Consider the following 72,089-nt stretch of genomic DNA (forward strand, 5'->3'; position numbering starts at 1 on the left):
GACTTCTTGGGTGGGAAGAATGAATGATAGACCCACTCCTGATGTACCAGAGGCAAGGGAAGAAAAGCACCAACTTCAGGATGTGAGGGGAAGCATTGGCCCTACGGGTCCTTAGACTAACTGGGGCGCCTTGGATATAGGAACCATAGATGTGGGGATCCCACAAACTTGGTACCCTATTGGAAACTTGGGAACTGTGAACTGATTGCCTTCCCACCAGACCCAAGAAAAGACTTACTGGATTGTCTCAGCTTGGGTTTGACATTGAGGACTGTGTAGGTCACACATAAGTTTGTGAAGACTTATATTTGAAAAGAGCATTGTACACATAGGGAATCCATAAATAATCCATACATAATATTGCTCATTAGTGCTGGTATCCCTATCTATATGATAAAAATATGGAGCACATCAAGGATATCATTAACACCTATAGATTCCATCCCTGCTTGTGGCAAAGAAAGTCTAAAGACTACTCTAATAGACAAAAGAGGATCAAGACATGGTTAGGGTGAGCCTGCCAAATTATTATGAGGCAACACCTAATTGGGTAACAGATAATATCCATAATATATGCACAGTCTTCCGGAAAAAATTAAACAAAATGGAGGCATCTAAACTATTTGGGGCAGTAGCGGATGAGGTTTATGTGTCCAAGTTATGTTAGTTTGATCTACTTAGCTTCACAGTGTATCAGGAGATTGGCAGACCCTCTACAGGAAATTTGCCCCAGGGGGAGTCCGCACCTTTGTCTATACCGAAGTAGAAGACATACCCTCAAGTGGCATAGTAAGTAAACACGCAGTAATGAATGTTTAAATTATTTATTAACATATTATTCAAAATGAGTACTTCAATATAAAACATAATGTAAATGTACATACATTATAACATGGCATCCTGCCAATACACTTTGGTCTTTTCACTGACATTTCTCATTTGAGTAGGCTCCAGTGGTGTCAACTCTACCACTTCCTTAACATAATCAGCACTATGCTCCAAAGTAGAAGCTAGAGAACTTGAATGATGGCATCACAGGTCTCGGGTATGATCAGACCCAGAGCTTGAGGTGAAATACCTGTTCTTTACTTGAAATCCAGCCAGTGTCCTTTCAGTAACCAAAAATCTCAAGGTAGTAAGCAGTCTGCTTTGCAGATATGGGTCTCCTGAAATATGTGTTTGGGGGTTCCTACATTCAGTGGATTTCTCTCACAAAGTGTTTGGAAATGCACAAACAACACAACTGCTAATGTTTCATATAGAGTCGGACGCAATGTCCGTTTTAGGCGCATCCAACAATAAAAACACTCGCGCATGTGCAAAGAGCACCATATCCGCCTGCATCTTGGACGCAATTAACATTTGCGACAGCGGCTCACTATGAGAGAATGGGCGGAACTCAGAATTGTGAAGGCGTGACCATGTAAATAAATCCTAGTCGCAGTGAGGCGTAGACGCAACACACGTCAAAAAAGGGCTAAAGCTGTGCGGCAGGGATTAGGTGGCGCAAGCGGTTAGCTAGCTGCACAAACTGCTCGCAGCTCAGTAGGGTATTATGAGTGGGACCCGACTGGGGTTGCTTGCCATTTGTAATAACCTACCAAGCTGCGGCACACTCTCACTCCTACACTTCTTAAACGGACTTTGCGTCCGACTCTAAATGAGGTCCTCCATGTCTATCCTGAAACCATCATTTCATCTCATCTCATTCATTTGTGCTTTTCTTTTCTGCAACTGTTCATCAAGTAATACTCCTCGTCTTTTGCTAATCTGAACCTCATTAACTGTGTGTTTAAAGTATGTAACAGGAATTTGTTATCTATTGTTTTAACCTAGGTTGGCCAGAGTGTTTTATTGATGCCTAATTTATGATAGGTATCTGGCCTCCTCTAGCCTAATAGTACAAATAGGTTTGTTTTTTTCTCTTTCCTTTGATTATTTGACCAATTAGCACAGATGTAGTGTATTCTGAAATCAGCCTCACTATATCAGCATTTAGTCAAGGGGGAAATGTATTTGGGGTGTGACGTATTTGGGGTTTCCTATACTATGTGGGTTACTCTCACAATGGGCCTGATTTAGAGTCGACCGCAAGTCCTTCTGTTCAGTGCAAAAAGCACATTTTGCCAAAGATTCATCTCCGTTTGCACAATGACTGACACCTATTGCCCTGTTGCACTTAAAGAGGTGAGAGGTAGTGGGCGAGCCTAGCAATGGAAAGGCGTGTTCACGCACTTTACAAGCTACTTTGAGTTAAGAGCAACCACAGATAGGTCTCTAGGAGGCATATCTTTTGCGGGTGCTTTCAGCTGGTGCAAGAGACCTTGATGTATTAAAAAACAAAGTAAAAAATAATTAAATTTAAAAAAAGAAGTGTGCACTCCCTCCCAAACAGCATATCCAACCCTTGTGCTATTTGGGGTTGGGGGGAGGGGGGAAGAACAATTGTTTTTTTTTCCATTATTATTATTAAATTATCTGCTTTACAGGGAGCCGTGCATGATACACTTGCACGCCAGCCCACAAGGCAGATAAAGAGGCATGTTTGTGCAATTTGCACAGTATTCTAAGTCCCACGGATCTAAAGATCTGTGCCACTCTAAATACTGTGTAAATTACAGGATGCAATTTACATTTACGATTTCAGTGTAAATTGCGTCTGACTCTCATTGAGGTCCAAAGTATTTGGAAATGCAGTTAAACAACACAGTTGGACAAACATTGGACAACATCTGAATACTTCCAAGAATAAGCTACATCTTTTGCAGCCTATCTCTGTACTACTTCTCTATCTACACGGAACACTGCAAATAGGTATATCTTTTAACTCTGTTAACTTTGTGGCTTTTACTCTTAAATCACAATGTTTAACAAATTTCTTTTACTACTCTACTTTCATGGTATTATCTTTAGGACTGTATCATCCTTCCCCCTTCCTGTGACACAAACATTTGTCCACATTGCCCCTTCATTACTCAACTCACCTCAAGTAAACACTCATGAACGTTTGTCCTATTTTTTTGCCTCTAACTGGAACAGCCTCCTCCTCTCACCAGAAAATGAAACGTCATACACTTTCCAATCATTTTATCTATCTTTCTCTCTCTTCTTCTATTAGCTGGTGATATATCTACAAATACAGGTCCCCCACACTCCTTCACTGTACATATAGCAGAACACTACCAAAATCCAGCAAGTTTCAAGAGCATCACCTATCCACCCTCTTTTCCCAAAGTCCTTTAAATGTGCCCTTTGTAATGCACACTCTGTTTGTAACAAACTTAACTCCATACATGACTTCTTCCTCCCAAACAACCTCAACCTTTTGGCAATAACTGAAACATGGCTTATACAATCAGATACTGCCTCACCTGAAGCCCTTTCACATGGTGGCTTCCATTTCACCCAAATCTCCAGACCTGGAGGCAGACAAAGGTGGGTTTGGACTACTTCTGTCCCCACGGTGCACATTCACAGTTCTACCAAATGTCCCATCACGTACATTCACATATTTTGAAGTACATGCTCTTCTGATTTTTAATCCATTCTCTATCCGTGTTGCTGTGATCTATCACCCCCCTGGTGCACACCAACAATTTCTTAAGGATTTCTCTGCATGTCCTTGGCTTCCTATGCCAAGGACAAGATGATAAGGTCCGACTAGAAATGGTATCATCTTCCTTGACAAGCAATTAGCTCAATTCATTCCCAGAACCCCCTGTATTCTACCTCCTGTCCTTTTTATTATATGCCCTCACAAATCTGTTCTCCCTCCCTCTCTCCTTCCCCTCTCTCCCTCCCTCTCTCTCTCCCTCTCTCTCTCCCCCCGTCATTATACTAGCATGCAGTGACAAAAAAATTCTGAGCCAAACTCTTTCAAATTACCGTCCCAACTCCCATGTCCCTTCAAGCTTCTAGAGAGACTGGCATACACTCGCCTCACACGCTTCCTTTCCGCAAACAAACTATTGGATCCTTTTCAGTCACGTTTTCGCTCTCAACACTCCATGGAGACTGTGTTAACTAAGGTTGTCCGTGATTTGGTCACTGCTAAAAACAAAGGCCATTGCTCTTTTCTAATTCTCCTGAATCTCTCTTCTGCATTCAACACTGTTGACCACTCTCTTCTTATATAAACACTACAATCCCTAGGTCTTCAAGGCACTGTGCTATCCTGGTTCTCATTCTACCTTTCTAATCGCTCTTTCAGTGTAATTTCTCTGGATCCACCTCTGCTCTGCTTTCTTTCCTTTGTCAGTTGAGTACCACAAGTATCAGTCCTTGGTCCTCTGCTATTCTCTATCTATACCACTTCTCTTAGAAAACTAATAAGCTCCGTTAGATTTCAGTATCATCTCTATATCTCTATATAGATAAATTTATCTATCCTCCCCTAATTTCTCGCGATCTGTGTTGTCACGCGTTACTGTCTTTCTGCCATTTCACCTTTGATGTCTCTCACCAACTCAAACTCAATCTTTCAAAAACAGAGTTAATAATATCCCCAATCACCTGCAGAAGTTGCCTGCCTGACATTTCTATTTCTGTTGACAACATAAATCCCACCATGCAAGCTTGCTGCCTAGGTGTGATTCTTGACACACTACTATCCTTTGTTCCGCACATCGACTCTATATCTAAATCTTCTTACATGCATCTAAAAAACATTTCCAGGCAACGCACATATCTTACCCAAGACACGCAAAAATGTAATCAACATCTCCTACATTGATTATTGCAATTCCCTCATTACTGGTCTTCCCTTAAACAGACTCAAGTCCTTACGATCTATTGAACCGAACATTAACCACACAAAGCACTACTGTAAATGAATGATGACAAAGTGATTTCCTCTTTCTGCATGTCTGTGTGCGACACGGTTCAGCCCATTATTTAAATTATGTTTACATATTGCAGCAGCATAGGCAGATATCTATAGAGTTTGTACAGACTCCCAATCGATTCAGCAGGTAGTTATGAAAAGTGCAGATCACAGATCTGTAAGTAAATTGTGTAGGTGTGTACACAAGAATCAGCAAGATTGACGATTTCAACAACGTCTGAAAGTCTTGAGAGAGACAATGCATCTGAAGTACGATTGCATCGGTGTGTACCCAGCTTTAATCTTGGTTTTTAACAAAATCCAGTAAGAGAAGGAAAAACTTTAACACACTTTGGATGTCGCCAGGATGGAGTTCTGTCATCTTCATTAAATATTATAGATGTATAGTCTACATTTTAAGCTTTTGAGCAGGCCAATGTTGAATAATTTTGAATTAAAGAATAACAATTAAATTTAAATAAAGCATTTGTCTCCCCTTGTCGTATTGAGTTGGTAGTGGATCCCTAGTGTGCCTACTATATTGTAAGATGCTAGAAAATGAATGCATTCCTTACCATAATTTGCTTTTTCTCTACACCATCCATTTAAAACGGCGCCACTATTGCAATCACAGAGAGCCAGATTTATAATTTTTGGTCCTTCCCACAGCAGGTGCTGAACCCCTTGTGTTCACTGCCAGTGCAGGGGGTAAATTTATCAAGCTACGGGTTTGTAAGAGTGGAGATGTTGCCTATAGCAACCAATCAGATTCTAGCTATTATTTTGTAGACTGTACTAAAATAATGATAACTAGAATCTGATTGATTGCTATAGGTAACATTTCCACTTTTTCAAACTCACAGCTTGATACATTTACCACCAGGAAAATAAAAATTATGGCGTGGAAGAAATACTTTGTTTTTTAGACTAATTAAACAAGCTGTTTACAACTTTATTTAAAATGATGATACAGTGCTCCATAGCAAAATGCAGCACTATTTCAGCTTGTAGCTTCCACCTGTAATGCAGATCTGGGTGCCAGAGAAGAGTGATGTTACTTTTATGCATCTCAAGAGGGCTGGACCTTAGTTACCACCTTATATTTGGCATAGCAGCACTGCTGCCTCCTTCCTTGCCTATTGTCTGCTTTCTACTTTTAAGGTGTGTATTGCTTTTTATATAACAACTATGGGACTCTCTCAGTTTTTAAGATACTAAATAAGATGGCATGTTGTGATATATAGTACTGAACAATTGTTCTATACTAGAAGTTTCTTTAACACAAAATCTGGCAAACACATTTAGTTTTGTAAGTAGTTGAAAAATCATTATTGAAGTGAGAATCAAGTAAAATATTTATTGATTTCAAATACAATAATAATTACTACAAATCTGGTAGTGGAAAGCTTCAAGGGCTTTTCAAGGCTTTTTTTTGGTTGGTTGGTTGGTTGTTTTGTTCCCCTTCTACTTCTGACTTCTGTGAGTACTACCTATGTTTGAAGACCTGGAACTGCGAGCTGATGATGCACTTGATGGAGGAGACACCATAGGTAGCCCCAGCTCAACAACCTTTACTCTTGAGGGAGGACCTGAATGTGTTGAAGTTTTAGAAGAGCTTGATCTACAAAGGAAAATATCATATATGAATGCAAACTTTTTTTTTTTAAAGAATAAGAAATGCTTGTACAGCTCTGATAAGCAATATGACAGATTACAATGCGTCCAAGAAATGTAAACACTAAAAAAAAAAAAAAAAAAAGAAACCCATACACAAGGCTATACACAATGACCCAAAAATTTGTTTACTCTCAATATTGATATTTAAAGAGAAAAAAATAATAAATTATATGAGTTAAAATGAGCCTTTGTGACACACACACACACACACACTATTTTCTCCCTAAAGAAATCCAATTTTATATTAAACCTTAATATATATTAAAAAGTAGAAATTACAGAACCACAGAGCACAATAATCAAGTGTTGCCATTATAATACATTTTTATGCAATAGTTACCCAAAATATTGTCTTCTGATCTGAGACCATAAAAACATTTAAAAACAACATCTTAGTGTTGTTACTTGAAAGCTTTCTTACCGGACAGAGGAGATGGAGCTTCGTGAAGAACCTGATCTTGAGCTTCCTGGAGTTGAAGTGCTTTGTGGTATTTCTAAACCAAACTAAAATAAAAGATTGCCATTTTATAGCTGATTAATAGGATGCTGAACCGCTACTCATTGTAACAAGCTGTATGTATGATCTTTGTTCACAGCCTTCCTGTACCTATATGACAGAAGCCTCGCACTACTACCTTGTGCTGCTAATGCTTAGATACTCTAGTTAGATATGTGTAGGCCCAACTCCTCCCACTTTAAACTTGCATACAGACCTCTGGCACATGGACAATTAAAGGCTGGGCTTCACTGGTATAGTGTAGGAATGGAGAGTTTACAGTAGCTGGGTTATGGCAAACAAACAGGCACCTATGACCGCTTTTAGAGGATTGAAGAGAAGCAGTTATCACAACAGACCAATACCAGTTCTAGAAGTACTGTCCATATCAGTCAGTGCACTTTAATTTAGAACCTGGATGAGGAAGTACCAGATATGTATAGGGCGTGTACGCAGTGGGTGAGACTAGGCAGCCAGATACACTCCTCTTCTCAAAAACAGTATTTATACTGCCTTAGCAAATGTGCTACATCAAGATCCAAAGTGTGTTCCCAGCATACTGTCAGTTCTTTATACTTAATTACATTACCCTCTCCACATGATACTGTACCTGTACCATGCAGTCCTATCCTCAACACAATCGGACAAGGTCACTACCTCCCACAAGATTTGGGATGAGCGCACATGTCTCCTGAAATAATCTGTGCTGATAACATTTTAATGCTATGATTGGCTACAGGTTTTGTTAGCCATGCACACTTCAAACGCAGTAGACTGAATACAAAAGCGGATCTGATCCTAATGAATCACACATAAAAAATGCTGTAACAGGCCTCTTGCTGTGGAACACAAGGGGTGGCAGGAATAAAATGCTATTGCTTGTTAAAACCAAGCATCATTTTAGACCAGGGTTGTCCAACCCGTGGGCCGCATGCGGCCCAGCACACCTGTAAATGTGGCCCAGAAGGAGTTTTGGTTGTGGCAAGGGGGCAGCACTGTTAATGGGGAAAAAAAATTCTGCTAAAAAAAAAGAAGAGAAAATACTTACCTTGCATGTCGGGCGTGATGTCATCTGGTCCTGGAGCATCATGGACCTTATCTCCCTGCTACATACTTCTACTTGTAATACTAATGGGACATTATATATTATTCTCTTTGGCCCATTATAAGTTGTTATCCCTTAACTAACATAGTGGTGTAATTAGCAAAACAGGTCACAATTTGGGGTCACAGTGATGTATATGTCAGGTACCGCAGGCCTGGTCAGGGCACCCTGATATACAATGCCTGGCTTAAATGCACTTTATTGATATTGCAACAAAACAATACAAAAAGTGATTATAGTATAATAACTAGAGAGGATTTTTTGAACAGGGCGATTGAAAGGTAAGTATAGGGGGATTTGAAAAAAAAGTGATATAAATATATATATATATCACTTTTTTTCTCATATATATATATATATATATATATATATATATATATATATATATATATATATATATATATATATGTTAACTATGTTTTCTATGTTTTTTTGGATGATCAGCTATCGTTATTGTTAGTGTATCTTATGTGCGGCCCAAACCAACTCGCCGTCTTCCAATGTGGCCCAGGGAAGCTAAAAGGTTGAACACCCCTGTTTTAGACAATAATGTGGCCACTGCAATTTTACACTCGCTGATGTAAACAAACCAAGCAAATGTCAACCTCCACTCAAATCAATGCACGTCAGCAGGATTTTTGTGTGAAATGACTTCTGTTTATATATTTTCCTATAAATCTACCGCAGTTTCTATTTTTAAACCCATAAATAAGAAAAATATACCCCATTTATAAACCATAAAGGACTTGGATATTTGCGGCTGATCTTGATTAAGGCAAAATGTTTTCATAATGATGTATGTAACAGAAAATGTACATACCTGCTGAAAGTACATCTGTAAGGGAACAGCCAGCTCCGGGGTTTCTTCCATTGATTGTGCCAGTATCTTATTAATGGATCTGTTAAAGTCTCGCAGATCACGAACATTAACATCCTTTTCGTCTTGAGTCTCTCCGCTGTTTTTCTTAGCAGAACGAATTTCTTTTACCAATTTGGAACACTGGTACAAGTAAACAAAATTATATATAAACTGTTACTTAAACTGACCTGTAGATTCTATATATTTTAACACTTTAAAGTTTGGGCATATGATAACACTTCTCTGTGAAATATTTATTTTAAATAAAGGCACATTTTCAGACCGGTGGTACTCACTTTCCCTCTCTCACTTTTACAATATTGTTTGACAAACGGTAGTACATTGTACAGCCGCCGCCTGCTTCCATTACCCCTTTAACAACAGCAATAAGAGAGTTGCGTTGCAGAGTGACGTCAGTTTTACAAACAGTAGGCGTTATAAGTGAGCTGGGAATGGCAGCGTCGCCGTCAAGTAGCCGGGGTAATGGTTGTTAGTGTTTCAGCCATCGGTAAAGGGTACCCAACCCTTTCAGACACCTTCCTCATCTAGCGGATGGCTTTTACACTTCCAAGTTCATATGGAACATAGTCGGAACTATGCTCAAGGCTAGAAAGCTGGAATTATCATAGAGTGCAGAAGATTTCTATCTCTTGTGCGAAAAGAAGGGGTATTCAGTTTGCGTATTTACTGCTGTTTTTGCAAGAGAGTCTGGATAATGGTTTGAGACTTTGTTCCCTTAAGGTTTCATTCTCTGTTCTCTCTTATTTCAAAAGAAGCTGACACTTTTACCAGAAGTGCAGACTTATTTTCAGGTGCATCCTCCATACAGTCCTACAATAGCCCTCTCTGTCCTAGTCTTAATAGCTTTAAAAATTCCTCCGTTCAATTCGGTGGAGTTGAAATTTCTCACTTTGAAGATACCGTATGTTTTGGGTATGTCTACATTGAGGAGAGTACCAGAGCTGGAGGTTGTGTCTTGCAGATCTCCTTATCTCATTTTTCATGACAAAAGATCTGTTCTTTGGCCAAAACCCTACTTTGAGCCTAAAGTGGTCTCCAAGTTTCCCTTTAAATCAGGATATTGTTGTTCAGACTTTAGACAATGGTTGGTCTTCAGAAGAGGAAGGATCTCTTCACTTATTGGATGTTGTCAGGCCTCTGAAGACATATGTTAATAGGACTCTTGAGAAAAGGATGATCTTGTCACAAATGACCCTACTAGTAAAGATATTGTAGACAATATCTTCACCTTTAGCAACCCATATTCCCATAACACCAAATATGTTTGCTGCTACTTGATTATCCCAGGAAATAATCTGAAGTAGTGATAACATAACTCAGGTAGGTGGACACCAGAGGACTTGGGAGTGGGACGCAGAGCAGAGATCTCTAGGGTTACAGGGATGCAGGATGGTCAGTCCAGGCAGTAATATACGTAGTCGTGGTCACAGCAATAAAGTGCCTCCTTTATCAGTACATAATTATAAAGTGCCCCATTTGTTAATACATAACCAAAGAATGTCCCCTTTAATAAAAAATAATTAGAGTGCCCCCTATAGAACAAAATAATTATAGAGTGTCCTCTTTATTAATAAATAATTATAAAGTGCCCGTAAAGAAATAAATATTGGCCTCTTTTTTTTATTTAAATAATTAATATTGCTCCTTATTTTCTGTTGTGTATAGTAAGAAATACGTACAATCTTTTCTTGGTAGGATGTAATCCACAAGGATAAAAACAAAAAAACCCCATTGAAATTAAATGGACTATTCCATGGAAGCTTCCTGATGCAAATGAGTTAATGTCCACTAAACCTGCCTACTAAATAGAAGGGGAGTTAATCAGAAATGGTCTTTCGTTCTGACATTTGTTTGCTCCCCCAGAGTAACAGCACTGATGTGAAGTAGCCCAGTCCATTAATGGAGGGGAGGAAAAGGGATTTTTATGCTAATGGTATTTTCCCCAAACCAACATGTGGTTTAGGGGTTTTGAAACCACCACACATAATTTGACTATACACCCTCCAAACCGCTACATAGGTAATCCAGTAGCTTGGAAAAACTGCTGGTGATGAGCAGCAGTTATAAAACAGACAAAAAACACAGCTTGTTACATTTTCCCTCTTTGTGTTTTTCTCTTTCCCCTGGTATATCCCTGCCGCTCAGTACAGAAGAAAATCATTATTCCCAACTCCAATTTAAAACAGTACCTTCCACATCTTTAGAACAATGTCTTAATGGAATCAGGTCATAAAGTTGAAGCTACATTCATCTGAGCAGCTGTGATATAAGTGGTCATGTATATAAATCCACCCATCCATTCAGTGCATTTGTACAGAATAAGTCTCCAAGTGTGTCAATCCCCTTCTGCCTATTTAATTAGAAAAGATGTCCCAATATGGGATTACATCCCAAATAACCCAGTCAGAAGATGGAACTGTTACACCTGGATGTTGACTATCTATATCCTGTCTGCCACCTTCAATGATGAGGGAGATATAATTTGGAGATACTAATGTAACCCTTCACTGCATGCACTTATAGCCCCATTTTCACCCAGGCTTGGTTTATTATAATAGTGCTTTTGACAGACCGATATTCAGGTGGTGGCTTCAACTAAGTCTATCTCCAAGGTACTTAACCAGATCTAGGAAGATCATATTTACATAAGTGGCACTGTCCTATAGTGCAAACATTGCCTGTAACCAGCAATGAGTTCTCTTATTAACTATCTTTCAATATATTGAATAGGCAGGTAGCACTACTCATTACACACACAAAATTTGGAGATGGGATTGACTGCATATTTAGGGATTATACAGGTAATCATTTGTCCTAGATACCATCTTTATTAGGATGAAAAACTACAACCTAAGGTGGAAAAATATTATATATATATATATATATATATATTAGGGATATGCACCGGCCACTTTTGGTGTCTCGTGTTTTGTGTTTTGGATTTGGATTTGCTTGAGGTTTTGGGTTCATATTTGTTTTGCAAAACACCTGACGAAATGTTTTGGTTCGGATTTAAGGTTTTGGATTCGGATTTATTTTGAAAAAAACATAAAAAGTGTTAAAATCAAGTTTTTGGGTTTATTTTCACTCCTACGCTATTATTAACCTCAATAACATTCAATAACAATCATTTCCACTAATTCCCAGTCTATTCTGAACACCTCACACCTCACAATATTGTTTTTAGTCCAAAACGTTTCACCGAGGTAGCTTTCTGGACTGCATAGTGCAGTGGTCCCGGTACACAATTTGGTACCGGGGCCACAATACCTCCGCCTTCAAATGGTCTGAATTCCACTGCACAGCTGCCTGCTCCTACATCCTCTGCAGCATATACAGGGTGTAGTTCGAGCGTGTCAATACGTCTTGTTTTTGACGATGACAGGTCATTTTCATTAATTTATGATTTGGCAGCAACAGTCAACGTTGTTTAATATCTGATGCGCCTCTATCTGGACTGCATAGTGGAGTGGCCCCGGTACCCAATTTGGTACCGGGGCCACAATACCTTCTCCAACTTTCAAGTGTAGTGTTTATAATTTATAAAAACTACAGTAGTTCAAGCACGTCAATACCTCTTGTTTTAGACGACCATGGTACAGAGCATTCATCATTGAGATCCCTCTCAAATTTTTTGTAGGGGGGGGAGGAGGAGGGCTTAGATCCTTGGGTGAAGCTGGACCACTAGTCATGAACACGGGCCAGGGCCTAAGCCGTTCCTTGCCACTACGTGTCATAAATGGCATGTTGCCAACTTTACGTTTCTCCTCAGATGATTTTAAGTTTCTCTTTTTGCTACTTTTTGAGAACTTGGGCTTTTTGGATTTTACATGCGCTCTACTAGGAGATTGGGCATCGGGCTTGCCAGACGACGTTGATGGCATTTCATCGTCTATGTCATGACTATTGGCAGCAGCTTCAGCATTAGGAGGAAGTGGGTCTTGATCTTTCCCTACTTTATCCTCCAAATTTTTGTTTTCCATTATATGTAGCACAAGAGAGCGTACCCCTAAGTCACACACACTCGGCAAAGCCTTTAAAAATTATATGCAGCACATGAGAGTACCACTGGACTTATACTGCTGAATCAGTGAACTTTGTAATATAGCAGTACCACTGGACTTATACTGCTGAATCAGTGAACTTTGTAATATAGCAGTACCACTGGACTTATACTGCTGAATCAGTGAACTTTGTAATATAGCAGTACCACTGGACTTATACTGCTGAATCAGTGAACTTTGTAATATTGCAGTACCACTGGAATTATACTGCTGAATCAGTTAACTTTGTAATATAGCAGTACCAATGGACTTATACTGCAGAATCAGTGAAATTTTTAATATTGCAGTACCAATGGACTTATACTGCAGGATTGTTTTTGGATATTTTTTTTTAATTTCTTTTTTTTATAATTATTTTTTTTTTCTTTTTTTTTATAACTTTTTTTTAAATTTTTTATAACTTGGGAATAATGGGGAAATAACAATGCCCTTAGAAGGACAGAGCACAGGACACAGCACCACTGGACTGAACAGGACACAGCACAGGACCCAGCAGCACCACTGAACTCAGAAGGACAGAGCACAGGACACAGCACCACTGGACTGAGCAGAACACAGCACAGCACAGCACGAGATATAGCAGGACAGAGGACCACCTAACACAACCTCCCTCTACCCTGATCAATGCCCGAGTGAAGATGGCGGCGGTTAGCGGGGAATTTATAGAATACGAGTATCGCGAGATCCGACAGCGGGATTATGACTCAGAGCCTCGGTTTCAGTTTTGCAATTGGCGGGAATACCCGGATCTGTCTCGGATCCGGCTCGGATCGGCAACGTTCGGGTGGGCTCGGATTTCAGATATCCGAGCCCGCTCATCTCTAATATATATGCGGAATTAGTGGCGCTATATAAATACATGATGATATATTGTTTTATTAATGTTTGTTCCCAATTGTAAAGCGCTATGGAGTTTGCTGGCGCTATATAAATAAATGTTGGTGATGATGATGATGATGCTAAACACTTTGATTCTCAAGCAGCTATAAGATAAAATATAATAAACTGTAAAGCAACAAAAATATTATTTGGCCATCCCACTTCAGAGCAGCTAGTGTTAGATATGAAAACATTACTGCAAACTTAGCACATTGACACTATCAACCTGAGAATTTGAATACCTACAATTAATAATTTGGTGCAATTATAAACTTTATGCTGAGTTTTTGATGTTAAATTTACTCCACTTTCTATTTTGTAACTCATACAATAAAGATGATTTTGTACATTACGCTTAGAAAGATGATGCTATTAAACACATGTTCTTATGATGCAAAGTTACCAAGTGACATTTTTTAGCTTTCTGCTTTTGTGAACATAAAATCACTTGAAACAATAAAGGTCCTTATAAGAAACCACATTTCTAGTTTGTATAGAGTATAAAACATGTTTCTCTTGCACAATTGTAGATATTAACCTGTTTCATCACTCTTTCCAACTTGTGCTTTTGATCATCTGTCTCTTTTTTAAGCTGTGTGATGCAGGGACGCATTCCATTCACCTTCTCTTGGTACGACGATTCTTCTTTCATCATACTATCAAAAGTGTTTTTCATAATCTAGAATAAAGTAACAGTTTCTTTAAAGATCACATAAGCCCTGTTTTCATGGTTTTCAAAGACTGGTTTGTCTTTCAACATTAATAAGACATTTTACCAGTAAGGGTGTCTGTGCAGCTGGATACAACTCTAATAGATAATGCTCAAAGATCTTAATATTGAAGTTTGTTCAATTAGATTTTCAGTAGCTTCTAAACTAGCATCTACTTGACAAACAGGATTGCCCTAAATTAGCTGAAAAGTTTAAGAGGCAATAAAAATCATTCATAAATGTTTAAAAGTACATTTGTAGTGGATCTGTGGATAATAAACTTAAGCACCATCTACTAAATTGAGCTTTTGGTCAATCTATGAATTGCATGACTCAAAAAACAAATATTCTCCTGTATTGTACTGAGATCTGGGCAGCATTTGGTGATGGCTGCACGACAGAGCACCTCTGTGCCCTATTTCAAAAAATGGTAATTTTCTCACAGATGTGGGACATTTAAAAAAACATGGAAACAATAGGAAACTACAGGGTGTCATTGCACCAAAAATGTGGATGTTTAGTGGTACTGCTGGACTACAGTGTCTGTTCAGCTACTGGGCCCACTGAGTTCACCCCTTCTCTGGTCACTCTGATGACCTAGTTACTGATGGAAAGCAGGGCTCCTCCTTTGGAGGATTCAGAGGACTGCTTGATAGTAGTGGCTACCACCACAACTTTCAATTGCATATGTCCACCTTCCACTATCCTTCCTCATTCCATGTGTACCTCAAAGCAGAAACTGCACAACTATACAAGTCGACAATGGCTTCTTTAATATTGATAGCTGATAAAGCTTTTGTCTTGTAGTTGCCAAAAACTCTCCTCGCCATCACCTAGTTATTCTGCTACTTTATGTCAAGTGTTGCCCACACCTGTTAGGTTTTAAACTCATGTGAGCAGGACCATCTCTACCTTCTGTCTCATGTTATTGCATGTCATTTGTTTGTTTCATGATCCCCTTAATGTGGAGTACTGCATATTATGTGAGTGCTTAATAAATAAAAACAACAACAATGATTAGTACAGCTGCATTGTCATTCATGACCAATAGAAGCAGAGTCCATCTACAGTGTCACTTTTATTATGCACTCCAGCGTCCTTTATATGTGCTATATTATGTTCTATATATGTGCCTTTCTGACCCAGTTTTCTATTCCCTAGCAAAAGAAAAACCTCAGCTTACAGGCCTTCGAAATATAGTGACTTTTATGACTTAACATAACATTCTTATGTACAATGTAAATCTACACAATATACTAAACATGGTATCATAGTAAAAATAAACTCAACATAAATAATTATGTTTTTTTTTAACAACATAACAAAATAACCATATTACTGGGCAGACCAGGATTTAGAATCTAGTGGAGAATCATACTTGTAAAGTACGTATTATGGGGTCCAGCACAAAAGGATGATTGCCATTCCTCATGCACTGTATTTATCTTTATTATATATTACCATGTACCATTCTGCACCAGACAAAGAGATTTACATTTATCTTCTTGTCATTCTGAAACCTGATTAGACTGGGACAGTTGAGCACTAATTTTAGCTTACTAATATAACTAATTTACAAAAACAAGACATAATAAGCAACATCGATGGTCACAACTTTACTTGTTATTTGTATGTGTAATGCAATTATCATTTTTTTATATTCCATAAGCTATCTCTTTGAGTGCTCTTAGAGATTGTTTTTGTAATTTATATGAGTTTCTGAGCACTACCCAGCATCTCCCTTATTTACACAGCTAGTACTATATTTTCAGGTAGTAAGGAAAGATTGTGGATTATAATACTACTACTGTTTTGAGCCACGCAACAAAGTCTTGTTTGTTTTTCATACCACTAACTTACCTGCATGTCTTCCTGCAGCTCCCTGATCTGTCTCCGCTTGTACCTGCACTTTTCCTCTGCTGCTTTCTTTTGCTCTTCAAGTTTAATTTTTTCTTCATACTCTTCACCTGAGGTTAAGAACATTTTAGTTGTGTTTACTTATTTGTGTCAATGACTTAATACTTAATATACATTTGTCAGGAACAGTTTCACTCCCTGATTTGCCAGCATAAGTGCACTGGGAACAAGTGTTTCACCGGCGCAGTCTTCTGGCAGACTTACTTGTTTCAGTGACTTTGTTAAATGATTTTCTGTAGGAGCTGTTACAGCTGTTGATGACCTTAAGGGTGTTCTCTAAAGCTTTGATCTCCTTTTCAGCCTTGCGAATTTTGGCATCCATCTCATCACCAACACGTTGCAGTTCTTCCTTTTCTTGTGCAGCCTTCAAGAGACATTATAGTAAACAATTACTGATTTTAACTACTGTTTTGGAAAGCTCTTCTCGGTAAAGAGCAGCAAGTATTTCACAATTTTACATCTAGTATAAATGTAAATATGTCAATTTTTTTGTGTGTATTTTTTTATACACACTATGGACTATTATACGTAGAGTCCCTCTGCGCTATTCTTGAACTAACTCCATCCCCACTCCTTCTCCAGGCACACTCCCAGGTGGACGGCCAATCAGTGCGACTGAAAGGAGGCACATATTGAGAAAGGAGTGGAAACATTCATACATGTGTATTGTTTTATACTTGCAGATATACATATATGTTTTTTTTTACATATATAACACTGTGCTTTCAGTCCCATTGTTACCCTTTTTCTCCCCATGAATGGTAAATGTAAATTGTAACTATGGCGCCTCATTCGGTATGCAGCCTAGTAGGTATCAGCAAAGTTCCACTAGCACTTCAAATTAGATACAAAGGATAAAATTGATACATACATATGGCGCTGCCTTCACGCACACTAATGGGTAGATGTAGATGGACACCTACGGTCAGTTTCTTAGACAGAATCTCTACAAAGCAAAATTATGCATACAAAGAGTATCATGGTATAGTATGTCAATGCAACACTGTCGGGTATATGCTTACTAGAACGAAGTTGTAATCACGCCCATAAGGAAAATGTAAACTGTTCCCACACGACACAAACTCCTCACAACTGATGTTCCGTGCTCAGAATAAAAGGAAAAAGACTTTTATACGAGTCGAAACGCGTTGGTTCGGATTCTTGATCGCAACAGGACTGTTCAGAGCGGCTACGACTGTACGAGACAAGCTGAGGTGAGCGGTCATGTAGGGGTTCTACTTACCTTGCTGTTACACGAGCGTGTCATCTGCTACTTGATACGAGTCCCATCTCATGATTTTACCTACATTTGTTATTAAAAGGATAATGAGCTAGAATTGTCTTTTTCTCTTTTATTCTGAGCACGGAACATCAGTTGTGAGGAATTTGTGTCGTGTGGGAACAGTTTACATTTTCCTTATGGGCGTGATTACAACTTCATTCTAGTAAGCATATACCCGACAGGGGTCACATATGAGTGAAGACAGGGGTGCTGTTTAAAGTTATTCATGCACGGATTCCCTTGGAAGATTTTCTATTTTGTTATATCTCTGTGTTGCATTGACATACTATACCATGATACTCTCTCTGTATGCATAATTTTGCTTTGTAGAGATTCTGTCTAAGAAACTAACCGTAGGTGTCCATCTACATCTACCCATTAGTGTGCGTGAAGGCAGCGCCATATGTATGTATCAATTTTATCCTCTTTCTCCCCATGTTTAGCTCTCTATAGTGACAGGGAGGCGTGAATATATAAAAAAAAATCATCTTCAGTTCTATTTTAATATAACTTTAACATGGATATGTATTATAGTGTGATTCAGGCACCATGCAGTAAAGACCCTGCTTCCAGGTGGTTGAATACCTTAGTATACACATAATATAGTTCTGGTTCTGTATAATTTAAACATTCATTGTATTACATTACAAAAGATAATGAATATTTTGTAATTTTAATGACTAATTATATTATGTTTATATTGGTGTATATATGCTCTATTAAAGAAAGTCTTCAGAATCATTCATTGTAATTATTTTACCCAACTCTAGATCTGTAACTTTTTGCCTTTTTCCAAGTCCATTGAATAGTTCAAAAAATATACAACTTATGAGTCAACACAAATAACCCCATATTCATAATGTTAAAGCAAAGTAGAGGCAGCCAAAAATGCTCCTCAACCTCTTGGCCTATCTCAGCCACCAAACAGGGCTTTGAACATCGGATCTGGAATATCCAGTAGACAGTTCCTAGCACTAGACATTCATTGTTGAGATTGTTGGGAGATCCCCACATGCTGACGGCTACATTTCTGGAACTAACTACCTATCATAGTTGTTGGAGCCGCCTACAGATGATGACTTCCTAATACAGCCAAACTTCATCTCCAGCGTCCACAGAGACAATGTGGGACTAGCGTTGGGGTAAGTAATCCATTTGGTTCTTATATTGTGCTACTACCAGAGATCCAATGTCTGCATTTTGTCACCAGCAGGTATTAGGGGTGTTCTATGTAATATAGAACCACCAGAGATCTGGGATGGTCTACATTACAATGTCACAATAAGTTTTGCTTTGTTTAGGGGAGGGGGTTAAATTATAAAGTCTCTCTGCAACACTAGAGATTTAGGGGGCCTACATTGTAAAATCTCCTGAGGTTTGGGGATCTGTATATTATAGTGGTCTCCAGAACAGAGTTTCCATTGCATACTAGTCACTAGTATGTACTGTTTTATACATATTATGCAGAGCAGTTTACACAACCCAAGCTGGTGACCTGTACAATATGTATATCGGATTTCATTTCCCTACAAGCCCTTCATGACCAGACCAAAGTTTCACATTTTGTAATGATTTGTCACTTTCACTATAACTAACCTTTTATTTTAGGCAACACAACACAAGTTACTCTTTTTTCAGCATATGGAATTTATATATTTGTTTTATTTTGATGGCCATTGATTAAAAAAATCATCAATACCTTTTAGTTTTAGTTTTAAATGCTGTAAATATGCAATAATGCAACAGTTTTGAATATTGGTCATTAGTATGGTCTATGTAGTGTTAATCTGTCACTAGTTAGCTCTCTGAGTTCTACATTGGTCACTAGATTGCTCTTTGTATTTTAAACTAGTCATTAAAGTTATCTTAGTATTTTTTCACTAGAATACTACCTATATTAAATGTAGGTTCCTAGAATGCATCTGTATTGTAGACTGGTCACTAGAATAGGTTCTGCATTGCATACTGGTCTGGCGCTGTATAGTATTTGACCATGCCTCTTTAATGTAGCAATTTTATATATATTTTAATAGTTTAGTAAACCACAACCACACTACAGAAACCAAACCCATATAATACAGGCACACACATTTTCCAATGTGGTATGCTGCTACAAAGGGTGGGGTACGATAAAGCTATGCTGGTAATTCCGACACCTGTCATGCCTCCAAAAAAACCCGAAAGAATAGAAAATCGACTTGAAATGAATTAGACTTACCTTGAAGACGATGCTGGAGATCCCCGAAGACAGCAGCATAATGACAGGAAGGCTTTCCGATTGGACAACTGACCGCCTCTGCTGCCTGACATCATCGCAATGTCTGTCAAGCTAAATTTAAAGCGGCAATGTTCGATTAAGTGTTTAACCACTTAACCTTAGGGGACCCCACATTAAATTTTGCTTGACCTACGTCGCAATGATGTCAGGCAGCAGAGGCGGTCAGTTCTCCAATCAGAAAGCCTTCCTGTCATTATGCTGCTGTCTTCGGGGATCTCCAGCGTCGTCTTCAAGGTAAGTCTAATTATTTTCAAGTCGATTTTCTATTCTTTTGGTTTTTTTTTGGAGGCATGACAGGTGTTGGAATGGTGGTAATCGTAAACACGATTACCACCGACTAGAAGACCCAATGTCACTTACTTGTGTTTGCCCCCTAGGCCAAAAGTTGCCAGCTCTCCCCTGATAATGCACAATGTTATGTATTACTGAAAGCATTGAAATTTCCATGACAATGGAAAAGCGTATTACTGCAGAGCAGTTTACACAGCCGAAGCTGATGACCTCCACAATATGTATTTTCAGATTTAACTTCACTTCACACCCTTCATGACTAGACTTGTCACATTCACTATGACTAACCTCTTTATTTCTGACATCTATATGGGGGAAACGGGAAACACTGGAGCTTGGGTACTTTAAATTTGGCTTCAAAAGTTCAAGCTCCTTCCACTCTATAACCCCGTAGACTGCCAGGTCCTTCAGTTATTTTAAAGTGCCCGCAGGACTGAGCGCTCTTTTTCATGGCTGCCATTGGTACCTTGCTTTTTAAAAACTTATTTAATTATTTTTATCACTACACAGTCATGGCAGGTAGTGGCCAGGATGTCTGTGCCTCCAGCACCATCGGGCACCAGGAACGGAGACAACTACATTGGCACCCCTCCACTACATTGGTACATCCTGGAGAGGGGAGTCAATTTTATTTTCGGTCAGCACATGGCGCCAGGGCCTGCATGGGGGGAGTGGGTGCAGGGTCCCCAGTGCCAGGGGGTTCAGGTGGGGGTCTGCTTGTCATGTCATGTTGAAGTCAACATGCATATCAAAAGCATAGAACAGGATGATTTGATTGTCCATGGACATCAAGGACATGTACTTGCATGTTTCAGTCTCGGAGGAACAGTAATGCCTTCTTAGATTTGCCATTTAGTCCAATTTCGGGCTCTACCTTTCGGGATGTCGACAGTACAGAGTGGTTCATGAAGGTCATGACGATGTTGGCTACCCTTCTGAGATCTCTGGGAGCATATTTTCTTATTTCTTACTTGGGCAATCTGCTGATCGAGGTGGGCTCTCCAGCCTTTTTTCTGGTTTATGTTATAGTGATGGCTCAGACCTCAAACCTGGTCTTTGGCACACATGTTCACAGTTTTTACAGATTCAACCTATTTGCATCCAAAGATGCCAGTTTTGGACTAAGATGCCTTTGACTCAATGAAAGGATGTAATCTAAGTATAAAAATCACTGCTTTTCAGTCTACCCAAGTTAATGGCCAGTGCTTAACAAAATCATGAAGACCTTTTAGCTGTAAGTGTTTTCCCCCATCATTGTTTGTAAAGATTGTTATAGAGAACCTGTGTGCAAAAGCCATTAGTGGGCTTTTGATGGAATTAAGTATTGCTGGTGGGCAAAATAAGCTAGAGGACAGCGTACATTGTGGGTTTAGAGACACGTTAACTCTTTAGACATGTAGACATGAGCAACACAGTTTCCCCTGTGTTAGGGTGGAGGCTAGAGTAGTACAGGAACCAATTTACTATACACTTTTTTTTACCCATTTACATTTGTGCAGATTCATTTTGATAGAATTATGTCTCATTTTCAGCAATTTTTGTTCAGGAATAGGTGGGTAGTGCAGATTTAAATCATACTGTATGACAAATCCTTACACCTTCTAAAATAAGCATACTACACATTTTTACATTAACAATTAATATACTGGTTCTTTATTACCTTAATTATGTAATAAGCCTGTGATTTTTCCTCTTCTCCCTCTGGCGGCATCATTGCAATAGTAATGATTTCAAACCGTTTTCTCATTTTATCAACTTTTGCAAGTCTTTCATGAAGCTCCGAACTGGAGAGAAAGGTTTATGTTATCCATTAGAACGCTCTGTTTGAAATACTTGTCATATTTATGAATAATGATAAGTAGCTTTCTTGTGAAATGTAATAACCAAGTGAAAACAAAAACAAAATCCACTGTATAAACTTTTCATTTTAAACATCAACTTTTTAAGATTAGTCTCAAATTCCACTCTTTATTCTGCCTAATTTTGCTAATATCATATTTTTTACATGTTGTACCAAGACTATAGTTTGACACATCTGTCTGTAAATATACATCTGAACCATTGCTGCATGACTGCACTTTGTACAACTGCTTCTGAGATTTTCTTTTATGAACAGAATGTATAAATACCTTATGCTCTGTCTCTCTTGGTCTACAAGTCTAATTTGAGACTTCAGCATCTCTTTGTGTATAGCAATCTCTTGTGTCCTCTCTTTCATGGCTGTCTGTAATTGTAACCTGCGCTTTTCTAATGAAAACACATCATCTGCTTTACTGTACAGCATGTCTCTCAACCGCTTGATTTCCAGTTTCAGGATATTATCCTCCACCATTAAATCCTAAAAAAAAATCATAAAACACATTCATGGTATAAAGGTAAGCACTTAACAGCAAAACAGTACAAATAAGCTCACACTGGCTTCTGCATAACCATCTTGGGCCTGAGTCATTAACGTGAGCAAAGCAAAAAAAAAGTAGTATCTTTGCACCTGGGCAAAACCATGTTGCATTGGAGGGGGAGGGGTAAATTTAAAATATGGGGACAGATTTATACTTGGGATAGGGCATGTCTTAGATCAACTTTAAATTTAAGTGTAAAAATAAAGCTATCAAGTATGTGTGTGGTAGATGAAAAAACAGCCAGTATTTAACTTATGAGCAAAATAATAAACTAATTTGCACCCCTTGCATTGTAACATGGTTTGTCCCGGAGAACATTTTCTTTTTTTGTTTGCCTTACTTTCCTTAGTGACTCAGAGCTCTTGAATTTAAATTCAGTAAAAGAAAAAATCAACCCCATATTGACCTGAATGTAAGTTACCTGTTTTGATACTCTGAGCTTTTTCACTGCTTTATCAGACATGGTATTGAACAGTTTAAGTTCTTCCATTTTGCTGATCAGATCCCCCTTCTCCTGACCATTTTTTTCAAGATCCCTTTTGGTGTTACGCACATCTGCCTGTTCAGAAGTGAATAGAATCTTGTTAGCCAAAGTTAAAAAATATTTGTGTAAGGCAGAAGTATTAGTTAATGTCTGGTTTCTATTTCTTTAGGCAGACTCTTACCTGGAGTTTCTTGTGCTGTGTATTTAAGATATTAAGAGCAGCCTTGCGCTCATCGAACGTTTTGATTAGTTCAGAAACTTTGATTTCCAGAGCTTGTTTTTCATTGGTGTTAACTTCACCTTTCAACCGTGATAACCTGCGCTCTAACTGTTGGATCTGGAAATCCTGTACAGAATAAACAATCACACTCACACAAAGCCAACCAGAAACATTTGCCTATTTATGTTTGTCGAGAACAGAACATTAATATTTAGCCCAAAACCCTTTACAATAACTGTACAATAAGTAAGTATTCCATACCAAACGGTTTATCACACATCACTAAGAATGTGCAGAATCAAACCATCTATTTGAATCAGGTACATATTGAACTGACTATCATTAAAAAATTATACAGGTGTCAACTCCAATTAGAGGTTTATATTTTCAGAGACTTTGCAAGTTCTGTAATTGTGGATTCTATGAATTCTCAATGCATTGTTATGTATTCCCAAATATCTTTTTTAAAATCACAAGTAAAGATTGTCTATGTCCTAATGCAATCAAACTTACCCTAATTTTGTTAAAACAATAAATTTAATGGTGAATTATTCATACCAGTTATATCATTAACATGCTTGGCTATAACTAAGCTTTTTTCTAGAAGCATTTTTGTTTTTGAAAATATGTCAATTTTGAAAAATGTCCTACATGTGGTTAGCTTTCCTTAATCGTAGCAATGCTATTTAAGGGATTTAATGGTTGAAAACAAGCATGGAATTGTACCTGATTGTAAATGATCCCCTGTTGCTTTAAAGTATGCAGGTCAAGTTTTTGCAGTTGACTATTGAGGTTTCTCAGCGAGCTTTGGCTTCCATTAATTTCTGATAGCAACTGTTTTTCTTTTGTCTGGTTCTCATGCAGTTCCTGTGATGTCTTGAAATGTTGCTCCCTTACCTGTTTTAGCTGAGTTTCTAGATCCTAGGATATATATATAAGTATAACGATATTATGATGGTAGTTATGTACATTATCTGAAAAAAAGGTATTTTCATTCCAAGCAGTCATATTTCGGCTTCTAGTACATAGTGTAGGATTGGATTTTATATTTATGTTTTTAAGTGGAAATGCCTAACACACATGTATCATATGAATTAATTCAAAGGAAAGTCATCTTTACACTGAATTCTTGCCAGCAAACCAATGTCTATGACTCAATGTCAATCACAGTAAATATTGCACTTTTCAAGCCATATATAAATTTTGACCTAACATTCAATAACATTTTGCTATGTGGTAGTCTGCCATATCTTCTGTTTAACTAGTTAGCCATCTAGCTATACATCTGAAGCAGTGGAATGAAATTGAATTCATACTGGTATCCGTACTTGTTAACTATCCATGTATGTGTAATTATGCGCAATTGTATTCATTTATGTTATTATGTTTATTATATTCATGTATGTCATTTTTGTAAGATGATTATACAGCACTAGGGAATCTGTGTCAACCTATACATAAATGATGATGATAATGATAATTTAGATGGGTTGTAATCGGGTAGACAAGCTTAGGGAGGTTATGAGTGGTTCATGAATTTGATGAGGTTGACTGAAAAGGTGAGTGTTACAATACCAGTGGTGAACCCTATATATTACCCAGGTTCACCATTGGATAGTGTCCATGGTGACTATCAGAACGACTGAACACCAATAACGCACCACAGGGCTGAGCTGCAGCCTTATTCCCTTGCCTGTTACATGGGTAAGTATTTCACACCTATGCAAATATTTCAATAAAGAATAATACTTATATGTACTACAAAATCACCCCAAGAAGCTATAACGTTAATAACACAATCTGGTTAATCACACTATGCAATGTTCTGCATAAAGGTGAAGAAGACACAACACATACTACTCTAGGACAGTCAGCCCTGTAAGACTTTGGGTTTATAGATTGGAGTTCCCCTTCAATCCCCTTCCATTTTACTGCCAGCTAGGCAGTGGTCCAGCCCAGGCGTCAATCTGCTTTATGGCAGGCACACACTGGTGTAAAGACCAACTAGTCTTTCCTTCGGTTTCAGGGTGTGGAAATGCCCTATATCTCATTCAGTGACAATCCAGCTGGAACCATAATCCCCTTTCTTGCCTTATGACTAACCTCAGCAGGCTTCATATATCTTCTCCATTTCGCATGCTGGAGTATTTTAGGTAAAGTGGATAGCTAGACTTTAGGATTGATGACCCATATCTCGAAGAGTCAGTATGAGACCAAGTCTCTGCCATCTTCTTCCCCAGACCTCCTACTGATATTAGCACCACTGAATCAGGAGATAATGGGCTCACACAAAGGGGTAGGATCAAGGGGCAACAAAAACTATTAAAAAGTTCAAGGTAGGTTTGCTTCCCTCCCAAGATTTATCTCTCACTGTATTTTATCTGAGACAAGGTTCCAAACTGACCAGTGGCTTCTGGTTAGCTGGCTGCTCACCATGGCTGACAGCTCTAGGACTTAGGATGATGGCATTAGCACTCCCGGGACAGCAAGGTAGAGGTTATAGACAGGAGGCAATTCTGAGTGATTTTAGCTCCTTTGGGCATATTTCACATCAACTTTGACAATAAAATAACATATACTAGCATGGAACAGTTTAGAACCTGGGCAAATGCCACATTCATTTTCCCAACAAAAGGGTATCCCAGAGGAGTTAAAACTTTATAATAATAGTACCTCACTCACATCCCAGTATGTTATCAGGAAATGCTGGAGGGTTTTGAGGCTAGGCACAAGTCTTGTATGAGGGAGGGAATTCCACAAAGTGTGCAGGAGAGCTGCAGTTCTTGGATAGAGCAAAAGGGTAGAGGTGGAAGATATTTTGAGACAAGTGAAGAAATGTATATTGGTGCAGTTTTGATAATGAATCTTTATGCTAGTAGCAGTAATTTATTTTGGATTCAGTAAATCACAAGCAACCAACTGAGAAAAATCAAGCTTGGGTGCTGCATTCAAAACTAATTTATAGGTGTAAAATCTGGTTAGCGAAAGACAAGTAAGAAGTGAATTGCAATAATTCATGTGGGGAATTATGAGTACATGATCTAAGGTTTTTGCAGTGTCATCTGTGAAATATGTGCACATTCTGGAGAGGTTGATTAGATGTATTTAACAGAATTTGGAGACCATTGGGATATGGTGAACAAAGGACAGTACTGAGACAAGGATGACACATAGGCAGCTAGCCTGAGGGGTAGTGTTTATTGTCCTGTTGTAAGGGAAACATTTGTCTGGTTTGGCATTCACCACTTTTTGGTTAAAAAAACCTGAACTCAATAAATGTACTGATTATATATAAATAGCTGCTGCTGATGATGATTGTACAGTACAACAAGCCTTTACGTCAATTCATGAACTACAGTGGGAAGTGCAGCATCAGACAAATATTTCCCAGATGAAATTGATCAAGGTGTCACATGCATGATATTTATGTCAGATTTAAGTGAGGTACATTGTTTAGTGTAGTAGTCTACTATTAATAGTGTAATTTATATTAAACGCCATATACCTGTTATTTATGGCAAGCTTTAATAATGATTGGACAATAAGCTTTTAAATCAGTTATAAATGAATTATTATCTGTGTTTAACCTAAAAACCTTTCTTTCGCAGTCACAGGAACTGTGTATGATAAGCTCATTAAAATCTTCATCCATACAAGATATTCAGATTTTTTGGTAGATCTGTTGGCAACATGACACCTACAAAATACAAACCTACCTTGACTGTCTTTTCCTGTTCCTTCAGCATCTCCTCCATACGTAGGGCCCTTTCTTCCAAGCTCAGTGCTGAGTCAGTCACAAGCTTCAGTTTTTCATCCAGACCTTCATTATATTCTTTTGCTTCACTCAGCCTGAAAAGAGTTTATAAGCACAATGCAAGGATGTACTAAAAAACAATATTGCAACAATATTAGGGCGGTTAGTAAATGAGTAAAGATCTAAAACGAGTAGTATAATGTAGGAACAAATTAAGTAAATACTGCAATTAGGCTTTTTTAATTGGTCTTATTATCATCATCTGACTTGCGAGTTTTGCTCTAGTCTTCCCATTCATTTCCTAAACACTGACCTGTTACAACAATAACATTCACCTTACTAATATTATTCAGTCTTCATTAAGTATGTCTAAGAAATACTTTTGGAATAATTGAATAAATTATCATTTGCACAAAATGGTTCTGTTTTTATAAAAATGGGATTTTTGCACTTAACCCTGTCTTTCAAATGAATCCTCAACCAAATATGACACTTCCTCTATATCACAGTCGTCTGCTAACTGACATTAGCAGAGGAGAACTGCTTGCCCAGTCTAGCAGAAGAGGAGGACTCTATAATTTTCTACAAAGATGAGGAGACTTTTGCAAAACTCTGAACCAACTTGGCCAGATTCTGGACCTGAGGTAATTCTTCTGTGGGGATAGGGTGAGACGCCTGAATAAGGGTTTCCAGTGATCTGGGATTCTCCTCACTCAGCACCTAAAGGTGATGTACAGGCTGAGTGTGTTCAGCAATATTGTTGGCAAATGCCTTAGCCCAGGCAGGCTCAACCAGGTAGGCGCTACCAACTGCTATCAACTTACCTGTGAGAGGAAACCCCACCAAAGAGGACATTGGAAACTGACGAGTTTAATCTCCACCCCTTCATCGGGCGCAGCACGGAGTCAGCTAAAACCATTCAATGAACAACTCCCTGTCCCTAGCTACCAGTGCCTTGCGATGGGCCTATTAAACAGTAGCCGCTCACCAGACCCCTTGCCAAGCTGTGTAGCGGTGATCATAATATCATAGTTTCCCAGTTACCGGCAGGAGACCACAACATAAATCTGCTAACTACCTCCAGTGTGTGAAGAGAAGAGTATAAAGATTGCGGCACATCCAGAGAGCAGTCTGTTGACCGGGTCCACCCTTCGATGGTCTAAGATTAGTGAGAATGAAGTGCGGCAGTAAGAGATGCTCTCCAGCAATTCTTTCCCGTTCTTAGCACACTAAGAACGGGAAAGAATTACCAGTCCGGCAGCAATCAGTAAAACAAAGAACAATAAATTGAATAAATTAACTTAATGTTGCTACAGGCAGCATCATATAAAAATCACCCTGCTCCTGTAATACAATAACAGTCTTACTCCCAGATAGGGCATATAGAAGGGGGGAAGCTCAGGCTTTAGTAAACATTTTTTTAAAGTGCCCATACTGCTGCACACACCTCTATACCCCATGAGTCCAATGTCTCCTAATGGATGCATGAGAAATATGGAATACATATTCCAGAAAAATACATCACTATACACCGTGCATCTTCACAAATTAATTAAAGCATACACTACCTTTCTTGTTTCTTCCGAACTTCTTTCTTAAGATTGTTAACTTCAATCCTCATAACTTCTAATTCAGTAGCTGTCCTATCAACAGTCCCTTTGAGTGTATCCAACTGTAAATAAAGAATAAATGAATGCCCCCAACTCGGTTTCTGTACTACAGCAGTAGAGCACCTGGACAATTACCCTTGTATCTATGTCTATGTGTTTGTGTGGAAATAACATGGACATTTTAATATGTAAAAAAGCAAAGAGTGCATTTAATACATTTTACAGACTTTATAGAGAACAATATCTCTTCTATAATTGAATTGCTGTGTTAAGGCAGTCTGCTATGTTAAGCTAATATGCAGGGGTTTTACTTACCCAGGGTATTCCTGAATCAGTAGTACTACTTCAATAAATCTTCATTCATATGTAACCCATCAAGATAGAAATTCTCAAGAAAACTATATTTGTCAGCAACAGTACCTGAGAATAACAAACACCTAGCCCCGACTAGTGAAACTATCGATCACCTTTAGCATACTGGGTTCACTGTCAGACAATAACTTACGTAGATTTAAGGCCAAAGTGCTCTTTAAGGTACAGCTAACATTTGGGGTCCTTTATAAAAATAAGAGTGCACAGGAAAACTATGGTGTTGTTGATAAGATAAAAAGAATCATAAGCTAATTGTCATTTTTTGTAGTGCAGCTTGTAGAATGAATACAAACAATAAATTTGTTGTTATAGGTAACACCTTGGTTTTCCTGGACACTAGGTTTCATAAATGATCCAAAACATGTTATTATATTACTGCTGCCAGAGGTATTCAATAAATATAAGTACAATACTAGACTCTTTAGTACTTCATCTTATACCTAATGAATTATAGTTGTTTTCATGGTCTGGAATCGATAGCACATGGTTTGCTTAACAACAAAATAGCTGAACACATAATGTTGTAGACGGTTGTATTTGAGAGCACTCGGTCTGGTTATAAAACAACAGTAATGAGAAGCGTCTCTTTTATTGGGCATTCTCAATGTTACCTCATCTTGTAGTTGACCTCGAACAGTCTCTTGCTCTTGATAGTCCAGTCTCAGTTTGGCGGTTCGCCTTTCTATCACGGAAATCTTCTTTTCATATTCCTTGTTATTTTCACTTTCACTGTTCAAAAACTGGACTTTTTCTTTGATTATACTTTCTCTGTTTCGTAGCTCTTGTTTGACCTGAGCTAATTGCTGAGATAAAGATCAATGTTATACACATGCATTTATTCACACTCATCTTTGTAAGTATGTTCAATATGTATTTTGTATAATTAGGTTGTTTGATAATAAAGATTTAACTTTTTTTAATATGACCATATCCCCTCTTTCTAATAATTTTCCATAAAAAATTTTTTTTCATTTCCATCCTTTATTCCTTTGAGTGCCCCTATTGCACATACTCTTTTTCCTTCTCCCCTTTTTTGATGTTCAATATCAAATGTTCTTGTTCCTAAAATTGGAGAAAGAAACCATTGTCTAGGCTGATCTATAGGTAAACTCAGTGATGACACTGATTGCTACGGAATAGATGGGCTACAGTCTCATAAATATTGGTTCAGCTCATAAAATGACTGCTTCCATTGTGTGCAGGCCACATGTGTACATTACTCTTACCCTATGGGTGTTACGAGCCGCGGCGGTACGCCGCATCCTGGCGTGAGGTAGCAGCCGAGCACGTTCATTAGTGTCAATGCACTGTTATATTTGTAGAGGTTGTAGGGACATCCTCGAACTCCAGGGGGAGCTCTCTCATGATTCTATTTGTCATTCATACATATTCCTGATTGTGATATGACCTATGCTAGTTCCCAGCTAGTAATTAATCAGCAGCCTCCTGAGGCTGATTGTCAGGCCTGTCCTCCTTTCTGATTTGCCCATCATAGTATTTAAGGCAGTGAGGACTGGGCCTCACTGCCGGTTATAGTTCCTGCTCTGTGCATGCTTACCTGCTCCCTCCTCTGTTCCCCTTCTCTGGCTTTGGATTGATATTGCTGTGTATGACCCTGGACCGTGTACTGGACTCTGCTGAATTGCCTGTGACCTTGATCTCAGCCTGTTACCTGGATTCGTTGTTTGCCGCCAGCCCTGACCTTTTGCCTGGACTACACCACCGCTGCCTGCTGTACCCCTTTACCTTGGCCCGTTTGGACTTTGCTATTCTTCCACCTGGCCCTCGACTGCTCTGCTCTGTAATAAACTTGTACTACTTTGAGCTTAAGACCTGGGGGCATCCGAGTACCTGTGAGCACGTTCAGCTCTACGGGAAAGGCGGCTGCTATAGGCGAAGACCTCTGTGACCTGTTCTACAAGTTTATGACACTTGCCGTCAGCCATAACAATGGGGCTTCACTGCGCATGTGCTGACCCCATGTACTGAGGTGTCTTTATCTATTCTAAACAGAGCAGAGACTCAGAGACTAAAGTGGAGGGTGCTCGTGCCCCTCCCCCCAAAAAAATTGGCTCGGATGTGCTGGTTGACACCCCGGTAACCACAGTTACTGGGCTTACCGTGTTCCGCTGGCCCTAGACGGAGGTTCAGTTAAGATAAATGGTGAAGGACACTTATGGTTGACAGCAAATGACTTTAAGAACTCTACAGTGACAAGTTCATATTTCGTGTCTCCAGCTTTTGCTGTCTCTCCTTGTTCAAACTATGCCAGTCACCAATACGTACTTTATTATTGGCGGCTGATAATTCTGCTGCCGTACAACAGCCACACGGACTTTCCCCAGCAGTATGTACAAATTGTTAGAAATGTCAGAAATGTTTCAGTGACGGCCACAGTGATTGGATTGTGAAGTTTTGATACCTACAATTCTGTGTTATCATAAAACAAGTTACAACTATATTTCCAAGACATGGAAAATAATTAGCAAGATGCCTACCAATGCACACTGATCAATTTCTCTGTCTCTTTTCTGCATCTGGTCAATGGTGTCTTCCCATTGGTGGATCAGCTGTTGTCTCTCTGAATGTGCTTTACGAAAATCTTCAGCTGTTTTGTCCAGTTCAACCTGTAAGACAAATCACTCTAATTCACATGAAATATTTCACTTAAAATGATCAAATCTTAAAGTGCATCTGTCACCTACACACATTAGTGGTACCATTTTGTGGCCCGAACAAACCCATCAATTCACTGCCACTGTGATGACACTGGTTTCTATTGCGTTCATAAGCAGCAGTCTCATGAGTGTAGGTGCAGTACACAAAATGGCTGACACCACTGTGTTACTTGACAGGTGCACTTTTACTAGAGTATAAATAGAGCCTTCACAGTCTGACAGGACCTGAACCCGTCAGGGGCCTTAAACCCTGGTTTCTGGCCCGTTGCCTTGCTTATCTACTACTGAGACAGTTATTCTTTGAACTGCAGTTCGGTAGAGAATATTCCCTAGTGGTTTCCAATTACTCAATTAGCTTTCCCTGTTTCTAATTAGTAGCCAATTATTATTTAAATCTAGCAGTTTCTTGTTTCCCTTGCCTGGTTATTGTGTTTTATACCTGTGATATCCCATCTACTTCATTACATGTGCCAAACCAGCTTGTTTAACTACACTCTACTTCTGCTAGTACTGGCCTTGGTTTAGTCCACGAATCCTTTTATCCTTCACTAGACTCGTTCTTATATGTTAGTGTCACACACCAGGCTCTCAGGTTCTGTCACTAACCTCCTCACTGCCTTTCCAAGTTGTCCCTGCGGTCCTCAGGCTCTGCTGGTGTCAGACCTCTATGTAAGAAGCTGTCCAGTCTGTCTCCACTCCAGAGATCCCTCCAGTATCAGAGTATGGACGCAGCCATCTTGGATTCCGTCACATGATTCCTTTCAGTCATTCTGGTGATAACAACTCCAAATTCATATTCCCTCCAAAGCCAGTCCATGGGAGCTGCCATCTTGAATATAGTTACCTGATCCATCTCAGCAACTCAGAGTGCTGCTTCTGCCCAGCTGATTACAGTCTCCAATCAGGAATCAACAACAACTATAAAAGGACTTCCTGGAGCCCTTACCTGTTGCCAGTGCAATGTTGTATTTCAGACGCCAACCTGGTTCCCAGCAGTTTGAAGTCTTGCTATCTATCTCGCTACAGTCTTGCTATTTATCCAGCTCTAACAGTGAACAGTCTGCATTCTGGCTTCAGTTTGATTCCAGAAATCTGGTTCCATTCTGGTTACAGCATTCAGTCACAGCATTCCGATTCCATTCTGGTTACAGCAATCCTCTTTCAGCATTCCAGTTACAACATTCCGTTTACAATCCGCTCCAGCATTCTTCCAGTCCGGTCCAGCAATCCAGTTCCTGTTTGCTCTCCCCTGCTAGTGTAATCACCATCTGCAGCAGTCCATTCACTGCATGCAGAGGAACATTATCAGGCCACCCAGCTTTGTCCACGTAGTCACCAGTCCATCTCCAGAGACACAACCCATTCTGGGTACAGACAGATCCTCAGGCGTGACAGTTTGCAGTGGCCCAATTCATCCTGCTGTTAATCTGTCCCAAGGAGTGGGCTCAATGCAAGGCCTGGTGAAACGGCTCATGAGCCAGGAAAACACACATGGGCAAATCATGCAGTTCGTTCAAGAATTGTCCTCCCGCCTGGATAGCATGCAAACTACTCTCAGTTCAGGTGACTCTTCTGCTTCTGTACAAGCTCCACCTTGTCAAGTTCCTGCCACGGCTTCTCGTCTTCATCTGCCAACTCCTGCCAAGTTTAATGGTGATCCAAAACTGTGCAGGGGGTTCCTGAATCAATGTGAGATCCATGTTGAGCTACTGCCCAGCAATTCCCCACGGAGAAAGCAAAAGTTGTGTACATTATCTCCCTCCTATCGGGACAAGCATTAACATGGGCATCTCCATTGTGGGAAAGAGCAGATCCCTTGCTTTCCTCTTGTTCTGGATTCACAGCAGCCTTCCGTCGGATCTTTGACGAGCCTGGCAGAACCACATCACCATCCTTAGAAATTCTACGCCTTTGACAAGGCTCTCTTCCTGTGGGCCAATACCTGGCTTAGTTCCAAATATTAGCATCTGAGTTGAAGTTGAATGATGAGGCCCTGATTGCAGCCTTCTGGAGTGGCTTGTCCGATAAAATTAAGGATGAGCTATCTATTTGTGATCTGCCTTTTACACTTGATGAAGTAATTTCCCTGTGTACTAAAGTTGATTTATGCTTTCAGAAACGTGCCCTGGAGAAAGGAAAGGTTGAAAGGGTTAAGTCACATCACCAACTTCGCTCCTGGCAGTCCTCACCGTCAAACGATGAGCCCATGCAGGTGAACGGCACTTGTTTAACCAAAGAAGAGCATCAGAGACGCCAACTGGCGAGCTTATGCCTTAATTGTGCAGCTCCAGGACATTTACTTGATTCCTGCCCCAAGTGTCCGGGAAACTCCCGCTCCTAACCGGTGATTGAGAAGCTAGGTTAGGAATAGTCAATTCTTCTCCACAAAAATCTGATTGTGTACTTACAACCAATCTTGAACATGCTCAGCGAACCAAGAACCTCTGAGCTCTTCTTGACTCTGGTGCTGCTGGAAATTTCATTACTGCCACAGTGGTTCAAAAGTTGCAGTTACCCACAAAGTCGTTACCTCAACCTTTCTACATCAAGGCAGTGGATGAAAGTCGCATCTCAAATAGTATTATCACCCACCAGATTCATCCTCTGTGGATTAGAGTGGGGGTTCTGCACTCAGAATTGCTTATGCTTCTTATCATTCCCAAAGCTTCACATTCCTTAGTCCTAGGTTTACCTTGGCTCCGGTTACATAACCCCCAGATTGATTGGACTAGGTCTCAGATTACATCCAAGGGTATATCTTGTAAGGACTCCTGCCTCCAGCATGTCATACCTCTTCGAACCACAGTCTCCTCTGGTCAAGAGCTTCCACCCTTACCCTTACAGGGACTTCTCCGCTGCCTTCGGTAAAGCTGGTGCTGACTCCTTACTACCACATAGGCAGTGGGATTCTCCAATTGATTTGATGCCAGGCTTAGGGGACGTACCTACCCATTCTCTCTTCCTGAGACTAAATCAATGTCTGAATACATCCAGGAAAATCTTGAGAATGGGTTTATCAGTCCATCTTCCTTACCTGCCAGAGCAGGTTTCTTTTTTGTGAAGAAAAGAGATGGCGGTCTCCACCCCTGCATTGACTATAGAGGTTTGAAGGATATTACTATCAAAAATTGTTATCCTTTGCCCTTAATCACGGAATTTTTTGATCGTGTCAGAGGAGCCACCATCTTCACCTAATTAGATTTAAGAGGGGATTACAATTTAATTCAAATTCGTGCAGGGGACGAATGGAAGACCGCTTTTAACACTCGTGATGGGCACTAACAGTACTTAGTCTTGCTATTTGGATTGAGTAATGCCCCAGTGGTATTTCAGCATTATGTCAATTACATTTTCCGTGACCTCCTCTACAAAACAGTTGTCGTCTATCTGGATGACATCCTTATTTTCTCCAATAATCTGGAATCACATCGTGCCCATGTCAAGGAGGTTCTCTCACAACAACGTTCCAACCGGCTCTTTTGTAAATTGGAGAAATACACCTTTGAAGATCCATCTATGTCCTTCTTAGGTTATATTATTTCTGATACTGACTTAGAGATGGACCCAGAGAAGCTCAAGGCGATTCTCAACTGACCTCTTCCAACCACTTTCAAGGCAGTCCAAGGCTTTCTGGTTTTCGCAAACTATTACAGAAAATGTATTCAAAATTTCTCCACTCATGTGGCTCCTATCACAGCCCTTAGCAAAAAGGGGTCCGAACCCTCCAATTGGTCTGAAGAATCTAAAGCAGCATTCCATTGCAATAAGCAACTCTTCGTTTCCGCTCCACTTCTTTGCCAGCCTGATTTATCCCGACCTTTCATCGTGGAAGTGGATGCCTCTGCAGTAGGTGTAGGTGCTGTTTTATCTCAAAGTTTTGAAGATGGATATCTTCATCCCTGTAGCTATTTTTCTTGCAAATTTTTGCTGGCAGAGAAAAACTACTCTATAGATGATCAAGAATTATTAGCCATTAAGTTGGCTTTGGAAGAAAGGAGACATTTGTTGGAAGGTGCCAAATATCCCATCTCTGTCGTCACAGATCATAAAAACCTTCTGTACCTAAAGTCAACTCAGTGTCTCAATCTAAGACAAGCTAGATGGCCTGCCTTCAGAAATAATCTCCGATCGTGGGGTCCAGTTCATGGCCAAGTTCTGGCGGTCTTTGTGTTCAGCTCTTCAAGTGAAGCTCAAGTTTTCGGCTGCCTATCATCCCCAAACAAATGGTCAAACTGAAAAGGTGAATCAGGATTTAGAAACTTTTCTTCGCATATTTATCTCATCTTCACAAGACAACTGGAAAGAACTCTTACCCTGGGCAGAATTCTCCCACAATAATTAGTACCACTCCTCCTCTGGGTCCACAATTTTTTTTTACAGTCTATGGTTTTCATCCCAGAATACCTGAGTTTCAGCCTCTTCCCTCTGCCATTGGACCTGCTGATAACACCTTACGTCAGTTCTCTAAAATTGGAAAGGAAGTTCATTCTTCCCTGTTAAAGGCTTCCTCCAATTACTTGATCGCAAACATCGAGCAGTACCCAGTCTCAAACCAGGGGATAGAGTTTGGCTATGCACTTGCAACCTGAGGCTTAAGGTACCTTCCATGAAATTTGCCCCTCGCTACATTGTTCCATTTCCCATAGAGCGAGTCATCAACCCACTAGCTTACAAACTCAAACTTCCTCCATATCCATGAATCCCAAATTCCTTTCACATATCCTTGTTGAAACCTTTGGTCCTAAATAGGTTTCATTCTGCACTCCCTAAGACTCCTAAAATCCAAACTCCAGGATGAGTCGAGAAGGAAGTGTAAAGGATACTCGATTCACAGATTCGTCATGGTCATCTTCAATACCTTATTGATTGGAGGGGTTACGGTCCAGAAGAACGAGCCTGGATTAAAGCCACTGATGTATATGCTCCATGCTTGGTCCGTATCTTCCATGCAAAACTCCCTTTGAAGCCAAAGAGGTGTCCAGTGTCCACCCTCAAAAGGCGGGGTACTGACACACACCAGGCTCTCAGGTTCTGTCACTCACCCCTTCGCTGCCTTTCCAAGTTGTCCCTGTGGTCCTCAGGCTCTGCTGTTTTCAGACCTCTCTGTAAAATGCTGTCCAGTCTGTATCCACTCCAGAGATCCCTCCAGAATCAGAGTATGGGTGCGGGCATCTTGGATTCGGTCACATGATTCCGCTCAGCCAATCAGATGATAGCATTCTCCTGTTCAGATTCCCTCCAAAACCAGTCCCAGTTGCCATCTGGGATATAGTCACCAAATCCATCTCAGAAACTCAGAGTGCTGCTTCTGCCCAGCTGATTACAGTCTCCAATCAGGAATCAACAACAGCTATAAAAGGACTTCCTGGAGCCCTTACCTGTTGCCAGTGCAATGTTGTATTTCAGATGCCAACCTGGTTCCCAGCAGTTTGCAGTCTTGCTATCTATCTCGCTACAGTCTCACTATTTATCCAGCTCTGACAGTGCAGTCTTCATTCTGGCTCCAGTCCGATTCCAGCAATTTGGTTCCATCCACTCTGGTTCCATTCCAGTCACAGCATTCCAGTTTCATTCTGGTTACAGCAATCCTCTTTCAGCATTCCGGTTACAGCATCCCAGTTCCATTCCGGTTGCAGCAATCCTCTTCCAGTATTCCGGTTACAGCATTCTGGTTCCAGTCCAGTTACAGAAATTCTCTTTCAGCATTCCGGTTACAGCATTCCAATCACAACATTCCAGTTCCATTTTGGTTACAGTATTCCGTTTACAATCCGGTCCAGCATTCCGGTTCCAGTTCGGTCCAGCAATCCAGTTCCTGTTTTCTCTCCCCTGCTAGTGTAATCACCATCTGCACCAGTCCATTCACTGCATGCAGAGGAACATTATCAGGCCACCCAGCTTTGTCCACGTAGTCACTAGTCCAGCTCCAGAGACACAACCCAGTCTAGGTATAGACAGATCCTCAGGCATGACAGTCAGATCTCATTTCACTAATGTCATGATTTATTTTGCTTAGAGAACCTAATATCTCTGCATATGTGTACATGGGTTGGGTATGAAAAGTTGACAGTCAAAATGTATACAGGGAAAAATATCTACACCATAAGGTCGACACAGTTATAAAGTCAAAAGTCATAATGTCTACAGGTTCAGAATGTCAACACAGTTAAAAGGTCGACATGTAAAATGTAGACAGGGTTGTAAAGTCGACAGTCAAAATGTCGACATAAATGACTAGATCTAAAATGGCAATACATGTAAAAAACAAACAAACGACAATGAATGTAAAAAAAATAAAATGGCATGCTTCCCCCCTCCCACCTACCCACCAGCTTAACCAACCAGCTTATCCAACCCTAGTGTTTTCAGCCTAGTTTGGTATTAACGTATTTGGAAGGACAAAAAGCATGGAGTTCCCCCAATTTTATTATTACCAGCACTAGGCTTTGCCTACAGTCTTGTCTACACTACAGGTCTCAGCATGCCCAGGCTGCCAAAAAGTGTTGGGCCATGCTGGCGCTTGTAATACTATATAATTCTACCCCCTCCTCCACCCATCTGTTTCAGTATTCTTCTGCCTAAAACTATACATACAAGCAGAATGATAAGTGTGTCTAATAATGCTATTGTCAGTAAGACACTACAGAATTTTCAAGATAAAAATTATGTTTGTGCACATACCTGGGCAGTGATAGTCTCTGTCAGTTCATTGTCCAAAACTTTACGTTTTTGATTAGACTCCACTGTCATTCTTTCAATCTGTAGTGACAATTCCTATATAGAAACACACAATATTAAATTAAGTTATACATGCACATACAACTTAATACAGGTAAAAATTCAAAATATGATGAACTTACTTTAATCTTTCCATCGTCTTTTAGAGCATATTTTTGAATGGCGACAGAATCTTCATCTTTTCGAGAAGATTCTTCCAGCCAAGCTTCCAGAGCTTGTTGGTCCCAATTAAGTTGACATTTCAAGTTCTCCAGTTTTTGTGTGGCCTTGAAAATGTTATTCTAAGTAAAATAGTGAAGATGTAAAGATGAATTGAACTTATGATTTTCATATAATTGAGACAGAATTATTGTCAATCCAGATCTGTCTAATTTTATTATTATTATATATTACACACAGACGCATACAAAACAGTTTATAATGTAAAGAACACATTGTATAAGGCATTTAAATTGTATTTTAAATGTCTTCTTCACCTGAAGATTATTCAATTATTGTAGGCTACAAAATCTCAAGGTATTAAAAATACCAATTGTGTTTTGGTACAATCGTTTAATACATTGCTTTACATTAAATTATAACTACCAGACTAAATGCAATGTTTATTTCTCAAGAAAGTCTCTTTTAACCTTGAATTTATAATTACATATAAAGAGAAATATACATATATAGCTTACTTCTTGATTATTTTTCTTCTCTCTCAAGGACACCAACTCATTTTCAAAATGACGTATTTCTTGTTTTAGACGCCCAATCTCTCTTTCATTGAGAGTCTTAAAGTGTTCTTCACTTTCAATTTCTTTCTCTCTGGCCCTACAAAGACACTGTAAGAAAAGCTGCATTAAAGACTCCTACAGGTCTGTGTTATTGGGCATATACAAAACATACTGAACTAGAACAACACATTAAATAGAAAAAAATAGTTCTGTGCAAACGTTATAATGCTGCATTTTATTCCATATCTCTTAAAACAGACCTACCTTCACTGCTATGCAGGGATGGATAATTTCATTCAGAAAACATGTACAGAATGACTTTATACAATCATGTTGTTTTGTTATACTTGACAATACCTTGGTGGTTATTTATGACAGAACAGCATAGCACAAAAACTGTTTATTTCTTTTTTTGTGATATCATGCTCCTGCATTTATAGCTTTGCACTTCTGCGCTTTGCTTTGCAAGCTAACATGGCAGAATTTATGTTGAGGCAATGAATGTTAGGCCCATCACAGAGTCCCATAAGACTACTGACATACTTGGAGATATGCATTAATTAATCTCTGTAAAAATGAAATTTCATATATCCAACTAAGAATTTTTCTTGAACTACAAGGAGTGGAGATAATAACACCCTCAAGGAAAGTTGAGAGTGTTATTACACTCAAACATGATTGTTGCATTCCAAAACAACCTTAATTTTATGTTATCTTAAATAAGATAACATAAAATTAAGGTTGTTTTGGAATAGTTGGTTGTATGTCTATTAAATAACGAGACTGATTAAATAACTCACCTTTATTTATTGGTATTATAAATTTAATGTATGTCCCCTTCAATATACTCCCCATTTGCACTAATACATCGCTGTAGTCTTGTTTTCCATTGGTCGAAGGCATGGAGCAAATCAATTTCTGTTACTTGTTTCAACATATCTGCCGTTTCTTCTTTACTGCATCAACTGACTCAAAATGTGTCCCTTTAAGTACTGATTTAACATTTGGGAAACGATAAAAATCGCAAGGTGCTAAATCGGGCGAACATGGAGGATGTTCAAGTGTAGTAATGTGTTTGTCGGTCAAAAACGGCTATGCCATCCTTGTGGGGTATGTTAGAGTACAGAGTCTCCACATCCATAGTTGCCAGTATTGAGCCTTCTGGTAGTGGACTAAGAAATTGTTCACTTTTGGGAGTCAATGGACTACCAGAAGGCTCAATACTCTAACATACCCCACAAGGATGGCATAGCTGCATGCCAACACTACCTTCAAAAAAACAGTCTAGCCACAGAGCTGACCCTGCAGCTGATCATGTTCATACTCAATAATAATTACTTTTCTTTTGGGAAAGACATATACCTGCAGTATATGGGAAGTGTCATGGGTAGCAATATGTTACCTCAGTATGCTAATATTTTCATGGCTAAACCAAAGGAGGAATTCTTATCAACTTGCACAATGAAACCTCTAGCATAGTTCCGTTATATTGATGATTTGCTACTAATCTGAATGGGCCCTGAAGACGAGCTTTTGACTTTCCATAAAAACTTCAACAAATTTCACCCAACCATTAGACTCACTCTTAGCCTCTCACGATCTCAGATACATTTCCTGGACATGACCCTGTACAATAAAAACAATACTATACAAACATCAGTCTATCATAAAACTACATGCCGCCCAGCATATCCGGGATGGAACAGCTTTTACCCAGGACACAAAGATGTCCATCATTTACAGCCAAGCTCTGAGATACATTCGGATTTGTTCAGACAGTGAAGAAAAAAAATAATACCTGCTATCACTGAGGAATACATTCCTACAGCAAGGATACCATCCAATAGTTATAGATGAAAGATCCACAGAGCCACAAGGATCCCAAGGAGTAGCCTCCTGGATTACAAACAAAAGGAGGATAACAGCAGGGTGCCCCTAGTGGTCACTTACAATCCCCACATGAACATCTTGGGGAAAATTGTTGCTGACCTTCAACCTATATTTCAGAAAGACATTAGACTGAAGGAATTATCCCCAGATTTACCTCTCCTTTCATACAAACAGCCTCTAAATTTAAGAAATCTCCTCGTTAGAAATACCCTCTCATCACTATCAATCAGAGACTGGCACCTTCCCTTGCAAAAACAAAAAATGCAAAACATGCACCCATGTCCTACCAACAAACACAGTCCACATACCCAACACACATCGGGACTATAAAATAACTAACACATTCTTATGTACATCCTTCAATGTGGTGTACATGATACAGTGTACAAGATGCCCTGAGGGAATATACATTGGAGACACCAAGCAGAAACTGCAATCCAGGATGAATCTACACAGACACACTGCGGGTACACACTTCTCTGGACCAGGACACAGTATGACAGATTTAAAAGTCTTAATACTAAAAGGTCTTTTTAAAAATGACATGGAGACAAAAATGTGGGAATTCAAACTGATAAGAACATTCCAGTCATTAACTCAAGGACTCAATATAACACCTGGATTTATGACCCACTACATGGACACACTTCACACCCCACAGCGGAGCGGCTCCGGATCTCTGAGCTCCCAGGACTTTTGTTCTTCCATCCGTAATGAAAACCTTTGTTTTATTACTTTAGATTATCTTAATGATTTATTCCCCCCTGTACAAATTTATTGATGCAACAGCTCTTAAATGTTGTGCCTTTTCCTCAGTCATTCAATTGTAAACCTGCCTGATGAAGGGGCCTCTGTGCTCTAAAAGCTAGCAAATATATACTTTTTTTTGGTTAGCCAATAAAGTTGTCACTCCTATAATACTTTTGTCTTTTTTGACACAAAAGTATTTAACATCACATAGATTTGTTTTTAGTTCAATGCAATATCTAGGGCAGAGGAGGTTAAAAGTCTTAATCGTACACAACCCCATTTTCTATTTAAGTTATATTTTTCACCCAGCAACATATATGATAAATATTAATGTGATAATAGAAATGTTACACACAACAAACAGGGCCGACACAGTTTGAAAATATAGTGGGTTGGTTATACTATATGTCTTTCTGTATTTATATAAAAAAAAACTTTAACAAAATGTGATTTTTATTCAACATACGCAATTACCTGAACATAGTTCAATTCTTGTCTGACATTTTTAAGGTGTTCAGCCATTGCTTGAATTCGGTCATCCAGTTCTTTTAACTGGTTTGACAAAAGCATCTTCTCCTTTTCCTTCCTTTGCATCTAAAAGATTAATCACATGATTATGACAGTGAAATGACATTTGTAGTGTGTCATAGTTAACCTATGTATTCCTCTACCTTCCCTCATCTGAAACAACGTCTTGTCATTATTGGCAGCAAAATATTCCTTGGTTCCGGGGCCCATGACCCCTGCTTATAGCAGTGACACCTCTCAAATCCTCTACCATATTGAAAAAGCAACTCTTTTGAACTTCTTCCCAATTTTTGTTGAAATATTATCATATCCCCAGTGAACGTTTGATTAAATAGCATGGCAATTAGGTGATATGTTAATTCTGATCTCCTTTTCCCTGACCAAATTGTTAAAATCCACACGTCTGCATATTTTCTAACTTCAATATACATAAGAGTAGTTATAATAGGGGTACTTATCACCTGGAGAATTGTGCAGATGACAAATTGTTTCAATTTCTTAAGCTCTAAAGCAGGTGAGAGGGAGCAAACTTCATGTGAACGCTTCCATTTAGCAATTGACAGCTACACTTAATTATTATCAGACTACACTATCATACATGAATAAAAACTAGGGATGTGCACCGGCGACTTTTGAGGTCTCGTGTTTTGTGTTTTGGATCCGGATTTTCGTTATTTTTGAGGTTCGGATTTGTCTCGCAAAACACTTGACGAAAGGTCTCGGTTCGGATTTAAGGTATTGGATTCGGATTTTTTTTGAAAAAAACATAAAAAGTTTAAAAATCAAGTTTTTGGGCTTATTTTCACTCCTAGGCTATTATTAACCTCAATAACATTCAATAACAAGCATTTCCACTAATTTACAGTGTATTGTGAACACCTCACAATATAGTTATTAGTCCAAAACGTTGCAACAAGGTATCTTTCTGGACTGCGTAGAGGAGTGGGTCACCACAATATATATTAAAAACCCTGAACTTTTATGAATCGCACCAATAAATGTACCTGGACTGCGTAGAGGAGTGGGTCACCACAATATCTTAAAAACCCTGAACTTTTATGATTCGCACCAATAAATGTACCTGGACTGCGTAGAGGAGTGGGTCACCACAATATCTTAAAAACCCTGAACTTTTATGATTCGCACCAATAATTGTACCTGGACTGCGTAGAGGAGTGGGTCACCACAATATCTTAAAAACCCTGAACTTTTATGATTCGCACCAATAATTGTACCTGGACTGCGTAGAGGAGTGGGTCACCACAATATCTTAAAAACCCTGAACTTTTATGATTCGCACCAATAATTGTACCTGGACTGCGTAGAGGAGTGGGTCACCACAATATCTTAAAAACCCTGAACTTTTATGATTCGTACCAATAATTGTACCTGGACTGCGTAGAGGAGTGGGTCACCACAATATCTTAAAAACCCTGAACTTTTATGATTCGCACCAATAATTGTACCTGGACTGCGTAGAGGAGTGGGTCACCACAATATCTTAAAAACCCTGAACTTTTATGATTCGCACCAATAATTGTACCTGGACTGCGTAGAGGAGTGGGTCACCACAATATCTTAAAAACCCTGAACTTTTATGATTCGCACCAATAATTGTACCTGGACTGCGTAGAGGAGTGGGTCACCACAATATCTTAAAAACCCTGAACTTTTATGATTCGCACCAATAATTGTACCTGGACTGCGTAGAGGAGTGGGTCACCACAATATCTTAAAAACCCTGAACTTTTATGATTCGCACCAATAATTGTACCTGGACTGCGTAGAGGAGTGGGTCACCACAATATCTTAAAAACCCTGAACTTTTATGATTCGCACCAATAAATGTACCTGGACTGCGTAGAGGAGTGGGTCACCACAAGATATATTAAAAACCCTGAACTTTTATGATTCGCACCAATAAATGTACCTGGACTGCGTAGAGGAGTGGGTCACCACAATATCTATTAAAAACCCTGAACTTTTATGAATCGCACCAATAAATGTACCTGGACTGCGTATAGGAGTGGGTCACCACAAGATATCTTAAAAACCCTGAACTTTTATGAATCGCACCAATAAATGTACCTGGACTGCGTAGAGGAGTGGGTCACCACAATATATATTAAAAACCCTGAACTTTTATGATTCGCACCAATAAATGTATCTGGACTGCGTAGAGGAGTGGGCACTGGGCACCACAATAAAATATATAAAAAACCTTCAACAGATCTGCATTACACTACACATACGGCTGCTCCTCCATCCTCTCCATCATATACATGTTGGAGTTTTAGCGTGTGACAACCTCTTGTTTTTGATAATGTCAGTGCATTTGGAATATTTTTCAATTTGCCCCACACCACTGAATGTACTTTATCTATGATACGCAATACGCATCTATCTATCTTGACTGCGTAGTGTGGTGGCCCCGGTACACAATTTGGTACCGAGGCCACAATATAATAATAAAACCCTCAACTGGTCTGAATTCCACCAAACAAGTATCTTGACTGCGTAGTGTGGTGGCCCCGGTACACAATTTGGTACCGGGGCCTCAATACCTCCTCCAAACATGCTACAGACAATTCGTCATTGAGAGACCCCAGACAGACAGGGTCGAAGTGTTATTGTTTGACTTTGTAAACCCAAAAAAATGTCCCTGTTGCACATAGTCGTGCAATGAAGACTGACTTTTTCATTTAAAGGCACGATCTTTAAAGTGTAGTGTTTGTAAGTCTAAGTCATATTATACTTTTGGTAAAATTGTTTTTTTTTGTTCCTCTTTATGGTAATTAATTAGTAATAGAATTAAAGTAGGAAATAGAATTAAATAGAATTAAAGTAGGAAATAGAGTGGTATAGAGTTGTAGTGTGGTATAGATAGAGTGGTCCACACAATATAATAATAAAACCCTCAACTGGTCTGAATTCCACCAAACAAGTATCTTGACTGCGTAGTGTGGTGGCCCCGGTACACAATTTGGTACCGGGGCCACAATACCTCCTCCAAACATGCTACAGACAATTCGTCATTGAGAGACCCCAGACAGACAGGGTCGAAGTGTTATTGTTTGACTTTGTAAACCCAAAAAAATGTCCCTGTTGCACTTGCACATAGTCGTGCAATGAAGACTGACTTTTTCATTTAAAGGCACGATCTTTAAAGTGTCAGAAAGAGAGAGAAGACACAGGAGAGGAGAGTTGTAGCTGGGGACCTGGGGTGGAAGCTCCCAGGCTCCCCCAGCATTGCCTGGAAGTCTGAGCGTGGTGACTGAGCCAGGGCAAGGAATGTGTGCCCTGGATGATGGGGAGAACTCCATGCCACTATAGTGAACCCAAGAGAGAGGGGGACACTGCACATGGAAGAGGCCCTGGAGTGAGGGCTGCTACAAGAGGCATGGTAGCTGTAGTGTCAGATCCTGAGGCTGAGAGTACACAGAGTGACGTGTCAGAGCACAGGAGACATTATCCCCGCAGAGGAGGGATGAGCTGCAGTTGAGAGGTATGTTGTTGAAATAGGACATGCACACTTTAACAAACCAATCATTTCAGCGACAGGGCCTACCAAACAACTTTGGCTGAAATGATTGGTTTGTTTGGGCCCCCACACCAAAAAAGCTATTCATCTCTCCCTGTACAGACTAAACAGGCTCTACTGAGGCAAGATGTCGTCCTCATCCTCAACCTCTGATTCCTCTCCCCCTACAGTGTCTACTTCCTCCTCATCACACATTATCAATTCGTCCCCGCTGGACTCCACAACCACAGGTCCCTCTGTAGTATCTGGAGGGCAGTGCTGTACTTCATTGAGGAATTGATTATTCATTTTTATAAACATCATTTTTTCAACGTTGTGAGGAAGCAACCTCCTTCGCCGCTCACTGACCAGGTTCCCCGCTGCACTAAAAACTCTTTCCGAGTACACACTGGAGGGGGGACAACTCAGGTAAAATAGAGCCAGTTTGTACAGGGGCTTCCAAACTGCCTTTTTTTCCTGCCAGTAACAATATGGACTGTCTGACATGTCTACTTGGATGGTGTCAGCAAAGTAATCATCCACAATTTTTTCTATTGTCACAGCATCCAATGCAGCGAGAGTAGACATGTCTGCAATGGTTGGCAGGTCCTTCAGTCCGGACCAGATGTTATCAGCATCCCCGCCAGTGCCTCTTTTGGGAAAACTGAGCTTTTTCCTCGCAGCCATAGATGTGGAAGAAAATGAGGGTGGAGCTGTTGGCATGTCACGGTCCTCTTCAGAGGACAATCTCCTGACCAGCAGGTCTTTGCACCGCTGTAGACTTGTGTCCGCCGGAAACAGAGACACAACATACGCTTTAAACCGAGGATCGAGCACGATGGCCAGAATGTATTCCTCTGACTTTAAAAGAGTGACCACCCTCGGATCCTGGCAAAGCGTACGAAGGGCTACATCCACAAGAGCTACATGCTTGCTGTAATCGCAATGGCTTACCAGCTCCTCCCTCACTTTCTCCAGCTGCTTCTGCAACAGCCTGATCAGGGGAATGACCTGACTCAAGCTGGCAGTGTCGGAACTGACTTCTCGTGTGGCAAGTTCAAATGGCTGCAGAACCTTGCACAACACGGAAATCAGTCTCCACTGCGCTTGACTCAGGCGCATCCCCACTCCTTTGCCTATGTCGTAGGTGGCTGTGTAGGCCTGAATGGCCTTTTGCTGCTCCTCCATCCTCTGCAGCATATAGAGGGTGGAGTTCCAGCGCGTCACAACCTCTTGTTTGAGGTGATGGCAGGGCAGGTTCAAGCTTTTTTGATGTGCCTCTAGTCTGCGGTAGGCACTGGCTGAATGCCGAAAGTGTCCAGCAATTTTGCGGGCCACCGCAAGCATCTCCTGCACACCCCTGTCACTCTTGAGGTAATGCTGCACCACCAAATTAATGGTGTGGGCAAAACATGGGACGTGCTGGAAATTGCCCATATTTAATGCCCGCACAATGTTACTGGCATTGTCTGACACCACAAATCCCCATGAGAGTCTAAGTGGGGTAAGCCACTGGGAGATAATTTCCCTCATTTTCTCTTATATGTTGTCAGCGTTGTGCCTCTTATTAAAGCCTGTAATGCACAATGTTGCCTGCCTTTGCATGAGCAGCCATTTTGTAGATGCTGCTACTGATGCAGCTGTTGCTGTTGCTGCGGAAGGGGATGCATCTACCCAGTGGGCTGTCACAGTCATATAGTCCTTCGTTTGCCCAGAACCACTTGTCCACATGTCCGTGGTTAAGTGGACAGTGGGTACAACCGCATTTTTAAGAGCACTGAGGACACTTGATCGTACTTCTCTGTACATTTTTGGTATCGCCTGCCTAGTGAAGTGGAATCTCGAGGGGATTTGGTACCGGGGACACAATACCTCCATCAACCCTCTAAATCCCACTCCACTGATGGCGGACACCGGGCGCACGTCTAACACCAACATTGCAGTTACAGCCGCAGTTATACGCTTTGCAATAGGGTGACTACTATCGTATTTGGTGGTCATGGCAAACGACTGTTGGACGGTCAATTGTTTGGTGAAAGACTTAGCGGTCTTACGACTTCCCCTCTGGGAAGATGACCGACTAACAGCAGCAACAGCAGCAGTGGCAGTAGTAGGCGTACCGCTGCAGGATTCCTCGGATGAATCCCGTATTGAGGAGGACTCAGTCTGGCTGCTGACTTGGGCTGCAGGACTGAATCTGATGGAGATTGTGGAGGAAGTTGACGAGGAGGGTGTTGCTGGTGTGTATCCAACTGGACCACGGGATTTAGGTGTCCCTGTACCGATGAGGGTCCTAGCCCCAGTTCCTGAACTAACCACTGAACTATGAAGGTTATTCAGGTGACGTATAAGGGAGGATGTTCCTAGGTGGGCAAGATCCTTACCCCTGCTTATTTGAGCTTTACATAAGCTACATATTGCCATACATTGGTTGTCTGGATTTGGATAAAAATAACTCCAGACCGAAGAGGTGCATTTTTTGGTCTTCTGACCAGGCATGACGATGGGCTTTTTCATCCCATGGACATCAGCTGTTTCCCCCCCTGGTGCCTCATTTACAATAACCACATCACCATCCTCATCATCAAGTTCCTCCACAGCGCCAGCTACATCATCAATAGCCTCCTCCCGAGCCACCTCTTCCCGTACAGTGATGGGAAGGTCAGGCTTGACAACCACCAACACCCTTGGACTCGCCTTGGGGATTTGTGATAATTTCTCTTTAGAAGGCAGAGTTGTTTGCTGTTTTGTTGCTGACAGCATAACTCTCTTCAATTTTTTGTAGGGGGGGGAGGAGGAGGAGGGCTAAGATCCGTGGGTGAAGCTGAACCACTAGTCATGAACACGGGCCAGGGCCTAAGCCGTTCCTTGCCACTCCGTGTCGTAAATGGCATATTGGCAACTTTACGTTTCTCCTCAGATGATTTTAAGTTTCTCTTTTTGCTACTTTTTCTTAACTTGGGCTTTTTGGATTTTACATGCCCGGTACTACGAGATTGGGCATCGGGCTTGGAAGACGACGTTGATGGCATTTCATCGTCTATGTCATGACTAGTGGCAGCAGCTTCAGCATTAGGAGGAAGTGGGTCTTGATCTTTCCCTACTTTATCCTCCAAATTTTTGGTCTCCATTATATGTAGCACAAGATACTGCAGAATGTGTGAACTTGGTAATATTGCAGTACCAATGGACTTATAATGCTGGATTGGTTTTGCAAATTTGGTTATAATTATTATATATTTTTTTTTTTTTTAAATTTTTTATTTTTTTTTACTTTTTTTTTATTTTTTAAAAACTTGGGAATAATGGGGAAATAACTATGCCCTTAGAAGCACAGAGCACAGGACACAGCACCACTGGACTGAACAGGACACGGCACAGGACCCAGCAGCACTACGGAACTCAGCAGGACAGAGCACAGGACACAGCACCACTGGACTGATACTGCAGAATGTGTAAACTTTGTAATATTGCAGTACCACTGGACTTTTACTGCTGAATGTGTGAACTTGGTAATATTGCAGTACCAATGGGCTTATACTGCAGGATTGGTTGTGAAAATTTTGTGGTAATTAAAAAATATTAAAGTAGTTTTTGGTATTTTTTAAAAAAACTTTTTTTTATTTTTTTAAACACAGGGGAATATTGGGGAAATAACTATGCCCTTAGAAGCACAGAGCACAGGACACAGCACCACTGGACTGAACAGGACACAGCACAGGACCCAGCAGCACCACTGACCTCAGAAGGACAGAGCACAGCACACAGCACCACTGGACTGATACTGCAGAACACAGCACAGCACAGCACAGCACTAAACAGCACAGCACAGCACAGCACTAAACAGCACAGCACTAAACAGCACAGAACTAAACAGCACAGAACTAAACAGCACAGAACTAAACAGCACAGAACTAAACAGCACAGAACTAAACAGCACAGAGGACCACCTAACACACCCTCCCTCTACCCTGATCAATGCCCGAGTGAAGATGGCGGCGACTAGCGGGGAATTTATAGGATCCGAGTATCGCGAGATCCGACAACGGGATTATGAGTCAGAGCCTCAGTTTCACTTTTGAATTTGGCGCCAATACCCGGATCTGTCTCGGATCCGACTCGGATCCGCAACGTTCGGGTGGGCTCGGATTTCAGAAATCCGAGTGCGCTCATCCCTAATAAAAACTAAATATTACCAAAACAATAGAAATATAAAGTGATCAATTTCAGCCAGCTAACTGTGGATTGTATTGATAATCCTGCTTGATATGATTCATCATAAGCATTACATGTCTTCCTGTAGTGAATGTAAACCAGGAAAATTTGTTCAGGAACAACAAATATGAGTGAACATTTGAACAATCGCTAGACCTAAAATACAATGTGGTCCAATAAGAAACAGCAACTTGTTGCATTACTATAATTTAAGATGTTAAGACATCTACTACATCAGCACTAATAATGCTCTTTACTGGTCTAGAGCCAACACGGGGGATGGGGCTGGAACTAGAGAGGTAGTCCTCTAATCACATGGAGTAGGAAAGCTAAACAATGAGTAGTTCAGTTACAGTTTTACAAAACTGGGTGAACAATGGTGTGGGGGAGGAGTGTAGGATTGCCAAATTTGCTGGAAAAAATACCTGCCTTCAATCTTTGTTGTGTCTATGCCCTATTTCTATTAATAATACTGACACTGTAACTATTTTTAGTGGCCAGCTCAGATAAATTAAAACCAAGTTTAGGGGTAGGAAGGTATTTTTTGTATTGTTTTTACTCTTTTCTTCGCCTATGATGAAATATAAATCAGTCCCCCATAATAATGTAAGAGCAGCAGCTCATTCTTTTCAAATCTCTTACTAGAATCCATGGGATTATGTGTCCATCAAAAGTCCTTAGAAGCTTTTATACTAGTAAATTTTATATTTTCTGGTTGATATAAATGTGACTATTGTTCTATGAGCACCTAATCATAAATAATTGGAATGGATTAATCTACTGGTAATTATACAAAAGGACATTTCTAGTGCAGATACAATTTATTACACTGTACTGGTAAGTTAGCAACTATTAAACAGGTGAAGGCAACATATGACTTTTCTGCTGTTGTTGAACTACAGCTCCCAGCAGGTAAGACTAGTTTATAGATAAAACTAATACAGTTTAGCCCCATAACAGCTGATGTAGAAATAATCTACACACTGCAGAACGATTTATCATTACATTCAGGAATATATACACAAATACTGGAGAATGGTATCCTCACCTCATCTTCTAAATCTTTATTTTCGCTATTAGCCACAGGGATGGCAAAACCTTCAGCCCACTGAAGCTCAGCCAAAATCTCCCGGCTCATTTTCGTGGAAAACTCCCAGGTCTACCCGATAATAAAATAAATAGAACGCGATTAGTGCGATATCTGCTGCACTGATCAGTGACTGTCAGTCGGGCCTGTATGGTTCCTGCTGCAGTGTTTTGTGTTCAGCGCCCCTAGCAACCAGGCTCGGTTACCAGGAAGGACTGAGCATGTCACATCAGACCAGAGCTGGGTGAGCGACATATATTACTAATATACAGAATACAGACACATTGCCTGACCCATTATTAGTCTCCATAGTATTGAAAACGTTTATAAAATATCTAAGCCCACTGTTCCAAGAATAATACAGATGGTAGGAGAATTATGTCTTTAAAGTAAGGTACTTGATTATTATATCCTGGATACAATATACTAACCTGGATACATAATACTAACCTCAATCGCAGTTCAAACGTCTTAACTGCAGTCAGCCATTCTATAAATCCAATATTAGTATAAATCTGAACTAAACATATTTACAGTAACTATATTTACAAACAAAAAAATGTTTTGTGTTTGTTATGTTTCGAAAATTCACAGTATTTTTAAGTTAAGTACATTCTTAATATACATACTATTATGTCAAAAAATACCAATAAAATTGAATATCTGAAAATAATTTACTTATTTAATTATATTGACTTTTGCTAAATGATAGCACTAATTTTTTTACATTTTATGTAGCAAAAATATACATACCTAGCACTGTATTCTACGCATTTCTAGAGGCATAACAGCTTTTTCATTTTATTTATGTTGGTCTTTTAAACATAGATGAACTAGTGGGAAAATTACCCTATCATTTTTATTCTATTTATATTCCTACAAGAAATTCATAGAATTCAGTGCAATATGTATATATCTATACTTTAAATGCCATTGTCCTATATACTATCCCAATATTATTTACTTATGAACATGTTTTCTGAATTTAAAAACATAGATTTAACCAAAAATATGGTAGTGTTTCCCGATCAACCATTTATGTTATCATTTGTCTAGTACATGCCCTGATATAAAATAATTTGCATGCTTATAAATAAATATGAAACAATAAATACAAGTATTTTTCTTTGTTGTGTATTGCTTTGTCAAATAATTTGATGTACTCCTGTCTCCTGGGGGCCCATTAAGTACTCTTGCCCTGGGCCATTAATGCCTTAAAATTGCCCTGTGTTATTCCATTTATGGAGGAACCACAACTACACAACAGTCATACAAATGTAAATTTGTGATACTGAACTAATAAGAAAGTGCAGTATTGATTATAGTAAACATTTTATTACAGTTTAGTTGCTTAGTAGACATGTTGTAATAGCCTGTTGTGGAATTGTACACACCCATATGGCCAGTACTTATGAACTTACTTATATTTCTGGGGGAACACACAAATATTTAGGCAAACAAGTATAATCTCCTAATTGGTGCTTGTTACCTATACAAGAAGTGCTCATTCTGACTCCAAACACTGAATTTCCAGAGTAAAGCCCTAGAACCAGGCTAATTGTGGCCTTCGCCTTTACCAGCCCCCTTTCCCTTAAAGCTTAACATGCATGTACTTGGTTGGCCCCAAGTCTTGTGCATGCAATAGTAGGAACTATCGCCTGCCAACCAGACGCAGCAGGCTCATTGATAGGCGGCCATCCTGACACGGAAGAGGAACGGCGCCTGACACAAATTACAAGACAAGAACAGCAGAAACAAACTACCAGGAACCCACATGGCAAGATACACTGCTCCTATACAGGGTAGTGAGAGGTACATCTGCCTGCACTTATGTAGGCGTAGTCAGCAAACAGGAATTCTCCCAATGAGGAAATGCTGCTAGAAATCATGTAATGCCAACTTAACCTACCCACCTGACTGCTCTGAAGTTTTCCTAGAAACCAAGCAGCCGGTGGGGAAGAGCAGTTAGCTGCAGTGGTCAGCAGTGTTCCCTCTAAGCTGAGCAATCTGGAAATGATAGAGTTAAACCTGTATCTTACTAGGAAACATCCTGCAGATTGTGAATGCAAACCTTTCGGGTGGAGCCCTCATTAGAGTGACCTTTTAACCCTTTCCTTTCCAAATTGCTCAGCTTAGAGGGAACACTGGTGGTCAGCATCTGCGCCAACTGCTCATAACTGCTGTCTCTCTTTACAACTGCACGCTTTCTGTTAATAAAAGAAAAATATTGTCCGGCGCTCAGAAACAAACAAAATATAAAAATTACTGTGTCAGCATATACATAAAGGAGAATTTAGTGCACAATATAGCTATATTGGGGTTAAGCTCACCTGTCGGCGTCGAGGCATCTCCTGTGGGTGAGTCCCTAAGCTAGTGATACAAATTTACATTCAGGGTGTTCCATTTAAAACCTTTCCCTGAATCTCCATCTTATAAAGCCTGCAGCACCTGTAGGGAGAGGTCAACTCCCAAAAAACAAACTAGAAAATAGTAAAAGAGAAAAAGGCGCGCTTTTTTAAATTAATGAAATGTGTACAAGTGTATAAAATCATTTGAGATGGCAGCCAAGGACAAACTAGACTAATGTACAAGGGCAAAAAAAAGAAAAATGTTGTCCGGCACTCAGAAACAAACAAAATATAAAAATCACTGTGTCAGCATATACATAAATGAGAATTTAGTGCACAATATAGCTATATTGGGGTTAAGCTCACCTGCCGGTGTCAAGGCATCTCCTGTAGGTGAGTCCCTAAGCTTTCTGTTGCCCTTGAAACTGCAGCCACTGCCACCCCCCTTCATCCCTCCAGTCTAAACCCCAGCCCTGGCACTCCCCTCTTACTCGTCTCCTTTAAAAGTGATCCCGCTTCTCTGAATGCCAATGGAGGAAATACCGCTCCATTGCTGACTTTACCTACTATAAATTCATCATTTCGTCATACTATTCTGCCCTCTCTCTTGCCGAACAAGCCTATATCACATCCCTCATCTCTCTGGCCAATAAACCCTGACACCTCTTTGCTACCATTAATTCTCTACTGTATCCTTCCCCACCTCCTCCCCTCTCGTCCATCACTGCTTTTGCCTTTGCCACCTACTTCAAAGACAAAATTTACTCCCCCGCACCTGTCCTATCTATCACTCACTCTGCCACCCTTGGCTGCTACCCTCCTGTAACTGTGTCAAAGATACTCTGTCTTCTCTCCTCCACTTCTACAACCTGTCCTCTTGATCCTCTTCCCTCCAAGTTCCTCTGCTCCCTCTCTCCCACTGCCTGTTGCCACCTTGCTCACCTCTTTAACCTCTCACTCTCCACTAGTATCTTCACCTCAGCCTTCAAGCATACTCACACCTCCCCTACTCTCAAGAAAATTGACGCATCCTCTCTCTCCAACTATTGCCCCATATCTCTGCTTCCATTTGGTTCTAAAATTATCGAACAACTTGTCTTCAAACGTTTGACCAACTTTCTCCCTTCCCACTCTCTTCTTGACCCCCTCGAGTCTGGCTTTCATTCCCTTCTCTCAACTGAAACTGCCCTTACTAAATTAACAGACGACTTACCCTCAACTAAGTCCAAAGGTCACTTCTACCTTCTCACACTCCTGGACCTCTCTGCTACTTTTGACACCGTTGATCATTTTCTTCTCCTCACCATACTTTACTCCCTGGTTTGCCTCCTACCTCTCTGGCTGCTCTTTTAGCGTGTCTGCTTCCAACTCTTCCTCCCCCCTCTTCCCCTTTATATTGGAGTCCCGCAAGGCTCTGTCCTTGGCCCTCTGCTGCATTTCTAAATCAGTTATCTTAACTGTCTCTCCACTGTAACTACTTGTATGTCACAGCGCTTCCTGAAACTCCACATTTCCAAATCTGAGCTTTGCTCCTTCCAATGTTGTTATCTCTTCCAATATCTCCCTCTTGGTTGATAACATCACTCTCTCTCTCCTTTCACCCCAAGCCCGCTGCCTTGGGTGACCTTTGACTCAGCACTCAGCTTTACCCCCATATCCAGTCCCTCACCAAATCCTGCCATTCACTCCTCCAGAACATCACAAAAATTCGCCACTTCCTCTCTGGAAGCAACCAAAATCCTGGTCCATTCACTCATTTCTCGTTGCAACTTCCTTCTCACTGGCCTTCCTGATTCTCACATTTCTGACCTTGAATCCATACAGAATGCTGCAGCTAGGCTCATCTTCCTCTCCTGCTACACCTCTTCCACTACTCCTCTGCGTAAATCCCTTCATTGACTCTCTATCTGTTTCAGAATTCAGTCCAAGCTTCTTACCGTCACTTACAGAGCCCTTAGGAATGCTTCTCCCCCTTACAGCTCTGACCTTGTCTCGAAGTACATACCTACCCGGCCACTCCGCTCTGCTTCTGACCTTTGCCTCAATTCACATCTAATTATCTCCTCTCATGCTCGCTTCCAAGACTTCTGCCGTGCTGCCCCCATTCTTTGGAACTCCCTACCTCGTCTCACTTGACTCTCCGCCAACCTTTAGTCCTTCAGATGCTCACTCAAAACTCACCTTTTCAAGCTTGCCTATTCTACTACCTCCTAACCATTATATCCATCACCTGCTTTCTTCACCTGCCATCCCCTTTTTCTTCCAGTTGGTCCTATTGTCTCTCATCAACCCTCCCTCTAGAATATAAGCTCTTGCGAGCAGGGTCCTCTCTACCTATTGTCCCATGTCTGTCTGCTGTCTGAATCCCTTGTGCGTCCTGTCCTGTATTTTGCTGCACTCCGTGTGAGTCCCCATAGCATTACTCACACTCATCTGTGCTATTTATGTGTATTACCTCATCTGTTTGTTACCTGCCTCTGTATCCGGTGCTATGGAATCTGTGGCACCTTATAAATAAATAAATAATAATATTAATAACAGGCAGTCAATGTACCTTATATGTTCAAGTTCTGTAAATCTAGGTGTTATTCTTTGCCATTTTTTCCTGTACTGACTTACACTGAATCTTGACCACAATTGAATGTCCCCAACTTTCTGCTAGGTCCCTGACTTTTCTTTTTTGCTGACAGCCTGACCTCCTGCATTGATCAGAACTACTTGTATCAGCCACCAGCCATAATCTTAGTGATCATTTACATGACCACTTAATTCTGCTGCATGCCCTGACTTTACTCCCTTTATTACATTTTCTTCTATTCCTCCCTCCATTTGTCTGCATTTTGACTCTAAAGGGGTGATTCAGTTAGGAGTGAGGTGTTGTTGTTGCCTTGTGCTTCATTATTGCAAGGCATTTGATACAGTATCCCACAATAGGACAATTCTGAGCCTTGTATGTGACTCAAAGATTGTGGAATAGATACAGGTTTGGATAAAGACAGGAGACAGAGAAGATGATTCAAGTAGGAGAAAGTTGTCTGTTGTTATATCACGCGTTATTTTTGCGCTACTGATAAAATATGCTTAATTCGCTCATGTTTGCTGCATATTCAATGCAGAGCCTATTCTAGTGACCAATATACAATACAGAGAGCATTCTAATGATTTATACACAATAGAGAGCATTCTAGTGACCAATATACAAAGCAAAGAGCATTATAGTTAACAATTAAGAAATGAGACAATTATGGCAGCCATAAAGAATGGTTTAACTCCCTAGTCAGCTGAGTAGAGACAGGAAAAAGAAACGTTCCTGGAATGTATATAGTATGAATCCTTGTCCTGGTGTCTAAATAATTTCCTAAAATGTTCCTGAAAACTATAAACAGACAATGCAGTGGGAATATTGGGCTGCCATGGACAATCTCAAGGAAATGTAATTAACAGTAATAACTCTCAAATTTTCTTATCAACACAATGGCAGCCATAATGAATTGGATCTACCTAATTAATACATAAAAAAGTGGGTTCAAGAAAAATGAACACTGATAATGCTAAATGAACAATTTTTTATTGAATAACTTCTTAAAGGATTTTACATCTATACTGAACATCAGCAGATGTCACATCAAGAAGATAATGTCTGGTAAGGAGGGTGTGAATCGATGACCATCCTGCTGCTTTGCAGAGATCATCCATTGAGGCCTGAGCCCTATGTACCTAAGAAGTTTCCATTGTCCTTGTAGAATTCACTCATAGAATTTCCGGCACTTCACATCCGTTACTCTTATAAGTCTGTTCAATGACCTCTGATCCATCTTGCCAGAGTATGTTTGGAGAAGCGCGTCAATAAAAACAATTAATTAGTTTCATTGTGGAGAGGTAAACCAGAATTTTCCTGACAAGATCCAGTGTATGTCATATTTCCTCCTTTTTTTTTAGCTATTTGTGGGCAGATTTATATGAAAAATACTACTTTGGGTAGAAAAGTAGGATTAGTTCGTAACACCACCATGTCCGTATAGATATTCAAAAATGGCTTCTTGCACCATTGGGTATGTAATTCCCCTACTCATGGGTCATTCATGATTGCTATCAAAAGCAACACCTTAACTGTGAGAAATTTGAGTGAGACCTCCTGTAAAGGCTGCAAAGGATTAGCCATTAAAGTTTCCTGGGCAATATTGAGAGCCCAAGGTGCCACAAAAGTTTTAATATGAAAATTAATTCTCTTTATTGGTTGAAAAAATATGAATCACAAGTTTATGAACTTGTAGAGTGGTGAGCGTTGAAGCAAACCGAGAATCCTACCACTTCTGCCTCCGTAACATTACGAAAATCCGTCCCTTCCTCTCTCAGGAAGCGACTAAAATCCCGGTCCATTCACTCATCATTTCTCGTCTTGAGTATTGCAATCTCCTTCTCACTGGTCTTCCTTACTCTTACACTTCTGACCTTCAATCCATACAGAATGCTGCGGCTAGGCTCATCTTCCTCTCTCACCGCACCTCTTCCGGTTCTCCTCTGCGTAAATCCCCTCATTGGCTCCCTATTAGTTTCAGAATTCAGTTGAAGCTCCTTACCCTCACTTACAAAGCCCTTACCAACACTTCTTCCCCTTACATCTCTGACCTTGTCTCGAAGTACATAATTACCCGTCCACTCCGCTCCTCCTCTGACCTCTGCCTCAATTCACCCCTCATTACCTCCTCCTATGCTCGCATTCAAGACTTCTGTTGTGCTGCCCCTAATCTTTGGAACTCCCTACCCCGTCTGACACGACTCTCCCCCAACCTTCAGTCCTTCAAACGCTCACTCAAAACTCACCTGTTCAAGCTCGCCTATCCTACCACCTCCTAACCATTCTATCCATCACCTCTTCTTGCTCGTCTCCCATCTAAATTTTTTCTCCCAGTTGGTCCTAATGTCTCTTACCACCCCCTCTTCCCTTTAGAATGTAAGCCTTCGTGGGCAGGGTCCTCTCTACCTATTGTCCCATGTCTGTCTCCTGTCCCTCGTACATTTTTTGCTGCAGTCTGTGTGAGTTCCCATAGCGTTACTCACACTCATCTGTGCTGCTGACATATATTACCTCATTTATTTGTTACTTACTTCTGTATCCGGCGCTACGGAATCTGTATAGCCTTATAAATAAATAGATAAATAATAATAATAATATATGGAATGCTAGCAGAAGTAGTATATTTAGACTTGCACCTGCAAATCCTATAAGAAATAGAGGAACAGTTTTGTTTTCTAGTTTGAAGAAGTACTTAAGTCACCTTGTCAGAGACTCCCTTGTGCCTCAACTGCGACTGCTCTTTCTCTCAATGTCCTTTATTGCCCTCATCATTACGGTGATTAATTCTGCAAACTGTGCAGAAGGCTGAGCAGTGGACCTTTTAGGCTGAGTAATACAGTTTGCAAATAAAACCTGATCAAAACTCTCAGACAAAGATTTGTCACATGCCTCACAAACACTGAAATAGTACTGAGAAGGAAGAAGTAGTAAGTAAAAGATGCAGAAAGCACCCATAGTAAGGGAGTTACCTGTTCAGCTTTTTGGGGGATGGTCTCAGGCTGAGTTATAAGGTGTCCCATGCTGTTTTAGGCTTCAGGCTAATCTATAACCACTGAGCCAAGTGATGTCATGCCTATGATCTCTGAACTCAAAGTAATGCCACACACCCAAGGTGAAAGCCCATATATAAGGCCTCACATTTGCTACACCTTTGTAGCAACTAGCATCCCCAGGGAAGCCACCCCTGCCCCTTCTCTCTCAGGTGCAAGTAAGATATTTTCTGATACAATTAACCCCTAAATAACAAGGGATCTTTTTACATTAATGACCAGAATAAATGTCATGTTTTGGAGGGCCATCTCTTTCAAAGGGAATAACTTTTTATATCAAAGTCTTTTTAATTACATATATTATTGGGGAGCACAATAAGGCTTTGTTCTTTCAGGATAATTATTATTATTATTATTATTACTTATTTATAAGGCACCACAAAGGTCCGTAGCACTGTATATAGAGAGTATACAGTAAAACATTACATGGCATACTGTACAAAACAGTAAAGGCAAACAATAGAACAGTAGCAATATAGGCAAAGCACTACAATATAGACAGAACAATATACTGCCAAGGAACAGCTTTAACAGCCCTGAGGAGCTAGGAGAGCGATAACCTCTCACTAAAATATAAGACATGAGGAGTGTGGGAAATAAAAGGGAGTAAACAGCTCAAGCTTTATCTGTACTCAGTAGAGTTGGTGCAGCAACCAGCAACAGAGTCCCTGATTAAGGAAAGGAGGGAAAGCACTGCTGAGCTGAAGGTAATGGTAGTGGAGAAAGGCGGACACCATGCTTCTTACATTTTTACTATGACTTGGTTGTGTTATATTTGCTGCTTGTGTTCCCACCTTCAAACCACACCTGCTGCTCCATTTACCATTATTCTCTACCTGACTCTCTAGCTCCCCTTATCCAAGTGATCATACATCAGCCGCTTCACTGCACCTTCCAGAATGCCTAAACTCATAAAGGCCTTCACCACACCAGGCAAATGTCGCTATCAAACCTGTGTTTAACTCATCTGTCCCTCACCACTACTGTGCTAGCTATTGTCCATTCCCGTGCTGATCATATTACCCCTTCTCCACCAGATTCTCTCCTGCTGCCTCTCCATTCTTTCTGTCATGAAAGTGTGCTACATGAAAAAACAGTCAGTATTTAACTTATGTGCAAAACAGAAAACTAGTTGCATTGTAACATGGTTTTGTCGAGGAGACTTAAATAAGAAACTTCTTAATTTAAAATCCTTAATGAATCAGGCCCTAGTACCAGAAACATGATATCTGAGGAAGGGTACCTGAGAATATTCAAAAATACATTTTTCCAATTTTAGATGGTTTTCTCCTAACTGGAGCAGAACTTCCTTAACATGTACACAGTGAGAATCGAGTTTCTTGGAAAAAATGTAAATGTCATCTAAATAGACAACAGACTGATAAAGAAGGTCCCTGAAAATCTCATTTACGAATTCTTGGAATACAGTGGGCGCTTTGCACAGCTCAAACGGCATCACAAGATCTCCTTGCCGGAACCTGATCAAGTTATAGGCACACCTGAGATCCAGCTTTGTGAAGATTTGTGCCCCAATGGATCCGGTCAAAAAGTTTGGGTATGAGAGGGAGGGGGTAACAATTCTTTACCGTAATTGCATTTAACTTACATATTACTTAATTACTTGTATTACTTAATACACGGCCTAAGGGTACCATGCTTTTTCTTGATGAAGAAGAACCCTGCTCCGACAGAGGATGGGGATTTTCGGATGAAACCTAGTTTGAGATTTTCCACAACATATTCAGACATCACCCGGGTTTCTGGAAGCCAAAGAGGTACACCCATCCTCTGGGGATACTCTTGCCTGGAATGAGATCAATAGGAAAATCCCAGGGACGATGAGGGGGTAAAACCTCAGAGGTGGACTTGCTGAAGACATCCCAAAAATCGGAATAAGTCTCAGGAAGCATCGAATGGAGGTTACGGCATGGCAAGGAATGGTGGGTTCGGGAGGAACAACACACTGCAGACAATGTTTTCAACAAGAGGGGCCCCAGGAAACCACTTGCGCATGAATCCAATCAAATTGTGGCAAACGGAGTTGCAACCAAGGGATCCCCAAAATAATCGGATTGACCAATTGTGGAAGTACCAAAAAGTTCATCCATTCGGAATGAAGAGCACCTACAGACGACTGAATGGAGATGGTCATCAGGTTGATGGAGCCATTGGAGACTCGGTTATCGTCCAACGGCATCAAAGCCAGAGGCTGAGATAACTGGAGTGTAGGAATGTGGAGCTCAGATACTAGAGTTGCAGATATGAAGTTCCCCACGGATCCCTAGTCCAAAACATGAGAATGTAAAGGGACAGACATCAAAAACTTGTATTCATGCTGCTTGTAGGGAGTAGAGGACTGGGATTCTAGGTTGACCTCCCTATCATCTCCTAGGAGGGAGTGTTTCCCAGCTTCTTAGGGCAGGAAGAGAGGAGTTATCCAGCCTCCCTGCAGTAAAGGCAAACACGGTTTTTCATACGTCTCTCACATTTCTCAGGAGATAGTTGTGACCGACCAATTTGCATAGGCTCCTCGGTGGTAGGTATGGGAGACTGAAAATGGGGTGCCAAGTGGGAAAAAGAACGGCGAGTACAATCACGTACCTGGGTGCCATATCTGTGGCGAATGTCTACCTTGATGCACAATGATACTAGATTTTCCAAACTGGCAGGTAAATCCCGGGAGGCCAGAGCATCTTTATTGCGATTGTTTAAACCAGTCATTACAACTCCATTCCTCATGGACCCCTAACAGTGCATGTTTTCCATATCTCTTTGCTGGAGCACAGGTGTATTCATTACTAACTAATACATTTTGAAATTACTAACTGACACATTTTGAAAGATCCACAGGTGGTACCTGGAAAACCTGCACTGTTAGGGGTCCCTGAGGACTGGAGTTGGGAAACAGTGGTTTAAACCTTGCCAGAAGATAGCCACCAAAGCGTCATTGTTCCAGCGAAGTTCGAAATTGCACCACATATTGGCCAACAGAGAGAGACCCCTGGCGCAGATTCAGAAGACCAGTGGCTGCAGAGGATACTCGACCCGGTTCATCAAATTCTTTGCGGAATTCCTCGATGGATACGGAAACGTTCTGAAGCATGAGGTCATCTCTTTCCCACAGTGGTGATGCCCAGGCAAGAGCCTGACCAGAGAGAAGGGAGATTATATATGCCACCTTATTCCTCTCGAAAACAAAAATTCTCAGGTGATAATTCAAATTGTATGGCACATTGCTTAAGGAAGCCCCAACACTTTTTGGGGTCGCATTCATACTTCTCAGGTGAACAGATATATAATCCTCTGGTATTAGAAGTACTGGTTGTAGTGGTGGCTGCAGAAGTAGCAATAGTCACGGATAGTTCCACTGAAGGGCCTGGCAGGTCATTCTGCAGAGAATCGAGATGGGATACCACTCCCTGGATGCATTGCAGGAGTTGGGTCTGGTTGGATTCTTGCTGGTCCACTCTTTGGGCCAGGTGTAGTAGATGGTTGTGGGCAGATGGTTCATCCTGTCCACTCATGGCCAGAGTATTCTGTCACGATACTGCTATAGGAGGTTAGTGGTATTAACACAACTAAACAAGGAGGTGCGGAATCTAACACACCCCCAGTATTCGTCAGGGACCCCTGCAAAGTGGTATGGACTTGGCTGCATGAGGTGCACAGGTTGCGGTTATCCAGGTTAGTCACCAGTGCAGTAGTGTGGAACAGGACTGGTCGAACGGTCCGGGTCAGAAGCCAAACAGGAGAGAAGTATACAAGGATAATGCAGAGAATGATCAGAGGAAAGCCAGAGGTCAAAACCAAACAGACGAGAACAGTACTAGGGATAACACGAGAGAGTGTCCGGGGATTAAGTCAAAGTTCAGAAACAAAACACAATGCAGGAACAGGAACTGAAGGCTTGAGCTGATGAACCAATAATCTGGTACCAGATACTGCTGAAGGAGATTTAAATAGAGGAAAGTTACTCCCTGATGGGCAGGGGTGATTAGGCGATCAGCTGCAAAGTGAAACTCTGGCGAGCAGGAGAAGCGCATCCTTGTCATTGAGCGTGCAGCATGGCCGCCCGGAATCAGGAGGAGCATACCGTTGCCTAGCGACGGGACGCCGTCAGCGAGAAAAGACAGACATCTGTCTCCGGTACCTAGGAGAAGTACGGGGACGGCGCCTGACACTCTCCCTACACTCACTTTATACTTTATGACCCCCAGCTCACCTCAATTTTGTCCTTCTTTCTGTCATGTTTTCAATTTTCTATGTTACACTTTTTTCTAGCCTTATCACGCTTTGCTCCTTTCTCTTCTCTGTCTTCTCCCTCTATCCCTTTGCTTCGCTTGTCCTACCTTTCTATGTTCACCCCTCCTCCTCCACCCTCCCTATCCTTCGTCTCTCCTCTGCTCTTCTGCCTCCATTCAGACTCACTGCCCCATTACCTCATCTCATCTCTCATCTCCTATTCCCCTTAGCCACGCTTCCTTTAGTCCCTTCTCTCTGCTTCCCTCTAATCCTAACTATCCCTTCCTCTATTCCCCCGCCCTGAAATCTATTCCCTCATCACTCCTTCTCTCTCCTGCCTCCCCTCCATCATCTGTGCCCATCCAGATCAACCCCATTTCCTCATATCTTTCACCTGCTGTTCCCCTCCCCCCCATTCCAGCCTCTGCCTGCAGAGGGGTCTCCTCTTAGCTCTGTTCCTCGTCCCGTTCTAACTCTCTCTTCCTATCACCTGCCTCAATCAAAATCCTTCCACCTTTGCAATCCAGCAACCCCACCAACCTCATCAACATCTCCTGCTGTTTCTGGAATGACATCATGATGCACGCAACTCTTTAGGATTCAGGAGTGCTGCTGCTGCTTCGTTAGATGGCAGGTGCCATCTTGGATTTTTTGGGCATGCGCAGTACATAAAGTCTTGCCTATGACTGTTCATTCCTGGCTCCTCCCTGCATCCTGGATCCCTGTTTCCACCTGTAAGATGATGACACCCAAATCTTTCCTCCCCTGACTGCTCCCCTTCACTTATGACTCGTGTCTCCTGTGGTCTCTCGGCCATCTCATCTTAGATGTCCAAGAGCTGTTTTAAAATCAATATTTCTAAGAATTAAATAATTATTTTCCCTCCTCGATGTCATACATATGACATTAAGATGTTTTTAAGCTGCAATAGTTCTAATGTTATATACTTATTAGAGTGCAAGTGCAGCCTATTTTATGTGGGCCATACCTCCCACCCACTAAAATCTAGATTAGCCGAACATTTTCATAACATTAAAAAGGGGTTTGAAAATCACTCGGTGTCTTCTCATTTTTAAAATTCATCATAATTGCTTTGTGAGTGGCCTTAAGAATTTTTGGGCCATTGATAAATTAGAGAATAATTGGAGACGGAGAGATTATTATTATTATTTTTTATTTATAGGGCGCCACTAGGTATCCGTAGCGCTGTACAGGGACAGACAGAAACACGATACAGGGTGAGACAGCACAGTACAGTTAACAAAAAGCACAGTAACTCCGAAGCTCAATGTACAGCTAGATGAGAGGTGAGAGCCCCCAGCGGGGTAGAGAGAGGGGTAGAAGGGCAGGAGGACCTCGTGGAAGAGACAAGAAGCTGAAGAGCAGAGTTAAGGTGGTGGAGAAGAGAAGGAGAGGAGGCCCTGCTCGAAGGAGCGTACAATCTAAGGGGATGGTAGGACGGACAGAGACGCAATGGTAGGAGGAGGGAAAGGGAGAACAGAGGCAGAGACGGAGAGGGGGGGAGAGGAGAATGAAAAGGAGGGAGGTAAGAGGGGGACAGGAGGGAGGGCAGGAGTGGGAGGGGGGTAGGGGGAGACTGGGAGGAGGTCAATTAGGTCGGGGACTGGAGGGCTTTAAGGAAGAGGTGGGTTTTTAAGGCCCGTTTGAAGCTGGAGAGATGCTGCATTAGCTCTTGCAAAATGTGAGATGAAATGGATACATAGATTAAACACATTGACCCCAAGGGGACTTAGAAAAGACTTTGAACTTAAATGGTTTTTAAGTGACGATTCATTTCTTGATAAGGTCTACTTTTGGAATAATGTATAAGTATATAGCCCTCAGTATTGTACATTTTATATATTTTATATATATTTTTAGTTTATTCTTTTTTACTTATTTACATAATATTGTAATGGAGTGTTGAAAGTTAATTCTACAACCCTAAATTTAGTTTTATTTATTGTGTTATTATATAGTTGTTTCATGTTTATTGGATACAGTGTAAAATATTTTTATATATAGTATTTTATATATGCGATTTTGTTTTAGCATGAAGTGATTACATTGAATATTTTTTATCTAAACTAGTGTATTTTTATGGAGTGACTGTTATTCAAGTTTATGCTGAAATATATATGGGGGCTGCTGTCATCCACCGACTGGTTAATTAGAGGAAGTATTTAAAGTTGATCGGTTTGTCCCTCCCACTATCATCTTGACAAAGACTCTAAAGTGGTTGAAACACATCGGTGTGTTTTATTGGGGGAGCATGACCATTATATGCATTGTAAGATCCAGACCCAATGTGTCTGCAATTTACATACGACTCGATCCCGGGTGTGAGCTGATTTGTGTTTGCAGATGTTTGAATTCTGATCACCTTTTTGAAATCTGGTACGGATCTGGCAAATTTAGCTACTGTTTGTTCGATGTCTCTACCTATTTTATTTTTGAGTGTAATAATAAATAAAATATATATTTTTTATTTTACAGGATTACACTATGTGTTTTATTCTGATTTTTCCATCCACGATATGGGTGGGGTACCATTTTCCGATGTCGGTAATTTCGACATCAGTTACATCTGCAAAAACATCCCCGAATTACACAATGCCTACAAAAACTATAATATTTATTTACAATGAAAATGGCAGTGCACATCCTCGGCATGCTTACGCTACATACTGATTTCTCTGAAAGCCGGCACTTTGAAATTACGTCACTCTCCATAAGCAGACACATATCTCGGAATTTAAAGCGGCAAATGCCTAACCCCAACGTGTAACTGAGATGTTAAAGCCGTTGGGTTAGGCATTGCCACTTTAAATACCGAGATATGTGTCTGGCTATGGAGAGTGACGTAATTTCAAAGTGCCGGCTTTCAGAGAAATCGGTATGCAGCGTAAGCATGCCGAGGATGTGCACTGCCATTTTCATTGTAAGTCAATATTTTAGTTTTGTAGGCATTGTTTAATTCAGGGTTTTTTTGTAGATGTAACCGATGTCGTTATGGTGGTAGTCATTAATATGACTACCACCATATAGACATCGGTTACATCTACAAAAAACCCCCGAATTAAACAATATGACTAATATGATTAATATGACTACCACCCCACGATATAACCGCATGGTCCTTCTGAGATACCATCTGTAAGGAGACGAGCTGATTACTATCACTCTGTTGTCAGTTGCTGTGATACACGCTGAAGGCACAAAGTGTTTGAAGTGGTGGAAGGAAATTCAACTATTCGGTCTAATACTACACTCGGAATTGGTTTTGGATATCATATCTATCCATTTTGATACAGCTTTCAAAGGCATATGCTCTTGTAAGTAAAATCACATGTGGCTAGGACTGGAGGAATTCTGCCATTTTAAGGGATTGCCCGAATTGAGACTGTGTAATTTAACCCACTTGATGTCTGTTTAATAGTGGAACCAGAAGTGCTTATACAAAACCCTTTAGGGTGTCTGGGGTCCACTCCTAAGGGGGGGGGGGTGCATACTGTAAGAAACTTACCTGATCAACGCTCCTGTTCTCATTCTGACAGCCGTGTGGGGACTTCCAGGTGCGCGGTTCTTGGGTCATGCGACCTCCAGCAGGGAATTTGAACTTCACCTTCTTATATAAGAATCGCTCTGACACTTGTATGGTGTCAGAGCAACAGGTTTCCCCAGCGTCTGCCTCCTTTGTCCCGGATTCTCCCTGTGTACTGCTCCAACCAGATACGTGTACCAGACCTCAGCTTATCCTGTGACCACGCTCCCGGATTCTCCCTGTGTACTGCTCCTATCAGATACGTTTACCAGACCTTGACTAGTTCAGATTCAACTCATCTCTCCTGTACTCCATACAGGTAGTAGCTCCTTATTCATTTGTCTCTGGTAGTCGTTCTCATCTGTCTGTCTTTCATGTCAGTGGGCTGAACCAAGGGCTGTGACCTATGGGTTCCCGGCCGCTAAGTCCATCCCGCCTTACAGTGGTTCTTGGTGAAGACCAGGGAGTCCGTTAGACTCTGTGCCTTGCTAAGCCACTACTAACACTGACTGGGAGAATATATCCGCATGCCTAACACCTTGCTTATTGTATTGGATCCTGACCTTGGCATTCCCTGTGACTATTCTTTTGGATTTCCCTTTGGCTCTTCATCTCCTAGTGATATTGACCTTTGGCTTCCTGACCCTTCTTGTGAAACCAGATTTGGCACTTTGTTACCCACACGGATATGTCCTGGACTGTCTGATCGTTCTTTACCACTACTTTACTGGAAGCTGTTCTGGAGAACCACAACCTGCACGTCCCTTGCAGTTTAATCCAAACCTCCTTGCGGGGTCCCTGACAAAAACCAAGGACGTGTTAGACTCCACGCCTCCAGACTCAGCAATGTCAATCCCAGCAAGTAGCCATCATCCTATTGCTACAGTGTCAGAGAATCCTCTCCTACACCTTATTAGGTTAGCCTCTACTCTACTTCAAGCTTGCTCTTAAAACTCATTTATTTATTTAGCCGTCCTCCTAACTTCTTTGCCTCAGCTATCACCTCCAATCCCCCAGTCTGTACCACCCAATTTGTGTCTTCACCTTTCCATTGGGATGTAAGCTCTCACATGCAGGGTCCTCTTTCCTTGTGTTCTCCTTCTACTATTCCATCACCATCTGTACCTCTTGGCTTGCTCCCCAAGCCCTTTTTTCTTGAGCCCTGGCCTACTTCATTACTCTCATTCACTGTCCTGTAAATAACTTGATCTGTATTACCAACTTATCTGTCTTTTGTTTGTTTAATCACAATGTTTGGTCTTTGTATAATTTTTTTTTACCATTTATTATGTAATGTGTTAAGGAACATTAGTGTCTGTTTATTGTATGCTATTGTAAATGTCATGTACGGTGCTGTGGACCTTTTGCGGCGTCGTATAGATAAAAGATAATAATAGTAATAATAATATTTTTTTATTTCAATGCAGTCTCTATCAATACTTCACATTTTCCAGATGCGTAGCTCTGATTGCTTTTTCTATGCCTGTATCCTTACAAGCAGTGACAGTCATCTCTTACTCTTGTTGGCTTTGCTGAACTCTCTCCTTCAGAACCTAAAGCTCGGTACACACTACACAGTTTTCAGCTTATTATGGGCTCAATCACCCGATGAACAATTGTTTGGCTCGATATTGCATTAGTGTGTACACTGCAACGATGAATGATTATCGTTCCAAAGCACATAATATCACTTCATTTGATTTTCAAACTGAAATGAAACTCGGTCAACGATGGAACAATGTTCTTCCAATTCTGCAGTGTGTATGCACTCACCATCAGGATCTCCATAGAGTTATGATCTTTTCATCAGATGGCTGTGACAGAAGAAGAGCACAAATCTGGAGGTAAACCTTGTAATACGTGTATAGTGTGTACACATGAATCAGCATGCTGAACGGGACTTTTTTAATATCAGACGTTGGTAAAATCATTACAAATAACACATCAGGAGAAAACTTCTGTAGTGTCTACCCCATACTAGCCAACTCTCCCAGAAAGTCCGGGAAACTCCCTAAATTCGGGTCAGTCTCTCGGGCTCCCGCGAGAGCTGGTATTTCTCCTGCATCAGGGATCTCCCTTGTCAAAATGACACGATTCACCGAGAATCGCCCCATCCCGCGGGACAAAATGCCATTTTACTCGTGGGGGCGGGGCAAAAATGATGCGATTCGAGGTGCCCCGTCCCCTCCCGCCCATTAGTCTTGCCCATCTCCTGAACGTCGCCTACTGAAAGTAGGCAAGTATGGTCTACCCAGCCTACGTGAGCTCTCTAGACCTCCCTCCCCCCAATATTAAATCACCAACAGAAACAGTTGTTGTCACTTCTTATCATTACCATTGCAAATATGTATATATTTGCAAAGTGGAAGTTTGAAGTATTAGTTCATATTTTGATCAAAAACATGTAAGCTTGTAACGTGAAGGGTCCTACACAAAAATCTACAGTATGCTTCAAACAACACCGAAATGCAGTTAACTGCAAATATACAGGTTTATAATAGTAAGGATATGTGCTGACAACAACTGTTTATGTTTTGTATCTATATAGGGCATTTTGTTGTATTGGGATGTCACCTTTAAACCCAGGGAGGTGGTGCGCGATGCTTGTTATGAAGCAGTGTTTAAACAAACTCTTTCCTGCATAAGTGAAGATTTAAAAGGTGATGCAATGTTTAACCAAAAAGCAAATGTGCTAAATTTTGACTTTCAAGGAGGTGAATAGTACCTATTTCTTCTCCAAACACGGTCCTAACATTTGAGGATCCAGACAAACAACAACTGAGCTTAAGACACCAGCAGCAGGAGGTAGTAAAAGCTACAAGAACAGGTAGCAGAGAGATGGTATGCCAACTGTTCAGAATCGGTTAGGACAGTGGTCATTTCGGTGGATTGCCCCGCCCAGTCAAAACTTTGTACTGACAGCAAGAACAGTTTGGGAAGCATGTCCCACTTTGCACTGCTCATGAAGAGGGAACCACATGCACCTAATATTGATTGGGGAGCAGTCTGACACTAACTAAAATGATATCCACCCGTTTGCATGCTGATCACGCCCATGCTCATGGGTGCGGCATGGCAGCACCCACATCAGTGGTGCACCACTGTGTAGCAGCAGCAGTTACATTTTCCCAACTCCTGTCAATTTGACCCTGCCTACTGACAATTTGGACGTCCTCTACAATAAGGCCACTTTCAAAAATATATTTCAGTGCCACTTTAAATTCCTAATTCACCCCTGGTTACAAGTAATCACTTGTTGCTGTTTTGCAGGGGTGACTTTATAAAGACAGTCCCTGGTGATATCACAAGGACATAGTAAGCCCAATGCACAAGTTAAACTTCTGCACTGGGGGTACAACCTTCATATTGAAAGTTGCATTTTACTAGAGATGGTCACTGACCCACGTGTTTTGTTTTTTTATTCAGTTTTGGATATGGATTACCTCCGTGTTTTGGTTTTGGTTTTGCAAAACCGCCCTTGCGTGTTTTGGTTTTGGTTTTGGTTTTGGTTTTGGTTTTGTTTGGTTTTGTTTTGCTATTTTGTTGGAAAATCAATGTTTTTGGGCCTAAAATAACCCAATTTAGTGCTCCAACTGTTTCACAGATAAGTAATCTAATTGTAGAGGTAATAAATAATCCAAAAAACAGTTTAATTCCTGGTAGGTAGGCCTTCATTTATTCTACACACAAAACAGATTGTCTTCCTCTCCATCTATGCATATTGGCAATGCAGCCATCGTCTTTGGATGTATATTACACCCTACACTTATAGTTAAATATGTAAAGAAATTGAAAAAGGCAGTTTGCTTTCTGTCTCTATAGGCCCCGCTCCACTTGTTTAAAAAACCAAAAAATATAATAAAAATACTATTGAAGTTAAAAAAAAAAAAAAAATTCAGCCGTTTTAGACTGTACAATATTAATTGAAATGGACAAAGCCAGTTTAGTTTCTGGCTCTCTAGGCCCCCCTCGCACTTGTCGAAAATACAAAAAAATTCAGCCGTTATAGACTGTACAATATTAAGAGAAATGGACAAAGCCAGTTTGGGGTCACTCTTTCTATGACACCCTACCCTTAAGGAGAAATTGCCCAAACAGCAGCATTTCAAGACGGTACGTGATATGGAAATGCCACAAGTCCCTTTCATCTTTGGGGGGTAGATTGCACCCTACACTTACATAGAAAGTTTTAAAAAGATGTTATCGTCATCATCTTCAGCTTCATCCTCACCCTCATCGGTGTGTACGTCATCATCACAGACTATCCATTCATTGCCGATTGAATCCGCCATTAGAGAACAGTCAGTGCTTGGATGTCTTGGATGGTGAAGGCCTTCCTCCTGGAAGATGTAGTTCATTTTTATAAACATCATTTTCTCCACATTTTTAGGAAGTAACCTTCTACCACGATCACTGACTAAGCTGTGCTGAACACTCGTTCAGAGTACACACTGGAGGGTGGGCAGCTTAAGTATTGCAAAGCAAGTTTGTACATGGGTTTCCAAATGGCCTGCTTTTCTTCCCAGTAAGGAAAGGGACTGTCTGACATTTCCATATCAACTACCTCTTGAAAGTAATCCTCCACCATCCTTTGCATGTTTATACTCGTATTGGATGGAGTTATGGGCAAAGTGACACATTTTTTTGAAAAAATCCTTCAAACCAGCCCAGGGGGTAAATGTATCAAAGTGCGAGTTTGCAACTCCAGCGATTTTCTCGGGAGAGTTGAAACTAGCCGATATATGAAGCTGAGTTTTCATACAAAATCGCCAGAGTTCTGCTTCTGTCAAAATCGCTGCTTGCAAAATCGCCAGAGATCAAACTCACCACTGTTTGCCATTGCAGCTATACAAGTCTCCAATGTATGAAGCTGCGAGTTAGCAAACTCAGGAGAGTTTGCTTCTAAACACGCCAGATACAAAACGCTGCTTGATAGCAGCGTATTGTATCAACACATCACTGTTA

General features: G+C 40.6%; 1 protein-coding gene across 1 annotated transcript; it reads right to left on the minus strand.

Moving 5' to 3' along the window:
- Nucleotides 1–6,159: 6,159 nt before the first annotated feature.
- On the minus strand, nucleotides 6,160–51,539 carry CCDC39 (coiled-coil domain 39 molecular ruler complex subunit). The gene is made up of 20 exons (XM_075200579.1): nucleotides 51,324–51,539; nucleotides 42,487–42,606; nucleotides 39,334–39,480; nucleotides 38,779–38,937; nucleotides 38,600–38,692; nucleotides 31,739–31,867; nucleotides 29,852–30,043; nucleotides 28,827–28,930; nucleotides 27,221–27,353; nucleotides 24,231–24,425; nucleotides 23,466–23,630; nucleotides 23,222–23,359; nucleotides 22,531–22,739; nucleotides 22,062–22,185; nucleotides 16,755–16,914; nucleotides 16,494–16,600; nucleotides 14,462–14,602; nucleotides 8,921–9,100; nucleotides 6,921–7,003; nucleotides 6,160–6,443 (listed from the first exon to the last, which is right to left on the minus strand). Exons 1-20 carry the CDS (start codon nucleotides 51,411–51,413, stop codon nucleotides 6,287–6,289), a joined length of 2,826 nt encoding a protein of 941 aa, XP_075056680.1. The 5' UTR covers nucleotides 51,414–51,539; the 3' UTR covers nucleotides 6,160–6,286.
- Nucleotides 51,540–72,089: the final 20,550 nt, after the last annotated feature.

This window comes from Mixophyes fleayi, chromosome 3 (assembly GCF_038048845.1).
Source record: "Mixophyes fleayi isolate aMixFle1 chromosome 3, aMixFle1.hap1, whole genome shotgun sequence".
Taxonomy (NCBI): Eukaryota; Metazoa; Chordata; class Amphibia; order Anura; family Limnodynastidae; genus Mixophyes; species Mixophyes fleayi.

What these genes read in the sequence shown, in the direction of transcription:
- CCDC39 (XM_075200579.1), bottom strand. Translation starts at nt 51,413, where the DNA reads ATGAGCCGGGAGATTTTGGCTGAGCTTCAGTGGGCTGAAGGTTTTGCC. An exon ending in AGGGGATCATTTACAATCAG is followed by an intron (nt 23,631 to 24,230) that starts GTACAATTCCAT and finishes TATTCTGTACAG; the next exon opens with GATTTCCAGATCCAACAGTT. An exon ending in AGCTCAGAGTATCAAAACAG is followed by an intron (nt 22,740 to 23,221) that starts GTAACTTACATT and finishes ATTTTTTTTTAG; the next exon opens with GATTTAATGGTGGAGGATAA.